Consider the following 72089-nt stretch of genomic DNA (forward strand, 5'->3'; position numbering starts at 1 on the left):
TGGACCATCTTACTCTCTTGAAAAGAAAGTTTTCAGAGAACGGTCTGAACACCAGGGCACAGGACCACCACCAGGAGGAACAGCTCAGATGATGTGCTTGTGTAGCTGCGACGAAGTCTGATGAGACAGCAAGGATGGAAGACAGCTCTGGGCGTAGTCATTTAGCTGGCTGAAACTGAATTAAAGAGCAAGTATAGAAGGTTTTCTTCCTGCTTTGATTTTAACAAAGATAAGTTTCAACCCTTCTAAATACTTGGAAGGCTTTTCTTTCATTTATGGTAGCTCTTACTGTTTATGATAGAAGGAGATGGAAAATCCACAGTAGAAGTGGAAACGTCAGTCGTGCCCTAGGACAGAAAACAAGTTCACCTGACAGCATTGCACTTTGTCTTTGTTTCACAGGTAAAGGGGGATTGCATTTATTCCCCGCCTACTGATTTTGTTTCACTCTCCAAGCACTGCAGGAAGAGAGAAAATAAACAAAAAATTTAGATTTGGGTGTTGGCTCCACAGTTCACTGACTGTGTGTCCTCAGGTGCATCACAGAGAGTTTCCTCATTTGTTCCAGGAGGCGGGCAGGGTGGCTCCGCTCTGGTGGGCACGGGCAGCCTTGAAGGCTTGTGCTGGTATTCCTCGGCTCTGATTCTGAGGGAGACACAGGCAGGGTGGTCCCGTTAAGAACCCGCCTTCTGAGACACAGAATTCCAGTGCTTTGTAAGTCGGATGGCCCGGTGGCAAGAACTTTAGCTTTAAAGTCAGACAGACCTGAGTTTGAATCCATGGGCTAGAACTTACTAGAACTTACTAGGTTGGTTGTTCTTAAGGAAGTGATATGCCTAGACTCTACAAGTGAACTTAAAAAACAAAAATACTATTTGTACCGCATGAAGTTGTCACGAGAATTAAAAGGAAAAAAACCCAAATTAACAAATGTCCTAGTTTTCAACAAATGGTTGTCCTGCCTCACCCTCTCACAAACACGCCTGTTGGCCAGCATAGTACACAGGCAGTGAAGATGGGCATGGGGCAGGGCCACAGGCAGCTTCATGCAGAAGGCACAGGTCTCCTGTGCCCTAGATCACGAGAAGGCATGGGCCACCAGGAAAATCGATTCTCATGGACTTCAGCGAATCAAAGGTAGGCTTCCCTCAAGTAAGATTAGATGAAAAAAAATTCTCAGACGTGAGGACTTTGGTTGCAAATAGCCATTTCTAGGCATCCATGATGCCAGCTTCAGCTGGCAAGACTGACTTTTCCAAGAGGGAAATTCCCTCCACACTGGCTCAGGGAAAAAGTCCAGACTTCACCCTGTCTCTTTCCAGAAAACAAAAATCTCTCAGTTTGTGTTTACGAGAAGATTGCAGGTTTCACTCCAGCAGAAGGTGAAAAGAATGTCCCCTCCTCTCAGCCGAGCAGAGCCCACAGGATTTGCTGAAGGGGCGGAGGGGTTGTTTCTCCCTGGCGCGCCTGTGTGCTTGTGTGTGGGGGGCGCCAGGCAGGAGGCATCTTGGACTAGGGGCCTCAGAGCTGGGAGTCGCCTGGCGCACTTGTACACTGCATATGTTGTGCCTCGGGGGCTGGAAGTTGAGCCAGAAATAATTCCCTCTTGAGACAGAGCAGGGCAGTTCCTACTGGCTTGGACAGGGGGTGGTTCCCCTCCTTCGGTCCTGGAGGAGCTGCTGTTGACAGGTTGCTGGGGTTCTTTCAGTTTGGATCTCCGTGTGGAGCATGGGTAAGGGGCACTGGGGAGTTGGGGAGAGGAGGCCGGCTTGAATGTGAAGAGGGGTGCACATCTTGGTGGGCGGGACACCTGCTGCTGCTTGGAGCCCAGGACGATCATGGGGTATGAGGGGTCCACAGGTGTACCCTCAGGCTCTGACCAGATCAGACCATGATAGCAGATGCCAAATGTGTGTGTACTGACCAATGCCTTGTGCTTTACACCAATGGCAACGTCCTTGAGCAGCACAATTATCCACATTGGTGCTGAGGAGACATAATCAAGCCTGTTGTTATATAATTGTTGGTAACTTCCATTCCTAAGTCTTGGGAAAATGGACCAAGGAAGACATCGTGGGAAGAGCAATCCAAAATGGAGCATTATGAGCTCTCCTGGAAAAACTATTTTGATGCCCTGGACTCGGTTCTAACGGGGGACTCTGGGGTAGATAACGTGGAGCTGTGTCCTACATTCCACTCCCTTTACTGTCATCCCAAAGCTGTGTGGCCGGAGGGCTGACCCCAACCTCCCTCTTTGAACGCCCAACCCATTGGAGCTCTGCTTGAGATGAAACCTGAAAAGCAAAAGAATTTCCTTGTTGCCACTTTTAGTAATCATCTATTTTACCAACCTTGAAAGTAGTGAGGATAAAATTTCAGGGAAGGGGTGATGAAAATTAATTTTACAAATAGCAATAGTAATAATAATCACGATAACACCCCTCGGACGAGCCGGGCTCTCACTCAGGGCTACGTTACCGTGGCTCTGGTTTGGCAAGCTCCATCCCCTTCATCTCCCCCTTCTCCTGTTGGCTGAGCTCCATCCTCCTCTTGGCTCCCGCATCCCGATTCCTGGCTGGCTATGCTAATCCCACATAATATTTTACGCAAATTTATATGAACCCTATTACAAAGCCTAGCAAAGAGGCACTGTTTCTTTTCCCTGATAAAATTAATCATTTATAACTTGGCTCTAAGTGACCAGCCCCACTTGTGGGTGCTCAGTTTTTGCTCGTAAGAAACATTCCCAGCCCCGTTCTGAAAGGAAAAGATTTCCCATTCCTCTGTCTGACTCCGGCCCCCCAAAGTGCCATCTACTTTGGAAATTCCCACCAGTCTCATTTAGAACCGCACTCGCGAGTTGCCTGGGAACTTCTCCCAGAAAGCTCCTATCTACCCCATTTCTTGGGCCTTGATTCCCCGCAGACCCCTGGGCGGTTTAGATTGTTGTCTGTATCAACAACATGATGGACTCACCATGTTTATCAAGCTTCTCCGAAGAGCTGTGGGAATCATTTGTGAATTACTTCTTTGATTTTCCTTCAATGAAATTCTGTTTTTACTCGTGTTAAATGACGGTTCCCAGAGAACAGTTTCTTTAGTGGCATTGTTACATGAAGGAAGCAGATCTAATCCCTGGTTCTAACAGAAATCAGCGAAGGCACCAGATTCTACACTCGCAATTAGGACCAAGAAAGTTCAGCCAAAAAGTGCCTCAGTCAGCCCCCGATGCCTCATTAATAAAGAAAGTAACTAATTTTTCACCCCTGGAGGGAAAAGTCTAAAGACTACACTCTACGTGTCGGCACATGCCTACAGCCTCTATACATAGACTGTTCTAGGAAAACAGAATAGAATTTCTCTGCTCTTGTTTTCTTTAAGCAAAGACAAATAGCAGATTGTAGCATCTAGCACCTCAAACTTTTCAACAAGTCAGGGGGAATGGAAAGAGCATCTATTGATCCAGTCACTTTTCTCCAGCAGTGTGGGTGGCGGGAGGCTTGTGTGTGTTTTTGTACCTGGTGCTAGTGAAGGGTTAGTCTGCTGTGCTTATAGTACCAGCCTTGGGAATATGATTCCTGCTTTCCATTTAAACACTTAACTCTCCTTTTTTTTTTGTAGCAAAGAGTCATGCCACACTTACACTCAGGGAAGCTGGCTTAGGGGGCAGTGAAGTAGATTGGATGCCCATGAACACCCCTTCCCGGGTGAACAACCAGAGTTCCCAATGGGTCATTTAAAAATAAAACATCTGAAGCTCAGGGATGTGGTTGGGTTTGTTCAGCTCATGCAGGGACTTAGGGACAGAGGTAGGACTAAGGTCTAATTCCTCCAATTCCTCATCCGTTGTTTTGTTCTTAACTTCATTTACTATTGTTCTTTGTCCCAAATAGTTCAGGCAGCATTCTGGATGCTCAAGGTATATGTTATAATTTTTTCCAGAAGAATTGTATATTGAATTGCTCATGATATATCAGTATTATCTACTAAAGAGGGAGGAGTAAATATACATCTAAATCAGCACCTGCCACACAGTCTTGTTTAGTCAATGTAAATGAAAGCAACTACAACTACCAGGGCGACCACATGCACGCACACACACACACACACACAAATCCAGGAATCAAACAAAACTCAGGACTCGGTATCTTAAAAAAGACCAGGGTCCATCTGGCCAAGTTCTACCAATAAGAGACAGAACAAAGAAGCATTCTCCTGAAAATTGGCTTGGGAAGATCATATATTTGATACTTTTAAATTAACTTTCTATTTTAAAATAGGTTTAGATTTACAGAAAGTTAGCAAATATACTACAGAGTTCTGGTCCACCTGGCATCCAGCGCACCCTATTGTTAAGACCTCACATAAACATGGTAACTAATACATGTGAGTCCATAGTGATACAGTATTAACTAAGTTACTTTTTAACTGAAGTTTATACCTTATTCAGATTCCTTTTGTGTCAGCTATTTTTATTTTCTGCCTTTGACTCCCATCCAAGATACCATGTCACATTTATTGGTCATATCTCCTTAAGATCCCATACACTGTGACAATTTCTCAGACTTTTATTTTTGATGACTTTGAGATAGACTGGTCAGGTGTTTGGTAAAGTGCCATTCACTTTGGGGTGTCTGATATTTTCCTCATGCCTAGACTGTGGTTCTGGGTATTGGGGAGGAAGATGACAGGGCTCAAGTGCCATTCTCATCACATCTGTCAAGGGTGCATACTGTCAACATGACAATGCCATTGAGGTTAACCTTGACCGTCTGGCTGAGGTAGTGTCTGATTTCTCTCCCTGTAAGAGGACTCTGTTCACCTGCTTTTCTAGTATAGCTTTTGGAAAGATGTCACTATGTGCCATCCACAGGATATGATGCTCTACCTGCTGAAGGGAGCAGTATTCATATAAATTATTTGAATTTGTCTTTGCTTTTCAAATCGCACTATATATGTAATCACAAGAAACAGTAACCATAACATTAAAAGAACATAAAAAAGGTAAGATGTGAACATGTCTGAAAAATACTTCATTCTATCTTCCTGATTTAATGAGGACTGCATCAGCTAATTCGCATAGTGCACACTCACATGTGGCTGTGTTAAATTGTCAATATTTATTAATCACTTGACATTTGCTTTTTGGTGCATATGCTTTGTTAAACTGTGGGTCCGATCACTTGACTTCAAAACCACACTGTGTAGCAGGTAAGAAAAGTGCCACCACTGTCTCAGGTTTAGGATGAGAAATTCATGGCTGACAGTTTTCTTGGTTATTATTGATCTAGTTGTAAAGAATACACAGCTTTCTGGACAACAAGCGCAATGCTTGACCACTCAGCAGTGTGGTCTTTCTAACACCACTAAGCAGAACAGAACAGGCTGTTTTTATTAAATAGTTCCAAGGGGAATCCTTATTTGCTGAGCCATACCTGTCGCTGAGAAATCAAGGATTCAGCTTAAAGTTTTATTTGGCTCATCCTAGGATTCCATCTCCTCTAGCCACAACCTCCTCCCTATCCTTGCCCCCGCCTCTGTAAACTATTACGCTGGCTATGTCTATATTTCTGCTACTGAAAACAAGTAGTATGTGGACTACTTGGTCTTGAGTGTCTACTGTTTAAATATATTATAAATGTGTTTACCTGAAATCTGTTGCTGTAGAACTTTGGTGTTCTTTTTATTATTGTATTTTTTTTCATTGCCCCTCTTATATACTCCTTCCCTCAGCAATCGCCACACTGTTGTCCATGTCCATGAGTCCTTTTTCCTTTTTGTTAAGTGCCTCCATCCCTAACCCCTGCCCCCGGACTTGTCAGCTTGCTCTCTATTTATGAGTGTGTCTCTATTCTGCTTGTTAGTTCACATTGTTCATTAGATTCCACATATGAGTGAAGTCATATGGTATGTGTCTTTCTCTGACTAACTGGCTTATTTCACTCAGCATAATGTTTTCCAGGTCTATCAGTGCTGTCACAAAGTGTAAAATTTTCTTCTTTTTGATGGCCCAGTAGTATGGCATTGTGTAAATGTCCTATAGTTGTTTTATCCAATCACTTGCTGATGGACACTTGGACAATTTCCATATCTTGGTGATTGTAAATAATGCTGCAATGAGCATAGGGGTGTGTATGTTCTTTTGAATTCATGTTTCAGGTTTCTTTGGATGAATTCCCAGAAGTGGAATCACTGGGTCATAAGGCAGTTCAATTTTTAATTTTTTGAGGTATCTCTGTACTGCTTCCACAGTGGCTGTACCAGTCTGCCTTCCCTCCAACAGTGCAAAAGGGCCCGCCTTGCTCCATTACTCTGCAGACCTTGTTGTTTGTTGATTTATTGATGACAGCCATTCTGACAGGTGTGAGGTGATATCTCATTATGGTTTTAATTTGAATTTCTCTGATGATTACTGACATTGAGCATCTTTTCATATGTCTATTGGCCATCTGTATGTCTTCTTTGGAGAACATGTCTATTCAGATCCTTTGCCCATTTTCAACTGGATTGTTTTTGGGGGAGTGTTGAGTTTTATAAGTTCTTTATAAATTTTTGTGTTCTTATAAAAGCTAAATTTATCCTGGCACTTTGCAAATCAGTCCAGTAGTAGGAATTAGTGACTAGCTACTATGCACACAACATTGTACTAGACATCATAGAAAATGCACTAAAAATAAAAAAAAAGAGAGATCACCATAGGATAATTGGAAGGTTTATGATCTAAAAATTGTCACAAAGTAGGGAAATTCTGTGACTTGGAAATGTAATTCTCATAATAATATAGAGAAAAATAGAGCTGCAAAAGGAATGAGGATTGAAGAAAACAGTGAAGTGAATTTAAGAGGGTGAGGTGGAATGTGCTTAATAAAAGCCAGGGTTAAACTGAGAGAGAGGGGGGATCCTTGAAGATTATAGATAACACCTCTAAAGAAAAAACATGATATTCATTGTCACACTCAGATTCCCCCCTTTTCTTCTTTAAGGCCTTTTCATGAGTTATCCTTTATAATAAACCACTCTAGGGACTTCCGCCAAGATGGAGGCATAGGTGGAAACACTGTGCCTTCTCCCACAACCAAGTTTGAATACAACAAAGGTTTGGAGAAACAAAGACACACCCAAAGGACAGAAAATTAACCGTTCAACAGGACGGTAAGAGGGGCAGAGCCAGCAGCGAGCCGGTCGGGCAGGACAGGGCCCCCGACCCAGGCGCGCAGGCAGACGAGAACCAGCTGGGGTGCAGGGCAGACCTCGGGCGCATATTCGCGCACAGTGAGACAGACCACGCAGGCCCCAGGGGGCGAGGGCTGACGGCGGTGGCACACTCGCGAGCAGTGGGACGAAACGCGTGGGCCCAGTGACGGCAGCAACTGCGGCACGGCACCGGTGAGGGCCGTGGCGCCAGGCAGCGGACAGGACGCCATAGTCCCTCTTTGACCCCGCCCCCACATACAGCGTCACAACCCAGCGACTTAGTTGCCCTGCAATACCAGTGAGAGCCACTGTCCCTCTTTGACCCTGCCCCCACATACAACGTCACAACTCAGCGACTTAGTTGCCCTGTTCTAGTGAACACTTTAGGGCTCTGATCCTGCTATGGAACAGGCACGAACAACCCGAAAGATGGCGCGAGAAGAACTCAAAGTCCCAGAGCCAATAACTCTAAGTGACCAAGAAATTGCCAGCCTCTCAGAAGCACAATTCAGGACACTATTTATCAGGATGCTCACAGAACTGGTAGATTATAGTCACAAATTAGAGGAACAAAGTCACAAATTAGAGGAACATATGAAGGCTAAACTAATTGAAATGAAGGGAGATGCACAGGAAACCAATAGTGATGGAAAGGTAACTGGGACTCAAATCAATGGAATGGACCAGAAGGAAGAACAAAACATCCCACCAGAAAGGAATGAAGAAATGAGAATTCAAAAAAATGAGGAGAGGCTTAGGAACCTCCAGGACATCTTTAAACGTTCCAACATCCGGATTATAGGGGTACCAGAAGGGGGAAAGAAACAGCCACGAGTGGAAAACTTATTTGAACAAATAATAAAGGAGAACTTCCCCAGTCTGGCAAAGGAAATAGACTTCCAGGAAATCCAGGAAGCTCAGAGAGTGCCAAAGAAGTTGGACCCAAGAAGGAACACACCAAGGCACATCATAATTACATTAGCCAAGACCAAAATGAAGGAGAGAATCCTAGAAGCAGCAAGGGATAAGGGGACAGTCACCTACAAAGGAGTACCCATCAGACTGTCAGCGGATTTCTCAAAAGAGACCTTACAGGCAAGAAGGGGCTGGAAAGAAGTATTCCAAGTCATGAAATCCAAAGACCTACAGCCAAGATTGCTTTATCCAGCAAAACTTTCATTTAGAATGGAAGGACAGATAAAGTGCTTCTCAGATAAGGTCAAGTTCAAGGAGTTCATCATCACCAAGCCCTTATTATATGAAATGCTAAAGGGACTTATATAAGAAAAAGAAGATGAAAAATATGAACAGTGAAAGGACAGCAAACACACAGTTATTAACAACCACACCTAAAACAAAAGCAAACCAAGAGGACAGCTAGATCAGGAGTGGAACCATAGAAATGAAGAACACATGGAGGGTTAGAAATAGGGGGGTGGGAGGGGGAGAAGGGGGGAGAAGGCACAGAAAATAGCATAGATGGTAGGTAGAAAATAGATAGGGAGGAGGGCGAGAATAGTGGGGGAAATATAGAATCTAAAGAACTTGAGACACGTGGTTATAAACTAAGGGGGAGAATGGTGGGGGAGGGAGGGTGCGGGTGGAGGGGAATGAAGGGGGGGAATAGAACAACTGTAATGGTATAATCAATAAAATATATTTTTAAAAAAATAAACCACTCTAAAGTATTTGGCACCAGGAAGAATGAGTGATGTTCGCATGATCCTCTGGGGAATGGTTTAAGTATAAGGCAAACTCAAAATATATATTCCTCTTTCTTCAGAGTGTTAGGAGGAGAAACTATCCAAATTCATGTTCATCATACATTTATTTCTAATACAACATGTTCAGATTTTATAGTGCAAGCTGAAGCATCTTTTTCGTTTCTTTAGCTCTCCCTGTACTCATAGTATTGTGGATGCTTTAGCCAGACAAGATCTCCTGAGCTAGTTCACATAGTATGTAATTCTCCACTGTGAAAACAGTTCCATTATTCTAAAACCATTCTCTTTTCCCTCTGGGTATTGCATTTATTGATATCAAAGTAGACTAAATTCAGAAGATTTAAGGCAGAGAGAAAAAATTCTATCAAGCGTTGGGGTCTTTGTCCCACATGCTATATAGCAGGCAAAAGGGAGCAATATAACCAAGCTTCAGAGTGGATACACTGGACTGAACCTACCCGCTCCTGCATACTATGGGGGCAGCATGAAGCGGATCCATTAACGGTTTTGGCAGTCGAGGGAACGTCTTAATGCCACCGTGACTCAGTTCTAGAAACAGAGAAAAGAGGTTCAGTGGAACAAACGAGTTTTGTTCCATTGTCCTTTCACAAAGGAAAAGGACAATGGAACAAACAGTGTCATCTCTCTTTTCATCCACAACTCAGTTTTTCCCTATTGTTGCCATACTTGTTACTAACGTGTGGCTAATGCATGTTGATATTAGACTCATATTCTGGCAAAGTGAGTAACTGGACTTTTGTTTTGTTTTCAGAGTAAATATGTGTGAGAAAAGCTAAGGGATTGCTGTGGGGTGGGGAGTATAAGGTGGCTAAATGGTAATGGAAAAAATAATAAAGATAAACATAAACAATGACAACAACAACAAAAAGAAGTTTCAAAAGAAATACCAACCTTTTCTTATGACTACTGACAAAGAGAAGAAGAGTAAGTCACAGCCACAGCCTTCTGGTCTACCTGCCAAAAATTTTAGGGAAATGTAGCATGATTGTCAAGTAAGTTCCAACCTCAACCCCTCTATCAAGATTAAGAGAAATTTTTGTCCAAGTCAACTCTTTTTATCATCTGTACTCTATAGTGATTCTAAATAATTGTCTGTACAAAGAGAACTTTGCAAACTAAATGGATGAAAATCTAAATTTCAAATGTAGAAAATATGCACACAATAAACACCTAGCTATGATTTGTTCTCCAAATGAAGATCATCATGATGTAAGTTACTAAATATTGTAATATTTTAACACAAGATAGATTTATGTAATTTCCATCTTCTCTGCTCTTCTGTGCATAGGAGGGATAAAGACAGGAGTCAGAACCAATAAACTCTAAATACTAAAAGACTGAGTTTTTAAAATATTATTTCAAAAGGTGTCATTATTTATTGTAATATTTAGAAAGGTTGATTGAAACGTAATACTTTGCTAGGTTTACACCTGGGAAATGCATTGGAAGTTCAAAAAGGAGGAAAAGAAAGTAGAAGTCATAAATGCAAAATGCTTCTGTGTAATTATCAAGAGGTGAAGGAACAAAAAGTTATGTCTATCATCTATCTATCCTTTAGAGTACTGTTCTACCCAAGGATGTATAATAGTTTACTCTTGGCAATAACATAAAATCTCCTTAATATATTTCCTGTTCTTCTTAATGTGGCTTCACTCTACCAAACCCATCTCAGTCTGTCTTCTTGTTGGCGCATATGTTCATTCTCATAGATCCAGTGTTTGCATGAATCGCCCCATTCCTTTACCCAAACTGGGCTTCAGCAATGTTATTCACACCCTACCTACACCTTTTCTTCAGCCTTCTGACTACCTGGATGTTATAGATATTTTGACCTGTCAGCCTAAATTCCCTCTTGAAAATACCTTTGTTTTTTAGACTGCTTGGATTACTTTTTCTAAATATTGATCCTTGAAAAATCCAGACTCCACAATTTATCCTGCAACTGTTTTCTAATGGTTTCAAATGTGTTTATTAGTTTGATTTCTAGGCCATACCATACAATTCTCTAAAGAAGAAAACATATCTTAAATTCCTACTGTCCTTAACATGAATTTAAGTAGTTCTGGGCTTAACTATAATGTTGCATAAATACTAGAAGATGATTGATTTTTGCCTAGTTCACAAAAATTCACACAAAAACCTCTCAATTATTTCAAACATCTGCATGAAAGGTTTTTGTTTCATCCCAACAGAAGGAATCCAGGCGCGTGGCCGGAATGGGGTGGGGATGAGTGAATGTGCAGAGTATGGGGCAGAGAGCACACAGTGTGCCGCATTTTCTTTAGTTTTCCCTCTAAACCAGATGTTATGACCACAAACTCAAAGGTGAAAAACCCGATGCTCAGAGAGGTTACATCATTTGCTTATGTTCGTAAGGCAAATATGTGGAATTAAATGCATGCATAATGTTGTACAACCAATACCAACATGCTTCTCCATTATCTTTTCATCTTGTAAAACTGAAATTTGATACCCAGGAAACAGTAACTTGCCATTGCTATTCCCCCAAGCTCCTAGGAAACACCCTTCTACCTTCCGTCTCCACTATTTTAAGTAAGTGCCTTATGTAAGTGGAATAATACAGTATCTGTCTTTTGTGACTGGCTAATTTCATTTAACATAATGTTCTCCATGGTGTAGCATGCATCAGATGAAATTGGAGATTCAAGAATTACTCACTTTTAGACTTGTCTGAGTCTTTACATTTCCTCATCTCTCAGGTGAAAATAGTACTTTTTGGCTTCTGTACTGAACCGAATGTTTGTGAGGATTAAATGTGAAGATAATTAAGGGAAACTATTGTCAACATTACAATGGTTTTTATCAATATGGAAAACCACTTTTTCTTTTTGTACGATGTAGAAAACTACTCTAAAGGGCAGGGGCGTGAATGAGAGGAAAGTTTCCCTGACCCGCCCCTGTGCCCCCCACACAGCCACCCTCACGGAATGATGAAAACCCCTTCAGTGTCTCAGTTTAACGGCACCGCCGGGTTTCATGCTGCTTTACAAAATACAGTGATGGTCTGAGAATCTTTGGACATCAGAAGGTACATGACTGCCACCATTTTAATTGAGGGTTAAAAAGTGGGCATGAGATCCAAGGAACCTCACGTCACTGTGTACAGGACAGTCAAGCTGTGGTGAGCAGAGCATCCAGGCTGCAGATATTTGCACAATTTTACTAGGACAAACACGCAAGCTGCCCGTGCTTTCATGGAAATTCTGGCTGTGTAGCTGTATTAACATTGGCCACGGCTTGAAGCTATTTTCAGAATCCTTCACAAACTTACAGGAAGTAACTTCCCTTTTTATTTACATTCGGTATTGTTATTTTTAAGTATTGCACTTGCAGGAAGTTTTTTTCGCCCTTGCCACGACTAATACTCATGTTTTTTAAATCATATGTATATGAAGAATGGTGACAATACATACCAATTTGGTTGAGTCAATCTTAAAGCAACAACAACACTCCAACTCTCCCCTGATTGAAATGCCAGACCTGATGGCTCTTTCCAGCAAAGCCTGAGTGCTCGCAGACTTGGTGGAGTAGACTGGCCCTCCCCGGGCTCCAGCGTGAGCTGCGGCAAAATCAATAAACAAATAAATAAAGTAGAGACCAGAGGCTCCGTGGAGAGTTGGGGCTCCCTGTCTCTTTTATGAGTAATGAATGTGGTAACCACAGAGACTTGGAAAGGACTGGGATTCTCAAATCTGCAAACTGACTTTCAAGTAGGTCTGCGCACTATGGCAGGGGCTTCCTGGGGGTCAGAGGATCAAGGAACGAATAAGAAGGAATTCAGGCAGAAAAGCATTGGGTTTTATGATAGGGTGATAGGCTAGGGGTTGCTGTAAATCGGCCCTCCCTTCCAACATTTGTGTTCAAGTTCAAATCTCTAGGAACTCTTGTGCAATGTGACTGAATTTCCCAGCCAGTCTCTTGAGAAGTAAGACGATTTGTGCCCCAAAAGACCCACCTGACGAAGCCATCTGTCTCAAGACTGTTTCACTGTCCTGGGTGGTCCCAGACTTTTGAAAGGGAACATCTTTCTCTCAAGAAACACACATGAAATAAATAGAACAGAAGCTGGCTCTTACACTTTGGCTGCCCCGCTCCGTTCCAAATCCTTCATGTTTTCTTAAATGTGGGGGGTGCTTTCATGTGTCCGTCCCTTATGTGCCTATTCTCGAATACCAGCAAAGAAAGAGGGCAAGAGGGAAAAGGAGAGACTGCAGGAGCCCAGAGAGCACATGCAGGTCCAGACGGAGTAACACCACTGTGGTCATCTTAGCAACTGTGACTCCTCCCCTCACCACCCAGTCATCCATCAGCAAGGTCGTGGGAGGTCAGAAAGGAGCCAATGTGGTGCCTTGTTCCACACAAAAGAGTCGCTATTCTACAATACCATGTTTTTTCTGTGTTCACACTGAAAAACATCTTTGGAACACTAATATGGGCATTTTCACTAATATATTCACAGCAATCAAGAAGAACAAAAAGAAGATTTATTTATTTTTCTCAGATTGGTTACAAGAGGTCCTTACTCACTTCTGCAAAGAATATATGATTGCCTATTTAATGGGTCAGTCACCTCATTTTTTGTGTATCTTTGAAGAATTTTATGACTCAAAGAAGCTGTCAATAATTCTCCAAGGAGAGAGCAATGTAGCTAAGAAGCTGCTTCTTTAAGAGAAAGTCAGAAGCAGGAAATTGGTATAAGAGAGAACCAAGTTGCCCAGCCAGTGTGATTTTAGGTCAGGGCACATGCCTGGGTTGCAGGTTCAATCCCTGGTAAGGGCATATGAGAGGTAGCAAATCTCACCTTGGTATTTCTCTCCCTATATCTCTCCTTCCCTTCTCCTTTCCCTAAAATTAATAAACATGTCCTTGGATGAGGATAAAATAAAAATAAGAGGGAACCAAGTTGAAGCTATAATATATTTCTCTTTACCTCTTCTGGAGTATCCAGGGCCGACTAAGCTTTTGCTCTCCTCTGAATGCCTGTGTAAGAGGCTCTGAAAAGCTTCCAAGCTATAAGGTTAGAGAGGACAGATAAATGTTGGAAATTGAAGAGGAAGAAATGAAATGAAAATCAATGACAATACAGTGGCTCATCGGGGAATGGTTTTTATTTTTTTCTTTTAAAAATTAATCAGATACAAGGGAATTTCAACCGTTATCCCATTAAAAATGTAATTCTTTGCTTTAGCTACCAGCTCCATTCCTAAGACACTGACTTTTTTCTTCATATGTAAAAAAAATCCACTCAAAAGTGAAGATATTTTTATACTATATTCAGAATAGTGTTCTCCACTCTTCAAGCAGTAGCTAAGAAGAGATCCCATCCCAAAGGACCTCCCAACTTCAGGGCCCGCAGTGAAATAAATTTTGTTCAAGGGAAGTTAAAAAATCCTATAGCAAACACATATTTAATTTTGAAATATCGAAAGCTTAGCCTTGAGACTGGGAATGAAAAATGGATACTGTCTAGCATCACTCCTATTTAACATCACTCTAAATGCAGTAGTAGACAGTTCAGTAAGCAAGGGCAACATTTTAAATGTGTAAGAGTAGGAAAGAAGAGACGTAGAATTATTCAGAGATGTCATAATTGTGTAGTTGCAAAATATAAAATCATCTATAGAGAAACTACAGAAGAGTCAGTTTGGCGAAGTTGCTGGATGCAAGGTCATATTGCAAAAATCTGTTGGACTTTGATATATCAGTAATGAATAAGTTACTGACAGAAAAAATATTAAGGGAAATTAGAGAAGGCCAAGATAAATAGAGGGATATATCAAGTTATGAACATTCAATGTTTTAAGAGATAATATTTCTCATATTGATTCATAGTTTATCACAATTTGAAACTGAACAATGGCACATTTTGTTACAAAAATTGATTAAATGGTTTTAAAATGAGTATAGAAATGCAAAGATCCAAGAAAAGCTATGATAATCTTAAATAAGGAAAAAACCAAATGTTAAGGGATTGCACCACCATACAGCTAGATCTATTGCAGAGCTAGAACACCTTAAACAGCACGGGCTTAACTCAGACACACACACTGACAAATGGAAGGGTATCCAGAGCCGAAACGCCCACCAAGTTAGTGGCGACAGTGACAGTGCAGTATATGGGGAAAATGACTTCTTTTTCCAATAAATGATACTAGGCAGATGGATACACACATATATGTGTATATGCATTATTTTAAACTTTATCTAATGTGAAAACATATATCGCTTCTAGATGGATACCAAATCCAAAGGTAAAAAGTACAGCCAAAAAGATTTTAAAGAAAAATATAGAAAGGACTCCAAAAGTGTTAACTGTAAAGAAAAAAAAAGGTAAGTATGTTATTATATCAAAATTAAAACCTTTTATTCACCAAAATAGAACCTTAAGATAGTAAAAAAGACAACCTATACAGTAGGCAAGGATAATTACAATACCTCTATCTGACAGAGGACTCATGTACATATACATGTTTTCTGGATGTATATGAACATGTTAAAACTCTTATAAATCAATAAGACAGAAAACTCAACAAAAAGTGGGCAAAATACTTGAAAGGACACTTCACAACAAAGAACGTTTGACTGGCCAAATTTATTAGTCATGATAGAAGCTTAAATTAGCAGCATCATGGCTAAAATGAGATGAAAAATATCAAGTGTTGACAAGGATGTGGAACAATTCAAATTCTATGCACTGTTGGTAGAAATGTTGATTGGCATACCATTGAAAAACTTTGTACTGTAGCTGCTAAAGCAGAACATATGCATAATCTGTGACTCAGTAGTTTTACTCACAGGCAGGTGCTGAAGACAAATGTGTGTACACCAAAAGCTAAAGAGCACTGGGATGCTTATAGCTGCTTTATTAATAATAGCCCAAACATGAAATCTGCCTAAATGTCCATCAATAAAAAATGAATAATGGAACTGTGGCATATTTACAAAATGGAACACTAAACAACAAAAACAAAAATCCAGAACTTCACAGATTTGAATTTATATCACAAAAACTGATGAGCAAAAAATTTCCAGACCAAAGAAAAGAGTACTATATTATCTCATCTATATTTACTCCATTTATGTAAAGTTCAGAAACAGGTAAAAATTAATCAATTTGCTTAGAAGTCGGGAAAGTGGTTAGCCCTAGGGATGGAATAGAGAGTACTTGGGGAGGAAGCAAAGCAGGGCCTTCTGGGTTGCTCTAATGTTTACTTTCTGGGTTTGGACAAGTTCCTTTGTGAATATTCACTGACCTGTATAGTCACAATTTTGCACATTTTTGTATGTGTATTATATATCATTAAATTTGTGAGTGATTTATAGTTCATTCTGAACTCCAGCAATGTTCTTTCTTTAGTGTTTTTGGCTAAGTTAATTAAAATAAAAGTTGATGGATTTATGCATTAATTTACAAAACCTTTTTGCCACACCTTTAACTATGAAATCTATTTTTTTTCCTACCAAAGCAGAATTTTCCATTACTGCCTGTGCTCTTGCATTAAAGAGTTGCCATTTCAAACACCACTGGAAGGTTCCATTTCTTCTTACAGCCTATTTAAATTACACTTTTAGAAGCTTTTAATTACAAAAACACCCTGTGCTCTTTATAGGCATTTGTCACTTCTCACCATCTTTAAATGGAAGAAAAGATAAATCTTAAAGTTTACTTCGTTGTAAGGTGGATGTGAGATGTCGGGGTGTGAAGCTTTTGCACTCTTTCACATGTCTGGTGTTCCTTAGAAGAATTGTTTTACAAAATCTCACATTGTAAATGAAATTAGGAGAGCTGGCAGAACAGGCAGGAAGAAAAGGAGATCAGTTCTCTGAGCTGCTTCTTCACGTGTAACCAAAGCTATGTAATAAACAATGTGTACTTTCTAGAGGTTGAATTTTGTGAAACAAGTGGAGTGTTGGGAACCGCCCTGCCTGGTTTCAGAAGCTGTAACTGCCCCCATGGCTAAGGCTGAGTGAGTGACCTTCAGACCATAAGCCACTAAGGAGACAAAGCTTATCTCCCTATCAGGAACCCTGCTTCTGCTTCTTTTACTTCATCCATAACTGGCCCCCAATGCTTGGTCGGTTAGCTAATGACGGGTAAGATTTCCCAAGGGAGAAATAGACCTAAGACAGGCAGGATCACAGGGAGGCTCCACGGAAGGGCTTGGGGGCTACAGCAAAAAGGGGTGATGGACCCTCACCCCTTGGCTTTGACATAGCCTGAGTCCTCATTCTGTCTGTGAGAAGTCTCCTAATCTCTTGGCTGCCTTACTTCCCCTGCCTGACCTGAGCCTGAAACAATGACAGAGGGTGGTGCAGCCCTGTGCTAGAAAGGGCGGGTTCCCTGGGTGATCAGGCCTAAGAAAGAATATATAAAATTCTGTGAAACCTGCCTTGCTAAGAATGCTCTCAATTTTCTGATAAGGGTCTGAGCAGGAAATGAGTTTGTTTCTCAAAGTTTTTAGCCCGTTAGCTAACAGATCCTGACTCAGAATAAGCCCTCATAGTTCTCTGTATGCTGTGTATTGTTTGATCTTTACTGCATGACAATGATTAATGAACTTTACCTGTAGTCCTGTGCAAAATCTCACATTGTGAATGAAATCAGGAGAGCTGGGAGAACAGGCAGGAAGAAAAGGAGATCAGTTCTCTGAGCCACTTCTTCACATGTAACCAGAGCTACGTAATAAATAATGTGTACTTTCTAGAGGTTGAATTTTGTGGAACAAGTGGAGTGTTGGGAACTGCCCTGCCTGGTTTCAGAAGCTGTAAATTGAACCCAATAAAGGCCTGTCCAGGCAAGGGTCAGCACACTCTCTCCTTGAGAGAGTGGCCAGGCCGCTCCGAGGTACTCCCCCCTTGAGGGAGTAGCTGTGCCGTCCCTTCTCCTCCACAGGACTCAGTAGTCATGTGGATTTGTCTCATATCTCATCCATGATGCTTCGGACACTGCAGGCTGGTGTCTGCATCAGTGGAGTTTATGAAACACACTGGGAAGCTCTTCCTTCTGACCTTCCAAAAGCCACTACACCAAGGTCATTCCCATATAAGAGCAATCTTGGCAGAAGAAGGTCAAGTGCAGCTGAAAGCCACTATCTTGATGAAGCATTTCCTGATTTTTCTACTCACCCTTAATTTCTTCCTCTGCTATAATTCTGTATATACTTTGTTCATATTCACTTTTATTTTCTATTCTACTGTAATTGGCCTCTCTTAACCAAAATGCATCATTTTCTCCATTCATAAAAACTGGGGTGCTTCAAGGACTGTAATACATCATAGGATTATACTTTGTCTACTGTTGCACAAATTTTCCTTAGCCTGCATGCCATTTCACCTTCCTCCTTACAGCAGTGATAAAGAATTTATATGCTGGAACACACAACTGTCATTCATGTTCCTAGCAGCAGAATTCACAATTATCTAAAAGGGTGAAGGAACCAATTGTCTGCTGAAAGATGAATAGATAAACAGAATGTGGTATGTACAAATAATGGAATATCATTCAGTCTTAAAAAGAAAATTCTGGTATACGCTGCAATGTAAATGAACCTCGAAGGCATGATGCTAGGTGAAATATGCCAGTCACAAAAGAACAACTATTCAATGACCCCACTCACATGAGGTTTCTATAGTAACCAAATTCGCAGCCATAGAAAGCAGAGTGATGGTTGCTGGAGGTGAGGTGGGGGAGGAAAGAAAGGGGAAGTAACTGTTTAAAGGGCACAGAGTTGCAACTGAAGAGAAGAGAAAATTCTTCAGGTGGATGGTGGTGTTCATGACACAACAATGTGAATTCACGTAATGCTATGGAGCCGTGTACTTGAAAACAATTAAAATGGTAAACTGCATGTTATGTATATCTTACCACCATAGAAACAATTTTAGAAATAAAAAAAATTCTCAGCTTTTGTCCATCAGTAACTCCTGGTGTGTGTATGTGTGTGTGTGTGTGTGTGTGTGTGTGATTTTTGTTCCTATTATTCCATTCTGCCTGTCCACAATTTTCCTGTCTTAGGTAATAACACATGACTTGTATTTAACTTTGGACATTATGGTATATTCCCAACGCAAAGTCCTAAACACATTACCAAAAGAATCTAGAAAGGCATTCAATGGCAATGCCTTTTATTCAGCTGAATGTCTTTTTTTCAGTGACAATGCCTCAGAACAGAGATGTTTTGTTATGTTTTAGCCCCATAAGGAAGCTGTTTTGCCCTGATGAGTTTTCAACAACGGAGCAACATACATGGAAACAAAGAAATAGTGACCGCTGATGACTAACATCAGCGATGGGGTCATAGGAGGTCACTGAGTTCCCTGCTTAGAGTCCAGGGCAAACATGTTTTTAGAAATTAAGGAAGTCTCATTTTCTGAATATATATGAACGGGTAAAAATGATACCGCCTCATGGAAAATCTCCTTAAATTAAAAAATTAAATTCAGGTTTAAAGGAATAAATAATCTCTACTATATTTTCTACTTTCTCTTCTGGTTTCTATTAAAAAGTAAGCACCATGCAACTGCTTATTGAATTTCTCCTTCCTCTCTTTCTGTCACTTTCTCCTTTTCGCATATACAGTTCCTTAGGACTCAGAGAAAAAATCAAACTTTTTGTCATGGAACATAAGGTTCATCACAACCTTCCCTTATTTCTTACTGGGGCCCAGCACACCCTAGATGCACTCAGTTCACGTCACAGCAGCCACCATGGTATGTACATCATCTTGTCCTTTCTTTGCAGACGCTGCATGTTCAGATCAGAATACTTTCCCAGCGTTCTCCACGTGACGACTTCCTAGTCATCTCTGGAACAATGCACTTTTTACCCTCTCTGTGAAGCGTTCTGTGTTTTTCCCTCCCCTGCCAGTCAGGTACCTATCCCTCTTCAATGATCCCCCGTGATTCAGGGGCTTTCTGCCTAGTTCTCCTACCCTGCTCAGGGCACAGGCTCCATACCCAGATGCCAGCTTTTAAACTATGGGAGTATCCAGAGTTGTGCCTCAGTGGTCTCACAGCACCGGGCACAGCACCTGAGAGGAAGCTCCCAGGTGCTTGTTTGGTTATATGAGTGAATAACGAATAAAGGAATGAGCAAAAGTCCAGACACACACCTTCACTGTTAGGGATTTCACAGACAGAACTCAAAGGCTTCTGTGTTTGCGGGACAGGAACGAACGTAAAGTTTATTTAATGCAGAGAGAGCAGATTTTTGTCGTGACTGGTTGGATGTCAACCCCTCTTACAAGTCCAAATCACTTACTCCACTTTGTCTCTGCAGAACATAATATACACACAGGAGTGCTGGGAAAATCAAGTCATGTCAGCTAACGAACGGCTTCAAAGTTGAAGGGTAATCCATTGTCATCGTTATAGAAAATAAAAACAATGCTGTCTTCTAACAACCTTTCTAAGTAGAAAAGAATCCCTTTCAGTGCACACGTGTGGTAAGAAAGTCAGTAGAATTGTTTCCACTTACAATGCTTTCAAGTTCTACCCCTGGAGCCACTTGGCCTGAGATACAAAGGTGGAAAGAAACCTAGTTTCATGCACATGCATACTCACACACAGGGCGCTCTCTTATGTAAACCGGGCAGTGACAAGTTCCTTGGATGGCTCAGTCAAAACTGGTCCACCGAACAAAATTCTGCACTGTGCTGGAGAGTGCTCAGGCTGCTGGGGTTGAAGGTTTGCCTTGGCTGGAATCCCCTGTAACACCACCCACCTCTCTCCAGTGGCAATGTTCTAACCAGGTCACCTCGACGCTGTGAAACAGATGTTCATTGAAGGGAAAAGGAAATAGGTGGTGTCCATTGAAAAGTGATAGCTATGGCAGAGGGAAAAGCATATTTTTACCTACAACACACGCTGAATAATTAGGGCACCGTAATGGTAAGGCAGAAATCTCTAGCTCTCCAGGAATGGGCAGCAATGAGTGAGCACTTTGGTGTCCTGAGAGGCTGGGAGCAGGGTGCCGAGGGACTCAGGCTCTGGGGTCAGACTGCTTGGCTTTAACTCTGTACTCCCAAGTCATATGTCCTTGGGCAAATTATTTCATGTGTATCTCTAGTGTCTTATCTATAAAACTGGAATGGTAATAATACTGATTTCATATGGTTCTTGTGACAATGACATCTTGATCCTTGTAAAAGATTTCAAATAATGCATAGTGCTGCTAACTATTACCATAATGATTGTCTCTCTGCAGAGGGACACTATTGCCCGTTTGGGTTGGTGACCAATTTAACCTAAAGTTCAAACAAGGGATAAACAGTGATGCGGCCTCCATCAAGGGGCTGGAGAGCCCAGGCAGTGCTCAGCGTTAAGAAGATTTTTCACTCACAAAAGCCAGAAGGGAGATGGCAAAACAACCAACTACAGAGCTCAACGCCATCCCTGGACCTTTCAGAACCTTACTTTACAAAAGTGCCACAAGCTGTGGCCTGGCTGCAGCCCCTGCTGGGAACTGACTAGGCACCTTCTTAGCAGTTTGGCGGAGCTCTTGCTTGGCGATGGCTGGCCTCCGGCTGGGGGCCCCAGATTCCTTCCTTGAATCTTTCTTCCCTGCATTTTCATGACCTTTTCGAACATTACTCATCATCTCTTTCCTTCTGAAAGAATTTTTGTTCTTACCTAATCAAGTTTGTTCATGTATTTTGTGATTCAAGGTTTTTGTATGTTACACATATACTTTTTTGTGGTTTTGTTATAGTTTTTGTTTTCTTAACTTTATTTTTATTGTTGACATGCTTACAGCGGTCTTTCTTGTTCCTCCCTTTGCCCACCTTTACCCAGCCCCTGATGTCCCCTTTCCCTCCTGCCATCACCACGCTATTGTCTGTGTCCATGGGTCATACGTATATGTTATCTGGCTAATCCCTTCGCCTTCTTTTATGCAGTTCCCCCCGCCCCTCCCCTCTGACAGCTGTCAGTCTATTCCATGTATTCATGCTTCTGTTTCCATTTTGTTTGTCAGTTTATTTTGTTCATTATATTCTCTACATAAGTGAGATCACATGGTATTTTTCTTTCTCTGACAGGCTTAACTCACTGAAAGTAATAATCTCCAGGTCTATGCATGCTGTCACAAAAAGTAAGATTTCCTTCTTTTTTATAGCTGCATAGTATTTGAAAGAATATATGCACCCCTATGTTTACAGCAGCATTATTCACAATAGTCAAGATCTGGAAACAGCCTAAGTGCCCATCAGAAGATGAACAGATAAAAAAGCTGTGGTACATTTACGCATGTACCTTCTGACAGTATATTGCAATATCTACCAAGTCATTGATTGGCAGAAGTTGGAATTAGCAATCTGGATCCATAGCTTCTCTATATAGAAACTTATTTTTTATGAATGCTAACAAAGCTACATGCTAGAGCATATAGAATATGTATATAGTATATACATACAATAGAGTATTAACCTTAAAAAAATAAAAAGGAAATCTTAACATTTGTAGTAACATAGATGAACCTGGAAGTCTTTACGCTAAGTAAAATAAGCTAGTCTCAGGAGGACAGATACAATATAATTCTACTTACATAAGGTATTTAAAATAGTCAGACTCATAGAAGTAAAGAAGACTTCAAATCATGAAGTTGGAAAACATAATTCTTAACATCCTTCTTGGCTGAAGAGATTCATCCAGAAATGAGGCTACAGGTAGAGAGATGTGCATATGTCATAGACTCATATTGCATAAACACAGCCAAATTCAAAACTAACAATTCTGTCCCAATGACATTGCCACCAGCACTCTCTGGTGGTGGGTGCTTTCTGAAGCAAGCCTCACTTGAAATTCATCATTGTTTTAAACTCCATTTGCCCTGGTGTAAGTTCCTGACAGCAACAACCACAGAGAAGTAGAGAACAGAATGGTGGTTGCCAGGGGCTGGGTGACGGGGAACTAAGACATTGTTCAATGGGTAAAAAGTTGCAGTTACACAATAAAAATGGGTTCCAGAAGTATACTGTACAACATTAGGATTGTAGTTAACAATAGCGTGTTGTGCACTTAAAATTTTATTGAGAGGGTAGATCTTATGTGAAGTTCTTTTACCACACACACACACACACACACACCAGAAACTTTTGGAGGTGGTCGATGTGTTTGCTGCCTTGATTATGGTGATAGTACCTTGGGCATACACATAAAGTCCAACCTCATCAAATTACACACACTAGAAATGTGCAGGGTGTTTTTTGCATAACAACTACATCTAAGTAATACTGTTAAAAATGGAGTGTGGGGGATAAGGATCAATGAGAACACTCGTACACTGCCATTGGCAGGATACATTTTCTACGACCACGCTAAAAACAATTTGACATTATTTTATGCATTTGAAGGTGTACACACCCCTTTATTCAACAATTGTGCTCCACACAGTACATAACCTAAAGAAATCTTGTCCTAAAATTTATAAAGAAGAGCAAAAACAACAAAAAACATAAGGAAAACCTGCTGTATTAGATGTCAAGGCCTGCAATAAAGTAACGATATATATTAACTAAAATATTGTGATATTTGTGCAGAAATAAGAAGTCAAATTACAGAATAGAGCAGTTAGAAACAGATTCGTGTGTATGTGGGCAACTGAATATGACAGGGTAGCAGTTAGTAGTCAGCACAGAAATAATAATTATGTTGTATACAATGAACACACATACATGTGTGTGAAATACATAAATCTTGTGTGCCAGGCATAGTTATAAGCATTTTTATATATTAAGACAATAATCCTCATAACAAGCCTCAGAAAACAGACTACTCAAAATGTAGTGATATCAGGTATTTTTTGACAGATTCAAAATAATTTACTAGATTATTTAGGTAAAATGTTAAATATTTGTGACTTATCTGAAAATCTGAGCAAAAATTATATTTATAATTCCCTCAAAAAGGAAAAGAGGACTTTAGAAGTCTTTAAAACATCTTTTTCCCAATAAAAAGGATTATATCACACACACACACTAGTATTTAGTATTTAGTAGACTTTTGTTAAGAATTTTAATGTAATATATATGATTGTGTTGAAAATAGGTGAGCAAATGGAAGGGAAAGAGGGTGTTCTTACAAGTAGATAAAATCCTAAAAATATAATAGCCTTTTATAAAAATCATTTTCTATATGCTGTGTATTCTTGTAGGGTATCTCAATTTCTGTGTTACTCAAATGTTTGGTGGGTAAGCTCTTTGTCATTAGGAATCATAACCTAATGATGAAAAGAATATAGACAAAACATAGACACAATGAAAATAAGTTAACCATATATTTTTCACTATTAAACATATAAACTGAAGAGATGTTTGGATTCTAAGGATAAAATAGTTTAAGTGGGTCCAAAATAATTAAGGAGCATGCACTCAAGGAGGTGAATTTTGATGAATTCTTAAGTGCTTTTAGTAAGAATGATCATCAGACCGTTCTAAGCCTATATTTTTGTTTTAGTTAAAGGACTGGCTATGAATAATTGTCTTCTTGGCTAGGTTGGATATGCAGGCAAATTTGCCTAGGAGGTAACTAGAGTTAACCTGTGTAGAATACAGTAGTAGAATTCCTTAAGAATAAGGAACCAAAATCAAGATTTCATATGCCAGCCACTGTCAGCCACTGGTCCTGGAAAAGAGCCATTCTGAACTCCTGATTGTCGTCTGGCCTCTTCCTCCCTCTGAGTCCTCTCATGGTCTTCCTGAGGCTTCTTAACCCTCTCCATTCTTTCTTTGATCTCTCGGTCTCCTCATTTGCACTCATACTTTCTCTGACATTCTGAAATTTCCTGAGCCCTTGGTTGAACTTCTTTCAGCATTGCACTAGCATCTTCATCATAACCAATTCACATGCAAGACAAGATCATGAGCGATGTCTTCTTCCCAATGTCCCAGAAATCTGTGTGTTTTCCCTCACCATTTACAAGGCTGAGATGAATCAGGATCTATTTCAATAGCTCTGTCACAGTCTCAGATGGCAGCATTTATCTTTTGTTATTTAATGAAGACACTGGCTCTCTTGGCACATAGAGTGGCCCAGTGAGAATTCAGCTTGGTAGCATCTGTGAACAAGTCAATGGCTTTCTGTAGTTCACCATCATGCATGGAGGTCCAACCTTTTGGTGTCTCTGGGCCGCACTGGAAGAAGAGTTGTTTTGGTTGAATAGTTGTACATTAAATACACAATACTAATGAAAACTGATGAGCAAAAAACAGGTTTCAGGTAAATTTGTGATTTTGTGTCAGGCCACATTTATAGCCATCCTGGACTGCATGTGACCCACAGGCCATGGGTATGACACCCCTGGTAGGACATCAGTGGCAGACACTTTTCTATCATTTGCCTGATCCATCATCTCCTTGGTTATCTCTACATTTTTATCTCCCATTTCATGAGGGGCATCAGTGTGTGGTTTAGTCACACCTTCATTATCAATTTCTAGCTCACTTTCCTCACTTGATGGTTCCTGTCTTTATGTCTTCCTCTACCTTCTTACTGTTTTTTCTTCCTTATTTTCTTCTGATTTGGTTTTATGAGCAGCAGGTGGTTTTGTATTTTCCATGCTCTCTACCTACTCACTCAGGAAGCATATTTCCTCAGTATGCAGAATGCTCAGATCCCGTTTACACATTTTCTTGAAGGCCACCAGCTTGGTCGCTTTGCTGGGACCCACAGCGAAAGTGATGGTAAGTGGTGGGTGGGGCTGAGACCGCTAACTGTGTGGGACTGTGTGGGGGTGGAAAATCTATTTTAAAAAATTATAGCAATGCTAGGCACATAGCAAGCACCCCATAAATGTTGTTTTTAATGTTAATATTATTTGGGTTCTCCAGCCAGACCTACTGGGGTGATCATTTCTTAAGGTACATAAATGTCTATACCCAAAAACTAACATAACATTGTATGTCAACTTTAATTTAAAAATACATTTTAGAAAACTGAAAAACAAAAATATTGATACAGGAAAAGACACAGGGATTGCTTTAGGCTATGAATATAATCTAATCATAATTCAGGTGAATACTGACTCCGATGTGCATGCACGCACACATGCACACACACCTGGAAGCCAGGAGGAAGTGACCATTGTAACACTGGAGCTGAGAGACTCCAAAGAAGGTCCTTCCTGCTCATAGCAACTGAGCAGTGGGCACTAGTTTGAGAGGTATTATTGGCCAAGGAAAGTGTTGGGACTTGTCCATGAACCAGAATTTCTCTGAATTATGAGAATTTGGAAGAGAATTTTATGAGTATGGTTTAAATGTGTAACAATTCCTGAGTTAACAGCTCCAGTGAGTCATGCTGCGCTGACTGCACCGGGGAGTGGAGGGTGCGACGCCCATTCGCATTCCTGCACATACCCGGCCTCCTCACTCACAGGGGACGGGGCGTTTATAGACATAGCCTCATTCAGGCCTGTGCTCCTGCCTGCAGAGTTACAAACATTGCGCAAATGGCCTTCAACTTGCTTCAGATTATGTGCATTTCACACACTTTTCTAACCTATGTGTGGCTTCAAACTCTTACTTCATCATTATCTCATATTGATCTTGTAGCCAATGAAGATGCTAAGTAGTTTTCATACGGTCACATCTTCTTTCTCCTGGATTTATAAATTAGAGGCTTTAGAAAAGGATTTTGTATTCCTTTGATTATACTCGAGTTTGCTAATTTTTGTCCATCAGTCCTGTCTGTTGAGATCAGACTCTGTCATCTAACAAATTTACTCTCCATTCTGGTTTTGGCTCCTTAGCGCATCTGGTAAACCTGCATTCTATGACTTCACCTAAGACACTGACACAAATATTGAAAAGAATGAGATCAAGTCACTATAGAGATCCCTCCAATGTAATATTAATTTAACTATTAGTTGATTTATGTATATATTCCAATTAGCTGCAGATAGCAGATTATACTATTCATCAATGCAAGATGAATGACTGGGGGACTATGTACAGTCAGGGAGTTCAGGGGACATCTCTTAAACTGAAATCTGATGAGGTGGCTCTGATACTTCACATGCACTATAACTGTTCAAATTCAACAAGGCTATAGTTTTAGGGCTCTACTTCTTCTGAACCATAAACCCACATTTTTAAAGAGCACACGGGAGTGCCTATCAATTATTTATGTGGGTTTCTCATAGCTCTAGCCCTGGGAGATTTTATATTACAATCACAACAAGCATTTCATAGTCAAATATATTCTGGAGATGCTACCCATTGTGAAACTCTTAACATTTTGCATTGCATGTTAACATCATAAAGACTTAGAAAATTCCTCAGTGAAGAGATACTTACTTATCTATGAGATACTTGTTCATGAGACACCACCTAATATTTCAGGGAATTGAAGCTCTGCAGTTGTGGAGTTCTAAGATCCTGTGAAACAATGTCTAACACCCAACATTACGCGAGATAGAACACCATCATGTACAGGAGCCTAAATCGTGTGGGAGGAGCAAGAGAGGTCTGGGAGTGAGTTCCATTTTACCTGCTTTGAGTCTACAGCGGCTCAGTGTTCTACCTCCCTGGCTATGTCAGTCCCTGAAGAAGAGTTTGGGAGACAAGGGACAGTGACCATGGCTCCGAAGGAGAGTAGAGGAACGACATTCAGTCCTGGCCCGGACTGGCATCTTCCTGAGTGGAGGTGTCTAGATAATTCTCCATGATGAAGGACAACAATTAGCTGTGCATTCTAATGTGCATCTCTAAAGTGTGTGACTCATGTAACACGATTCTCATTCTCATGGCTAACTGTCCACTACCCTATAAGGTGTAGCCACGGTGGCATAGTCTGTTCTCTGGAAAGAAATGGAAGAAGATATTATTTCTATTTTGTATTTGTTCCACTCTTTGGAAGTCCTTCGTCTACCAGAGTGTCAGAGGTAAGAAGAAAGAGAAGACTAGGCTGCAGCTTGTTTGTTAGCTGAGTGGGAGGAGAAACCTCTGGGGAGAAGCACGGAGGCAGAGAGAGGCCGCTGCTCTACCTGGGCCCAGACTGACGACTGCACCGTCGTTCCCCTCTCCTTGCGTGCGTTGGGGCTGTGCAATTATAAGAGTGTCAAGACATGTTTTCTGTTGTCTAATTATCCAGGGGTCATGTCAGCCAGCCAAATGACACACTTCTGCCGCCGCCACCCCTGCCCGATAGTTGACCCTGCCTTGGTGAGACCACCTTCCAACTAGCATCAAATCAAATTCCCCTATTTGCTCATCCGTGACTTCTCCCACACACTGGGGAGAAGGAGGCCAAAGGCACTAACTACCAGAGATTATTTTGTAATCCAGTGGGCTACCGCCCTGTAGAGATTCCCGCTGAGATCACAGCGTTCACTTCCTTGTCAGAAATCCGTTGTGATTTTAATCCATGTGTCTCAGAAGTGAGGACTTCAAGGCTTTCCCTGTAGCTCACATATCAGACTGCATGTCACCCACGGGACGCTTTGGCAGCAGCAGGAATCGTGCTTCCCGGCCCCTAAACACACTTTTTAAAAGCCTTCCAATCTCTAAACACACGCATACTCCTACCCATTCTACCTCCTTTGCCTCCTGTTTTTCTTGGCAGGTGTTAGTGTTGGATAAATACTCCTTTCATGGAGGTGCTTGTCTGTCAGGTCCCAGGGAGAGGAAAGAAAATGGTAAGTTAATGAATTCAGGGCTGTGTCTGGCAGAAGGCTTATTCCAGTCCTGGGTGGCACATCTGGCAGCAGGTTATAACACAACGGAGCAGAACAATGAGGTAGAAACGCGGCACTCAGAAACTCGGGGTTAAAACAGAGGCAAATAAATGTCCCACGTGCGAATGTCCCTAAAACCAAGAGCACGTGATGAAAGCAGGAGAAAAAGGACCAGAAAGGCACAACTTCAAAGCAGTCACAACAGCACACTTCAAAAATTACTTACAAAACAGCAATAAAAGCTTTCAAAATGAAATGGGTCCAAAAAGGCACAGCATTTTTAGCATCGGGCCCTACAGTGCTATCTGAGGAAGGCAGCAGGAACAGACTACCAGCAGCAGGGCGCCGGCCCCTCCCTGCCGGAACAGCCCCAGCCAGTCCCTCAGGGTCTCGTTTGCTGTAGGGCCAGAGCCTGGGCTCTAAAGAAAATGCAAAATCATTGGTGGTTATAATTTCAAGTAGACTTGCAGAATTCATTTTTCCAAGAATTCCATGTGTTTGAAAATTATGTCTGTTTTGTTGCTCACAATATCTATTCATTTCACGAGGTGGGGGAGAGGAATAGGGACACACATCTTGTCTGTGCAGAGGCAGAATGTAGTGTACACCACAGAGAGGCACAACCTTATGAAGAAGAATGTGAAGGCTCTTTGGATGTGATATGTTATATTTTAAACAAGAAAAGTTAAAGAGTGAAATTTTGAAATGATGTAAAAACTAAAGGAAGAACTGAAAAGGCTATTAATAGTAGGATATGATCCTCAAAGACTTTTATAAAATGGTAACTACTATCAAGATGACACCAGCAGAAGATGATAAAACTTCAAACGCCAAGACAGTGCTAAGTCAGGGACCTACACAGAACACTTTTCAAAAGAAAACTTTTCCTTTGAAAAGGCAAGCATTCCTTCTGAAGGTGCGAGTGTGTTAAGAGTGAGGCCCCATGAGCTCATGGAAAGCAAACGAATCACTTTGGTGGGAAAGCTTTGGGCCATCAGGTCAGACGATCGTGTCTAAAGATATTGCTGGTTGAAAATGAAAACTTTATTCTCTGTATTTCTACAACGTGGTAGGTTTTGTTTGCCTAAGCCACTAACAAGTTTTTCTTTGCCAAAGACCAAACAATGACAATAACAAAAACTGCAGTTGAACAAACTCAAATCTTCAGTGGGGCAATTAACCTCCAGAAATCCGTGTGCTCATCAGGCACCTTATCATCCCTGAGTTCTGGAGAGGCTGACACTTGTACCTCATTCCTCACCAGGTGTCAGCTACACAGTCACTGCCATAAATATTTGCTTAGCAAACAAATAGTAACAGGATGGAAAACAGATACCAAATAAAAACACTCATCTCCTTTGAAGACGTGAAGGTAAGGCAATTAAAAGCAAAAATTTCCATCAGAAGAAAATTTGGCATTTTGGTCTTGACAGTTAAGTATCTGAGAGGTCTTACGGTGTTACCTGTTGGAAGGACAGAGGATCCCTCTGTACAGGGGACAGAGAATCCCCAGAGGCCAAAGTGGATTGTGTCATGAGTTACCAATCTAGAGACCAAGACTCCCCTAAGGCCAAATTAGACAGGGTTTAGGCTGAACAGGATTGTGGAGGGATGATGGAGTATTCACACAGCCCTGTGCATCGGAGAGACAGAAGGATGGGCACGTGAGAGCTCTTTGTGCAAGGATGTCAGGAATAGGAGAGACCTGACCACCAGGACAAGAGCAGTCTCATTGGGAAACCTGAGTCCAGAGACAGTAAACTCCTGGTGAGGTTAAAAGGAGAATTTTGATAACAGTGGAAAATCCATCACCTTATTTTTCCACAGCTTGGTAAACTCTAATGCAAGGACTGAGCCCAGATACCTGGGGAAGGGACTTATATCAGTAGGATGGCTTGGAGGAGATTGCTATCAAACATTGAGTTCAAGGTAATGCTCTTTATGTACTAATGTAAAAAGATGAGTATAAAGGACTTTTGCTCCTTCTTCAGTAAAGGTGATAGGAGCAGAGTGGAAAAGAGAAGGGTGGGTGACTGCCACAAGATGTGACAAGGACTTGAAGCCACAGTCACCTACATCAAGATCACATTATTCCTTTCTTCAAAAATCCTCTAGTGGATTCCCACTATACTCCAAATAATGCGGAAACTCCTTGCCAAGGTGAACAAAATTCTGTGCCTTGACCCCCTCTTTTCTCATGGACTGTATCTTCTCCACTTTCTCTCCCTCTTTCTGCATCAGTCATCATGACTTTCTTGCTCTTTTTCAAGCAAGCCAAACCCACTACGGCCTCTGGGTCTCCGCGCTGGCTTTTGCTTCCCTCTGGCCTGCTCTCTCCTTAGATATTCACCTTGCTTCCTCTCCGAGTTCATGCCAATACCTGCTTAAATGTCACCTTCTGGGAAAGGCCTTTCCTGAGTTCTAAAGCAGTTGGGAAGAGTTAAAGTTGGATTGGGGTTCCCCTATTCCAAAGGTTGACACTGAATCGGAATCATGCTCACTGGTGAAAAATATCCTGCTAAGGTGCTTAGACTAGTGTGGTCCAGGAAACGGCGTCCTCACAGACATGCTGCTTCAGAGTCAGGCGGTACTACCATTTTTATACGGCCCTATTCAACCACATGATTTGAAGTTTCCCTGAACTACTGTGCTCCTGTGTAGAATTGAATGCTGGAAGGTTCTCTACCAAAACTCTTCACATTTAGAAGTAGTACATCAAACATGTTAACCAGATCATCCTGACAAATTAAATTTCTGAGAAATGAGGACCTCTACGAAGTCATGTAAGAACATCTAATAGTCTCAGGGGAAGAACCACCTTTACAAAAGCACTCTGAGACCTCAGAGTAGGGATGGACTTTCTTGATTCTGGTTATCAAATAGCCACCAGCACAGAAGACTGCTTGGGGAGTTGAAGAGCGAGTCTAAAAATACATCAAGTGACATCCAAAATTTGACAAACAGGCAACTATGCTCAAATCTCTTTTCCATGATACAAAGTAATAATAAAACTAACATAAAAGAGAGCTTTATTTTTAACTTTTTTATTCTCAAATACCATGAATGAGTATTTATTGTGAAAAGCCTGAATACAGATGAAAGAGCATCTTATTATCAAATTTAGTTTTAAAAACATGCTTTTAGCTTTGGAATGCTTATAAGCAGGGTTGTTTATCTAAAATCACACCCCAGTGAATTTCCTAAAGTTAGTGCAATGCTAACTCACTTAGTACCAGGCATGACTAACACCTATCAGCTTAATAAGCCTTGGCAGTAAACAAGTAGAAGAGATGGAAAGAGATATTATCACAGTTTATAAACAAAAAAGGGGAACAACTAACGTTACATTAATCTGTTCGCACTTGAGGGTGCCAAGATTTTTTTAAAGCTACAGTGCTGATTTTTGTGATAATTAAAGAATAGACACTAGCTTCCTTGGTTTTCTTTCATCAGTACAAATGAGGTGGGGTGGTTGCACCTACAAGTATGAATAGCAGGAGTGCACGCATGCCCAAGATATCAGATTCTGCACTATTTATGCAGGTGAGGTGTGTAAGAGGGGAAATATTCTGGATGCTCCCTTCAAAATCTGTAGAACACAGACCCAGGAAAAGGCCTCCATCACCAGATTATAACCATTCCAAGTACAGGCCATGTTGTGGGATGGGACCCAGAATTCAATTTGAAGTAAGCTTTAGTGGGTCAGCCAGAACTGTGGTTCAGAGTTTAGGAGGAACACATGTGCCTGGGTTTGTCTTGGGTCTTTCTGCTGGAACAGCCACCTAGGCCGTGCTGATTAACTAGAATGATATTGTCCTGAAATATTCTTCTTTAGCATACGTATGACTTGGAGAAACGGTGGATTATAGAATGGGATAGAGAAAATCCAAGGTGAGTCTGGAGCAACTTATAATGCAAATAAATAACACAATGCTCAAATATATAAATAAATAAATAGGGAGTCTTTATTGGGCAATCTACATTTTTAATAAGTACTCCAGGCGATGCTAAGGTAGTAGATTCTGAACCATATGTTGAAAGCACTGTTCTGAAATCCCTACTCCAGCATTTTGCCTGTTAGTAAATCAATGAGAAGCGTAATATGGTGTTGTTTTCCAAATTAAAGGTAAATTGACTACACCATCAGCAGCTTCTAAGGTAAATGTCCTCCTAAGTTAAACTGAGATATATTATTTATGGATCATTTACATGTAAATGATTCAGCTCCTCGTCACTTATTAGAGTACTATTACTCTAGGTACAGAATGTGTTACCAAAATAAATGATGGAGACCACTGTTTGGCAATGTTTATGTCCCAGGGACATATGGCTACAGTCATGTCCCAGGGACTATAGGAATACGCCCCCATCACTCCAATCACCATCACCTCACTCTATAAAGCGAAAGGAGTGAGTCAGTTCACCGAGGCGCTTCTCTCCATTGTTAAATTCCCCCTTTGGCTGGTTCTGCTGTTTTCCTTTAGCATGATTTGTTTCCTCATTTTAATAAAACATGTCCAGTAGAAGTATCTTAAAAAACAAGAAATGGAAGATAAGTAATGTTCAGACTAGCCCCTCTAAAAACAATTATTTCGTATCCATATATTTAATTAATAGTTGAAGTATTAATTATTTTACATTAAAAGCAATGATAAGGTTAGAATACACAATTTTTAATGCTTTGCCTCTCTGACTTCCGTCTAACAGTTTTGCTAGACTGAATGTTATGCCTATTCTCTCTCTTTTCTTCAAAATATAATTATTTGTGTGGAAGCTTGTAGGTTCTTCTCTTCATCTCATGTATTCTGTAATCACGTTACTGTTGTGCCTGGTATTGGTCTTTTTCAATTATTTAGGTGAGCTCTCATGTCCTTATGTTCTGGTAAATTTTCTTCTATTGTTTCATTAATAATTTACTCTCTTCTATTTTTTCTGTTTTCTTTAGGGATTCATTGTCATTAGATGTTGAGTCACTAGAATTGATCTTCTAATTTTCTTACGTTTTAACTTTACTTTTCCATTTCTTTACCTTTTTGCCCTACTTTCTTGATGATTTCTTCATTTTTCCAAGTCATTTATTAACTTTTTATGTCTGCTATCATGTTCTTAATTTTAAAAGCTCCTTTTATAACACCTATTATTTTATATGCATGCAATGTTGCCTTTTGTTTATAGAAATATATGTATCAATGTTGTATTTTTAGTTATCTTATGTTCCTTGCCTTGCTCTATTTCTTATGCTTTTTATTCTTTTATTTGTATTGGTCTTTACATTTCAATTTTTACTTTTTATGATTAGCCCAAATTATCAACTAATGAAATATCAGTTTCTATAAGTCTTTTCTTTGCAGCACTTCCATTTCTCCAAATAAAAAAGTCACTAATTTTCTGCAAAAGATGTGGTCAAGAATGATATATTTCTGGCTGCCAGAATCCTCAAAAGGCAAAGATGTGACACCATTTACCTTCACTTAGCCCTTTTTCGGTTTGTACCTAAGTTTTTTTCTACTGTTTCTACCCATTTTCCTGGTTTATACATTAAAAATATCTCTACATTCGTGAGTTGACCTTGTGGTTCATCTACCATATTTAACCGGTCTAGCTTCCCCTTGTCCCATTTGCCTAGAAAACAACAGATTCTCAGTAAATGTCAGCTGAATGGGTCAAAAGCATTTAAACATGAAGCAATGGGAGAGAACATTCCACTCTGAAAATTTTCTTTGCTGAGAAACATTGATTTTTCCCCCTCAAATATCAAATATCACTTCTATTATAAGAAGTGAATTTTGCTCCTGCCACTTTCTCCAGACAGACCCTCAGATTTAGAATTGTACGGCCCCTGATCCCAGTCACGGTTCGACTGAGAGCTCCACAGGGAGCAGGGACAGGGACAGGGACAGGCTTGTGTCCGACTTTATTTCCATCCTACACATTGCTCCTGAAAGTGTTAAATTAAATTTTCCTTTGGCTAAAAGTGAACCTGGTCTAAACTGATCTCAGTCAAGGTCTAGTTCAGTAGCTTGGCAACAAAATAGGTGGATCAGCACCGGAGTAAGATTGCTAAATGCCCCAGGCCAACCAATGGTTTACTGTTCTGGGCAGGTCTTTTCAAACTGGCATTTTCAAGTTTCAGTTCACTTCCGTTTGACAGAGGGGCAAGAATGCACACCAAAGGGTGGGATAAGAAGAGCGGAGGTGGTAGTGCCTCTCTGGGCCTAAACTTGCATCTTTCTCTTCATAAAAAGGGACGCTTTGCATAACCAAGCTTTTCAGTTAAGGAGAACATTTTGCAAATTATTTCAGACACCCTCTGTTGCATAACTACAGCTCTTGTAAGTGAAGTAGTGCCGGTGGTAGTGGTGTGGTGGTGATTCTTATAGTGTACCCCGTGGCTCACATGGTTCTCTGCCTAAAAGGAGTTGACGTGTGTTTAGTTTTCTCTCTATTTTCAGTGTCTCTTAGAAATTCATGTCCTGGATAATTGCTCAATCAATATTACCCTTAATTTAACTCTAATCAATGAATATGTACAATTAATTGTTTTTTCTTCATTAAGCTGGAAAACTGATGCTAGAAAGAATGACAGAGCAAGGGGATTTGCCTTTGTAATCTTGGTGATGGTTATTTCCATAGCAATTCTATTATTGTTACTGTAATAAAGTTATTTTAATAATATATTTCTCATATTTATGCATAAATTTCTAATAACAATATGAAATGTATTGTGGTACAGCAATTAACTGAAAATATAGCAAACTAATAAAAAACTAGCAAACATGTCTATAATTTGTATTTTAGAGCATATGTTCCTCTGAGAAAAGCATTTACATAAAACAGTTTAAATTACCATGCTAAACTAAGATGAACTGCTTTATTTATAATGCAGTTGACACAAAAACACACTGTAAAATAAAGACTCCTTCTAATAATTTTTAGAAAATGAAATGACTAAGACATACTGATTATTAAATAATGAATACTCTTGTTTTTCATTGCAAATGTTTAAATTAAGCAATTCTATTATTATAACCTGTGTAAATATAGTCTCACTCTCAAGTCAATTTCTGCTGACTGGACAGAAACTAACTCAGTGTTATGGTCTTGCTCAGAATGGTCCTAGTGGCGTTAACCCAAGATTTTTTGTCTTTGATTTGATAACTCTTTGCTTATCAAATGAGGTTTCTTTGGACTAGAATGGTGGTCAAAAATATACCAGTGAAGTTACCTAAGAAGCAGATTTAAATGTGTTGCATTCAAAGCAGATAGCCGGATTTGCTCTCTGGATCTCGGACAATTTTGAAAGCAGGGATTTGAAATGTGGAATTTGAAATATGTATAAGTGGCCATGTTATCTTCCCAGTGTATTGCTAAACATGGTTTTATCTCACTTTGTTGCCATTTTCACTTCTGCTGAAGACTTCACATTCCTCATACGTTATGTTCAACCTAGACCAGGGTTTGCCTTCAAGCACTAATCTATCTCAGTGTCTTCTTAGGCAACTTTTGGATGTTTGACCACTTGAGATGGGCTTGGCTATATCTGTTTACACAGAGAAAGGTGTTATCACCAATTACCTATTATTCTTTCTTCTTTTAATCTGCCATTCTTGATTGCTACTATGCCTAAAACCACCTCTGGATGTCTTATTTATTTATTTTTTAAAAGATTTTATTTAGTTATCTTTTAGAGGGGAAAGGAAGGAGAGAGGGAGAGAAATATTGATGTATGGTTGCCTCTCATGCGTCCCCTGCTGGGAACTGGCCTGCAACCCAGGCATGTGCCCTGACTGGGAATCAGACTGTGATCCTCTGGTTCTTAGGCCCGTGCTCAATCCACAGAGCTACACCAGCCAGGGCTACCTCTGGGTCCTATTTATTTGTTCCCTCTTCTTTGAAGACTGACTGGTTTGGGTCTTCCTGGGCCAAAGTTGCAACAGACTCTCTAGAAGGCAGAAGTTGTATGTTTACTATTGCTATAATGCCAACCAGGGATATATGCTGTATCACTCATTTTTAAATTTGATTTCATTATTTTTATTATTTTATTATTCTTTTTTCTTTATATGGTTTAGTGGAATGAGCATAGGATAACATAGAGCTAGCATGGAGAATCAGACAGACAGACTTAGATTCAACTCACAAATATGCCATTTGTCCAGGCTTTGTGACCTTGATTAAGCTCATTGATCTTCCTAAACTTAAATCTAAAATATGACCAAATATAGTGATTGCATAAAACTGTTATCAGGTTTATATAATAAGGAGAATCTTGTCTTAATAAATTGTAATTAGGTTTTGAGTAGTATGTTTTATCAATAAAGTTAAATAAGTGTTTCTCAGGCTTCATTGTACACCAAAATCACCTGGGGCACTTAAAAATTTTTCAAATACTTGAGCCTCAGAAATTCTGATCCAACTAATCTGAGGCAGGGTACGGGCAGTTGTATTTTGCAAACTTCCAAGGTGATTTTAAAGTGCAGCAAGTGTTGAAAACTATGGGATGAAAACTCAATGAATGTTAGTGATCATTATTCTAGGGTGATAATGAATAACTTCTTCTCAGGAAACATAAAATGTTGATAATTCTGCAGCCACCACAGAGAAGCAAGAGCCTGTGGACCCAACAATAATCAGTTCACCCTCACCTGACCAGTGCTGGGGGAAGAGAAAGCCACATGCAGCCCTCCTCCTGTGCTCTGCACGGAGATGAGCTCTTGGATGGGGTGTTGCAGGTTCTGTGGAGAAAGTGGAGACCAGTGTTCACAGCAGCAGTGAGATGAAAAGAAAAACAACAGCATGTCATTTAGTAGTTATTATTCAGAGATGATCTACTATGGTGGTATATAAAATCTCACGCAAAACCGAGAGGGAAAATCCCTTCACATGAGTCAAAGTAATTACTGCGCATAAATTTATAGACACATCATCCAAAAATTTTAAAACTTCAGATATTTCTTTCTTTAAAAAACTTCAAACAGGAAATAAGTTAGAGGAGCTTGAACATGTGTACTAAAGAAAATTTTAAACTCTTTTGAGAGAAATATAAATCAAGATAAATAAAGTTTTCTATCATCTTATGTAGAAGAATCTGCACAATGATGCTTTTTGCTTGTAGTCTAAAAAAAAGCAAGCCATAAATCTCATAGCAGTTTGTTACTAGTATTGGGGGATCCATAATTAAGTTATTCCATACTTAAAAGGTAACTCTAGAAAGTAAGTCAGAACAAACATTTTCACATGCTAACAAAACCAGCATAGAGGTAAGGCCACCAGGGATGAATAAAGGTCTGATTCCTTTTGTAGCTTATCCAGATGTCTGACTACAAGGAGAATTAATATATAGTACCAAGTCAAAATAAATACATTATTATTTTTATTATTTCTACTAATAGTAAATTTATTCATTGCACTAAAGAGACTATATGAACAACCAAAAATAACCACTTTAAAGGAAATACTTCAATGTTTGGAAATGTAAAGTAGAGAATTTGCAATGAGATATTTGTTCCAGAACACATATAAGAATTCACATCAAAGGCATATAGTACACCTTTGTGGGCTTTCCCATAAAATGCACCTAATATACAGCACTGAAATATTTGATCCTGTTATCAAGCACCTCACAGTTGCCAGGCACGGTGCCTTGTACATCATCTCATTCAATCCTCACAACAATCTAACCACTGTTGTCCCCGTTTTATAGATGAACCCCTTCAATTACATCTGGGGATCCACACAGGTGCCTTATCCCCACAGGTTCAGTCCTGTCAGCTGACACTGGGTGCCCTCGGTTTTTTATTTTTTCTCCCTCAATTTTCCTATAACACAACCTGTTCACTATGTCCACAGATACTGCTCTTTGGCCAAGTCACAAGTGTGACTTTCCTTGAAAATGTCTCTGTTAACCAGGCAGGTTCCAACACAGTGTCCCTGGAAGTCCACTGAGTGACTTCAAAGTGACTGAGCAACTACAGCAATGTATCTGCATTAAATTTTCATTTAAAAAACACATTTTGTATTAAGCTTGAACATTCTTTGTGGAAACTATTCAGATGATTCAGAAGGTTGCAGCTATGGGCTACTGGTGATTGGCAGCTTCATCACAACAATGCACCCATTCATGAATCATGTCTCGTGCAGAGTTTTTTGGGAACACATCAAATCATCCAGGTGACTCAGCTTCCCTACAGCCCAGACTTGGCACCCTGCAACTTTTGGCTTTCCCCAAAACTCAAATCACCTTTGAAAGGGATGAGATTTCAGACTGTCGTCAATGAGATTCAGGAAAATATGATGGGGCAGCTAATGGCGATTGGGAGAATTGTGTGAGGTCTCAAGGTGCTTACTTTGAAGAGGACAAAGGTATTATTCTCCTTTGTGCAGTGTTTCTTATATCTTTTATCTTATTTAGTAAATGTCTCTAGTTTTCATATTACATTGTTGGATATCTTCTGGACTGATGTTTTACAACCAAAGACTAAACTAACTGCGGTAGAATTAATTGTTTCACTTAACTTATTCTTTACAGTCCATTTATGAGATAAAACATTTTTATATGAGGAAACTGAGGCTGAGCTAGGCACATTAATAAGTAAGGTAGCTAAGAAGTAACACAACTAATAAGTGATATAGGCTGGATTAAAACCTGCATCTGCCTGCCTCCACATTTGGTCATTCTTCTGACAAGTGTGGACATTGGTCCAAGGAAGTAATGGGCTCTGTCACCTGAAGGGGCACCTTTGTGATCTGAATCCAAGACAGCATCAGTGACTCTGAGCTTAAATGAGAGAAAGGGTGTAAGTCATGTTATTTGGGTTTGCACTTCATTACGCTTATAGAGGCTGTTAAGTTCATTTACTGACTGGTGTCCAGTAACTCCTACTAAGATGTTTGGCGGGTCCCCGCTGTGGGCAGCAACATGAGGGGGTGCTTAATGGTCTTTACCTACCTGTCAACAAGAAATTCAGAAAAATAGTGTGGGGTTGTGAATGGTGCTGACAGAAGAATGCACTGCCACCGCCAACAGGAGGCCACGCCAGGAAGAGCCACAGTCATTGTGACTGGGTGATGAGACATGCCCCAGAATCTATGGCCAACAACAGCTGCTTCAACTGAGTGCCAGATCCTCTCTGGAAGCCGTGGGGAAGCCACACGCTGACACCGCCCGTGGGAGCCGGTCCAAGGCCACCTTCGGGAGCCCAGATAGCATGTCGCCTGGGGAGGCCTGGCTCCCCTCACTCTTCCCAGCGTGAGTCACATTTGTGAGGATAGAGTTTGTTGATCTTTCAGGAAACTTCTCATCGAGAACGAATAACAAATTCCCGAAGGAGAAACTGGCAGGATTAGAGGCACCGACTCTTGAGGTTTGGGGAGCCTTTTGCAGAGAGTTTCTGTTCTGACAGGATTCCTTGCTTGGCTGGGGAGGGCCTGGAAAAGGAGGGCTCTGTGTATCATCAGCCATTTGCTTTGGGACATTTGGCCAGCCTGTGTTTACAGAAAGTCATCGGAAACTTTGGGGGCATCAACACTACCCAATGATTTCTTTCCCTTCAAGCCGATTCTATTCTTCTGGCACTCCTGTCCTCTGATATCTATATTCGGGGTGTAACCTAATTGCCTCCTAAAATTTCTGGATGTCTCTCTAAGGCTTTCATCTGACCCTTTATTTTCAAACACTTTTCTGGACATTCTATTAACACAACGTTGTGAGGGTCCATGGACTGCTCTCCATGAACTGCGTGGGCCTGCCCGCGTGGGCCATTCTTCCATCTCATTCCTGTTTGGGTCCTGTCTCACAGCTCTCTCATGTCCCCATCACCCAAACATGTCATTCTTCACTCTTGCTCACACAAAAATGCCCTCAGTAATGTTTACATATAATAAGCTACCTTTTTCCAAGGCTTGAGAAATTCTCTAGGAAAAACTTTAGTCATTCAGGGAGGTTTCTTTAAACTCTATAGTTCTGCTGAGTTTCCAGGTAATGACTGCTCGCTGCAATGCTTGTGGCCTAAAGCGGCAGCCTGGGTTACCTTGTCCAAGCAGGCCAAGAACATTCCCGTGGCACCAGGCAGAGTTTCCGAGGCTGGGAGGTGATGCCAATCCTTCCCTCAGTGCAACGTTCCGCAAAGTACTGGTGGTACCACCGACTTGGCGTGGAGAATGAGTGACATAATAAATCAGTGTGTTATGTATGTTAATGAGTACTGCACCATGTCTGGCCTCTCTTCCATCTGCATCATGTGTCTTTGATGCTCAATATGTCTTAATTCCTTTCAAGTCATCATTTGCATCCTCACATACCTTGAATTTCCTGTGAGCAGGTGAATGTAATAACAATTTGCAAAGACTCTGTCTTTTGTATGTGCGTTATTTTCTTAAAATATTGCATTTTTAAAATTTGCTAGTATCCCCAATGGAAACTTTTTGAGGTGTTTTTAACCCTGATTTGTTTTTCCTTTTCTAACACAAAGAGATTGCTGGAAACATTCTCATATGCATTGAATCTTATTAAGGGGAACACCCTGTTGCCTTATATTCTGAGATAAATATGTTCTAAGAAATTTAGTTACATTTTTTTCAGTAAAATAATTACAGTGATTTTTTTAAACTAAAACTTTTCTCATTACCTTAGTGAAATGTTGTAAGCATCATTTCTTCAGACTCACATTTTTGGTTAAGAGTAAAAAAGACTCTATGCTCATGCTTAATACTGAAACATTCTATTGCATATATACCACACCAAACACTTTTAATGGTGAAACGCTGAACTTTTCCCTCTAAGATTGGGAATAAAGAATGGATGCCTACTCTCACTACTTTTTCTTTTAAACACTATACTGGAGGTTCTGTCCAAGGGAGGTAAGGCAAAGAAAAGAAATTATAGGTGGTCTGGGATGGGAGTAAAAGACAGAAAACTGTACTTGAACAATAATTAAAATTAAAAAAAGAAATTATAGGTATACATATCAGAAGAAAAAAATAAAACTGTTTTTACTCAGAGACTATATGGTTATATAGAAAATCTTGTGGAATCTATAAAAAATTCATCTAATAAGTGAGTTAGCAAGGTCTTGGAGTACAAAATTAATGATCAATATACAACAGTCCATTGTATTTTTATACATTAACAATAAACAGTCCAACAATGAAATTAACAAAACGATTCCATTTGCAAAGAGTATTTTTGTTAAAAAAAAAAAAGAAGGGGGAAGGAAGACGAGAAGGAGAGCGGGGGAGAGAAACTTTCTCTAGGAACTGGAGGAAGGCCGAGAGAGTGGTTTAAGATAAAATTATACAGGGGGCCAAGGAAGGGTGGGTCATAAAGTTACTCACAGGCTCTATTCAGAAGTTTGCACTTTAGTCTGAGAACAAGTAGAAAATATCTGAGGGTTTCATGTTTTTAAAGAAGGAAAGATCTTCTCATTTCTGCTTTGGGAAGATTGTTCGGGTTGCATTGCGGATGGGAGACGGACAAAACAGATTTAGGGAGATAGAATGCTGTCAAAGTACTCAAAGAGAGGGTAAAGTTAGTGACACTTGGAAGAAATGGGCAGATTTGAGGGCTACTTTGAAGGGTAAGTAACCTAAACATGGTTAGGTATATAAAGCAAAAGTTTGACTCCGTCTCAAGTAGTGTCAGTGCTTCTGAATAGAGTTTCCTAAGAAAGCTCCCTAGATGTGCTATAAAAATTGGTTCCTCATGGAAGGTCCTTCAATCTATCTTTCCCAGTTGCTTTATGGGTACTGTGCTTCACTGTGGCCATTGTGTTAGATGCACTTAGGGGCTGTTTAGACTTTAGGATCCTAATGACAATGAAACCAGCTACTGGACAAAATGCTCAGAGGACAGAGGATGTCAAGAAAAGGGAATGTCTGAAAATGAGCAATGAGTCTAAAACTCTTCTATCAAGGGGTAAGCACTTCAAGACTGAGAGGAAATTATGAAACTGGCCATGTTTTTAAAAATTACTCTAGATTTACTCATTCATTCAACAAATACTTATTGTGTATTTAGTATGTGTCAGGAATTAATTTAGGGATCTAGGGCACAAGGATAAACAGAAAAATAAGTTTCCCTTACCTTAATAAAGCAGATTCTAGTGGAGAGAGAAGCACAATAAACAGATAAATTAGTAAGACCATGTCAAAGCTTCTGAAGTACGTCGAAAGATCCAAGCTTGGAGATGTAGTAATGAGAGTGACGGGGAGGAAGCTCCGAAACAGGATGATGTAAATGGCATGTAAACTGAGACAAAAGAGCCCCCAAGGTATCGTTATATATTATAGTTGTAACAAATAAATGATTGAAAATAGTGAAGATGTGCTCATATTCTACTTAGGTCTAAAATTATATCATGGTTAGAACCAGTGAGTTGTTTGATAAGATGAAATAAAGTAGCTGGGATTTTTTGTTATCTTGAATTTTTTCCCCTAAAAGCTTAACACTGAGAATAACAGGAACGAGTATGACCCAATTCTAAAGAGAGATGCTGAACACACCAATTTATGATCAGTCTCTGTCACTGACTTTTATACGAAAAGGTCAGATATTTGAAGGGACGACTTGTGAATGCCATTAGCATAATGGATTACAGGTCCAGGGGAGAGTGCTCCCTCCTTCCTCGTGGGGTCAGTCAGTTCATAGCTCTTGGCAGCAAAGAGTAATGTAGATGTTCTTGCAGGTTATTCTTCAGAAGCAACTTTCCCATCTTTGTGTCTCTGTATTCTGGAACCAACAAGGTGGGGGTACATGAGGAGTTAGTTCCTGGTAAATGCTCAGAACTAAAAAGTGGGAAAGCAAAACAAGGGGCCCGTGCACCTGTTCGTTGTTCCCCAATCCTGGAGTTTATCCGTGAACAGAGATTGTCCAAGAAGCAGGAGGACTCTTTTGCTCACAACCGTCTCCTCCCCCACCTTCTTGGGTTTCACGTTATCCCCCTGGATTCTGTTGGCCTTCCCCAGTTCTGGGGCACTGCGCTGTTTTCTACCTCTCCGGCAACTTGTCTCCAGCATCTCTTTCATTCCCCTCATTAGCCTGAGACCTAGGATGACTGTTTTCCAAAATAGATCAGCTATTCACATGCGCACCAGCAGTGTACAAGGGTTCTGATTTCTTGACATTCACACCAACACTCGTTACCGTCTGTCTTTTTAATTATAGTCAGGCTGGTGGTTGTGAGGTGTTATGCCATAGTGGTTTTGATTTACATTTCTTTAATGACTAATGATATTATATATCTTTTCTGTACTTTTTTCCCACTTGTATTTTTTTGAGCAATGTCTACCCAGATCTTTTACTCATTAAAAAAAAATTAATTATTTGTTTTAAGCCCTGATTGGTGTGGCTCAGTGGACTGAATGCTGGCCTGCGAACCAAAGGATCACTGGTTCAATTCCTGGTCAAGACACATGCCTGGATTGTGGGCCAGGTCACCAGTTGGGGGTGTGGGAGAGACAACCGATCAAGTATTTGTTTTATTTATTTTTCGGCTATAATTGTTTTATGTGTACTAGCAAGAAATGTATGAGGTTTGTCCAAAAGGTATCCAGCCATGTAATATGAAAAAATAGAGACATTTACTGAAGAAAGTACAAGATACAAGAAACATTGTACATAGGACAATGACATCTCAGCCTCCTTTCATGTGGACATGTTGGGACCTCAAACAGTTCTCCCAACTGCAGTGTGATATTCCTTTGGCTCCAGTAGCCGAAGCAGAGAAATGAATGTTGCCATGACATGTTTCATGCCAAGATCCTGAGTCAAATCTTAGACACAGCAGTTTTGGAATCCCCAGATTAGCTTCTAGTTCTCACACTGTCAGGCACCAGTTTTTGTTGATTGCAGCCCATACACGTTCAACATTCTCAGGTGTTCTGCTTGTTGCAGGCCTTCCAGAATGTGGATCACTCTCAACAGGTTCTCCACCGTCTTTGAAGTGTTTGTGCCACTTATTTGTGCTGCACTCACTTCATCATCTCTGAAATCCTTCTGAATCATCTGAATAGTTTTCATGGAGAAATGTTCAAGCTTAATGCAAAATTTGTTGCCGATTCATTGCTCTACTCGCTTAGTCATTTTGAATGTGACAGCCACACAGTACACATGCTCACTCAAGGGCATCCACCCGCTGACTAGTACAATGAAGTCGTCATTGTTCACCCACATGCATTCCAGTGCACTCTTCTTGGCAGCCGGGTTACATCAAAGTTGAGCAAACTATTCTTGTTAAATTAACAATGGCTGGACTTTTTCCAGACAGACAGCATATATACTACTATCATTTGGTGGGTGTTCTATTGATAAATTTTAGGTCTAGATTTTTAATAGTGATATTCATGTTTTCTATTTTCTTTTTAATTATTTTTATTCTATCCATCATTTAAATGTGATAAAAAGGTCTTAAACTATTATTTTTGAATTGTCTATTCAATTTGGTAAATTCTTGATTATGTAACTTGAGGATCTCTTGTTTACAATCATTATATCTTCTTATAATTGTTATATTTTGAAGTGTTGGCCTTTTAATCATTATAAAACACCCTTCTTTGTCTCTAGTAACAATTTGTCTTAAACTCTATTTCTTGTTATTTTTAGAGTAACCTGCTTCACAGTATATTTTTTCTATTATTTTCTCTCAACCTATTTTTATTTTAAATATAAAATATGTCTCTTGTGGACAACATTTAGTTAAAGCATGGCACTAAGACTGAGACAATCAGCATAGGGCCAGTTAAAAAGCTACGAATATCACTATTCTTGATGAGACTCAGACTTTTTCAAAAGATTCTCCCTTAATTTCTGTAAGTCTTTGGTTACTTTCAAGAGTTCTGAAAAGATCGACAATTTTTATTAGTGTTCTCTATGAATGAAAAGTTTTTGGAAGTTTTACCCCACCATTGTCACTGACATAACTGTAATCTGATATCCTAAAATGGCGTGTCCACCAAAGATACTGAAATATTCATAAATAACTCTAAAGTATGAAAGAGAAACATTAGCATAACATCAAAAAGGCATACATAATAATTAACAATTCTGCATGCATGCCTTGCGATGACTGCATTATATCATGGTTTTTGGTTAGCCATTCACAACAGAATTATTTATAGAACAAGGGCAACAAATGTCTGCTTGATTTATGGGAATATGTGGAGTTGCTTTTCTACCTTTAGTCTTCAGTCCAGACATAAGCTCCTTTGTGTTCCTCTGAATGGACAATTTTACCCTCTCGTGTCTAAGCCTATGAGAATACAATTCCCTTTGCTTCCACTAGTATCATATTCTAATGTGCTCGACTGTCTCTTTACTTTTCTGAATCAAGTTAGACATTTATTTCTCTGGGATATTGTACCTGACAACCGCGTCCAATCAGGGCAAGCAATCCTATATGCTTACATGGCATCTGGAATGTATGTAGTTACATCATCTATCACACTAAATTGTAATTGCCTCTTACCTATCTAGATTCTCCAATAATATTTGAATTTTAGTGAAAGTAGAGATAATGTTTGCTATATTTCTAGCACCTACAGCACAACTCAATATATGCTTTAAAATAAAATGATGAGCCCTGGCTGGTGTAGCTCAGTGGATTGAGCGCGGGCCTGCGACTCAGACGATCGCGGTTCGATTCCCAGTCAGGGCACATGCCTGGGTTGCAGGCCAGTTCCCTGCAGGCCAACTCCCAGCAGGGGACCCTCGAAAGGCAACCATACATTGATGTTTCTCTCCCTCTCTCCTTCCCTTCCCCTCTAAAGATAAATAAATAAAATCTTTAAATAAAATAAAATAAAATAAAATGATGAAAGTTGAATCATATTAGAGCAAACAAGTTTCACATTTTTGAAAATTTCTACTTTTCTACCATATTTTATATTTTTTCTTCTTATTTGTTTAACTAGGTTAATAGTTCCTGAGGACTTCCTTGAACTGTATAAACAACAAGTGATTTTTTGTTAGAAAAATGATGTTGTATTACTTTATTCTGATATCTAGCTAATTCATATCACTAGAAGAATTTGAAAAAGAAAGACTAGTGCCTTTGTGGGATATTTTAGAAGTGCTCCCCACAGGAAATTATTTGAGAAATTACTGCTGAAGAGATTCGTATTATAATATACTTACAGTGTATTACAGAAAAGGCCACATTCTTTTCTTGCACTTAAGTTCTCTAAAAATCACTTTAATAAGAAAATTTTATTTGTTGAAGATTATTGGAAAATTATTTCTAACATCATAATCCCTATGAAGAATGAGGGACTTAAATTTTCCCCCAAACTCCCTTATGGGCAAACTTAAACCATAGACTCTAATCTTTTCAATTATGTTTATTCATTCAATAAGTTTATTTATTGATTCAGCAGACTCTTATTAAATAACAGTTTAAATACTCTGCTAGACGTTTGGAATGATAAAGATGAATGAAATTGGTTTCTTTGAGAAGTTTACATTCTAGGGGGAAAGGCAGATAGGAAAATATGTAACTACTGTATAAGGTGATAATTGCTCTGATGAAGTCATATAAAAGAGACTGTGGAAGTGAAATGAAAAAGAACATATAATTTCGGATGGGCCAAAGGGTAAAAGGAGAACTCATCGGAAATATAATTAAACCATGCTGAAATAAAAGTATTAGTTATTCAGATGAATAAAAGAAACAAATACCTGGCAAGTGAAGGTTAATAGAAATTAACATGATAAATAGGATATTTTTTATTCTGGAGTTTTGGACGATGCTTCTTCCAAGCTGAGATAATAGGTGTCAAAACCCTGCACGTTGTAAGATAGGTCTGAGACTACCCATTCGTGCTCACAAAGGGCCACCGATGCGGCCACTGTCAGTATTTGTGGCAGAGATTATTAGTCGTCTTTTCCTTCCTGGACAGTGAAAAGACACGCATCTCATATCCTGCATTCAGGTGGGATAGTATGAGTAGTTCCTGTCAAGGAACTATGATTAATAGTAACATATCTCATGTCTTAGTCCATTTAAGCTTCTAAAATAGTGGGCTATAGTCTGAGTGGCTTGTAAACAATATAAATTTATTTTTCACACTTCTAGAGGCTGGGAAGTCCAAGATCAAGCACCAGCATGATTGTGAGAGTCCTTGTGAGAGCGCACCTCTGGGGTCATGGAAGAATTTCTTCTTGCCATGTCCTTACACAGAAGAAGACTGAAGGATCTCATTGGTGCCTTTTCTGTTACAGCACTGATCTCATACATGGTGGCTCAACTCTTATGACCTACTTACTTCCAAAAGGTGCAATCTTCAGACACCACCACTTTGGACATTAGGACTTAACATACAAATTTTGGGAGGACCCAAATATTTAGTTCATAGAATACCACTTTCTGATTAAGGCAGGAGAGAGCTCTATTTTTTTTTTTTTCCTGCTGAAGAGAATCTGGAGACACATTTTAAAAGGATGGATCTTGAATTTAACCAAGTGCCTGAATTTTTATCTGCTGCTAGATGCAGCAACTTGTTAGATATGGGTTTTCAAGCTTGAAATGGAGGACAGAAAAGTTATAGTTTGGATTAAAAATTAAAATCTCCACGCAAACTGGATTACAGTTTTTAGGATCTGAAGTAAGAATATTTGTTTATGTAGGAATGGTTTCGATACACTAAGGTGTCAGCTCAATATTTTATCTAAGAACATTTAAGAACAACTCAATGGATTAAATTGACAAAGAATAACTCTACTTTCTGTTTGTATCTTACTGATTCAATTAACTAATTTCAGCAATACAGGAGAGCTTGGTTTGTATAGGAGCTGGAAATAACTTGTAAGATTGAAAGAAGCTGTAGGACAGATCATTAAAAGCCCCATATGTGTTGCTAAGGAGTATATAAGTAGTTGTAAGGCATGACACACATCCCTGGAAATGGGGGAGGGGTTCAAACTGCACCTGCATGATTGGAGACTTTGCCCCTCTGCTAAACACAAAGGTCAGAAGAGGGGCAAAGGCAAACATGGCTGATGCTGGCCCTCATTGGTTGGAAAGCTGGACACTCCTACTGGTCTTTGGCACACATGTGATTCTCAGGGAAGACTTTCCAAATGGAGCTTGCTGGGAAGCGAAAAGTCCATTGGTTCTTTCTGCTCCCCCAGTGGAGGGCGTGTCGACAGTGGCCAGTGTGGACCTGTGAGCAGGGGCCTGGGAGCACAGAGGGTAAAAGATGACTGGAGTTAGTGACTGGTGACCAGCTAAGCCCCTATGTTTGTGATACTTTTGGGTGGGAAAAGAGGTTCCTGGCTCAATCTTGAACTGAGCTGGCAGTTCAAAGGTGAGTTTTTCTTTGGGTGTCTTAGAAGGAACAGGCATTGAGGAAGAAACTTGCCATTATTTCCAAAGACCTTGCTGATAATAGCCAGTGCTGTGAACAGATTTTCCTTCTTGTATTATTTCAGTTCTTGAACCCATGTAGTACTTGTAATGACAAATATTAATTAGCTATTTTTGATGTCACACTCTTTTTTCTTTCTCCTTACTTTCGTTACCCAGATATTTTAGGCAGAAACTTGCCATTAAATAAAAGACCCCTTTATCTCTCACTGAGCTCCATCTGTAGCGATATTCCTGGTAGAAGGTGGTGAGAAATAGAACACCCCTCCCCACCGCCACTGGATGTGTTCAGTGAGAGTAGCCAATCAGATCTGCCTTTTAGAAGATCATTTGTTGAGCAGTATGGAATTGAATTGAAATGAGGTAAATATTGAAACACCATTCAGAAGGCTACTGCAGTCTTCAAGTTAAGAGCTATGAATGCCAAAACTAAAGCAAGAAAAAAAGTGAAAGAGAAAGAGCAAGAGTTGTTTGGAAGGCAGACTGAAACCTGATTATCAATTAGATATAATGTATGGAAAGAAGCTTTAAGCATCATACCGAGAACTCTGCTTTAGAATGCCTACTAGAATGGAGAATGTCCATGGAAGAGCAATGTGAGTAGAAGGAGGATTCAGTTTTGGATAGAATGTGTGGTGCATTAGTTGCCTCGGGGACATCTGGGTGGAGCTAGATATATAGATCGGGAGTCCAAGATAGAATGTAAGAGAGAAGTCAGAGTTGAAATATAATTTCATTTGCTTTTATATATTACAAAGTTAAGGATGTCATGTGACACAATTTGAATGAGATGCAGTTGGAAATTTGCTGGCTGAGTCTTTCCAAGAAAGTGTTTAGATCCTTGATGGCAAAAGATATGGACTTGGCTGCCATGCCCCTTGTCCTTCTGCCCTTTGTCACACCCCTTTCCTCTTCCAACCTGGAATGAGATCAAGAGGCTTGGGGTACAGCAACCAATTTCTGTTCATTGGCACCAGCAGAAGGACATTGCCTGCAAGCAGGGGACAAGGGGACCAGAAAGCTGGAGGGAACCAAGATCCCTGTTGGCATCACTAAAATATCTTGAACTGACTACCCCTGTATTTCTTCTTATATGAGATAAACCCATAAATATTTAATCCAGTATTAACAGGATTTTATATTGAGCTCTTTTATAAGAGCTCTTTTATAAGATTTTATAAGAGCTAAATACTTTCAAAACCAACATATGAGATCTTAGATAGTAGTTGAAAAAGATCATGATAAGTGCCCAAGGTACTCATCTAAGTGTTTGAGCAATATTAGCTTGCTTGTGACGAAGTGCCTGTGTTGAGCTGTCATGCAAGCCCCAAACGTGAAGAGTTAGGTCACAAAGAAGCAAATGAACTTGAGAGGTCAAGTTAAGATTGCTCTAGTACTTGAGTCATTTGCTAAATCTGTTCTATAGACGTGTGTCAGGCACTCACAGCTCAGTGAGCGGCTCTTCTGGGGCAGCTGCAACAGTTAGAGGTTGTCCTCTATGGGTTTGTTAAGTCATTGCCATTACCATCTTGGTGATCTTGCTGAAATCTACTCTTACTTTCTATTTTTGTTTTTATTTTAGACTCTTAACATCCTTACTTTGGGGATCCCTTGTCTTGAACTGAATCTCCATTTGCCATATGTGCTTCAAGATCACACAAAGCACATGAACTCTCTGTGTGTGTGTGTATAATACAATGAGACTGTTGTGCATTGAATTGTGCCCCCCCCCCCTCAAAGTTCATATGTTGAAATCTCAGGGTCATTGCAAATATACAATAATTAGTTACTTAAGATGAGATCATACTAGAGTAGTGTGGACCCCCTAATCCAATGCCACTGCTGTCCTTATAAAAAGAGGACATTTGGACACAGAAGGAGAATGCCATGCGAACATAAAGGCAGAGATCAGGATGATGTTCTAAGGAATGTCATAGATTGGCAGAAAACTCCCAGAAGCTAGGGAGAGGCATGGAACAGGTTCTCCCTCACGGCCCTCAGAAGGAACCAACCTGCTGACATTTTGGTCTTAGAATAAAAATTCTAGCCTCCAGGACTGTGAGACAAAAACTTTCTGTTGTTTAAGCCACTCAGCAAGTGGTATTTTTTCATGCAGCCCTCTCAAATGTATGCAGGGACTTTTGTTTCTTTTTTTTCTTTTTTGATATTCCAGTGGAAAGAATTCTCTTTTTTATTTAACTTTTCCTTTTCTCTTCAGATCCCTTTTGGGATCTCTCGGGACCTCTCTTTCTAATCAATCCTTGAAGGGATATTCTCTGTGATACATTCTTGAGATGGTTCTTGTTTTATTTATACTCTAAAACCAAAATGTTATTAATGGCCTTCCTCTGAATGATTGCATTGGAAAGGTTGAATGGATCACAATTCAACGTGTGATTCAACATTCATTTATCTCCTTATTTATTCTACTGGATTGGCAAAGAGTGTGTGAAAATGAACTGCGATGGAGATTTTATGGCTTTGGTGAAACATTTATATTCAGAAGTAAAATATAACATTTAGTTTCAACGCCATCCCTTTCCTATTTAAAGCAGGTAATGGGGTTTAGTTACTTGCCACTTAAACTGAACAAAGAGTATGTTCTCAGAGAACATAGAGAACTGTGAAGAAAGAAGTTTGTGATGAGTACTGTTTTAGATCAGAAGGCGCTAGATACAATTTGGAAGGAATGAGAAATAAAAGTTAAAAAGTGGACTATTACTGCACTTTAGTCCAAGAAAGGATATCTGTCCTTTTTAGAGAGCAGCATGATTGAAAGCGGGGTTCAGCCAGTGGCCATGCTCATTAGAGCAATACCAGAAACCACCTGGACTTCCGTAGCAGCGCGGTGCCCTGCCAGGCCACAGACCATTTTCGTCTGTTTTCATATGGATGCTTCGACCATGCACAGAGAGTTGCATTAGAGAAGATGAAGTGTTAATGCACCCATCTTTGTTATAATTCAATCTGATTCAAGCCACATTTATCAAACGTTGCTATGTGGCATGGTCTGTGCTCATTGTGCAAAGAGGAATACGGTTTGGACTCTGCCTTATTCACAGCCGGCTGAGGGAGGTCAACAAGTCTTCATGTATATATCAGACTTACAGCAAAAACAAAGATCAGGTCACATTCTTTTTTGTATACCCACAGTGCTTCGCGTGTGGTAGATCTTTGGTAAAAATTAGATAATATAGATACTAGCAAGGTGCCCCCAAATAAAGACCCCCAAAATAATGATCCATGGAGAGGCAGATCGGAGAAGCTATTATTAGACTGGGATTTAAAAGCTATCTAAAACTTCACTTGGTTTAAAGAAAAAGTGGGGCGGGGAGCACTCCTGGTTAAGAGACTAAAATTAGGCAAGCAAGCATGACTTGATTAAAACAAAAGTAATAATAGTAATGACTAAAGTCATAATTCATCCCGAGTGTTATACACAATTCATTTTATTCTGACAAAATACTGCAGGGAGAGTGTTATTGTGGTTAGTACATATATGAAGACATGATGGTCACATAGCTGCCAGGCATCAGGGCCAGAATTCAAACCACTACTCTTCACTGGACCATGTTCCTTGGGGGGGAAAGGTGGGGCAGGGAAGATCCTAATGGTTTTTAATTAGAGGAATAGCATGTTTGGGTTTGTTTTCAGCCAAGAGCAACAAAGATTTGAAGGTGGCAGCTTTCTGCCAAGATTACCTAAACCCAAGTCAACAATCAAGTTAGAAAACATATGTCTCTGAGGATCTGAATCAATTGAACTGACTTGAAGGTAGGTACTACATTTGTAAGTTCTGGACTTATAAGCTTTTTATTTATTTGTTTATTTATTTATTTATTTATTTATCTTTAGAGGGGAAGGAGAGGGAGAGAAACATCAATGTATGGTTGCCTTTCGTGCATCCCCTGCTGGGAGTTGGCCTGCAGGGAACCAGCCTGCAATCCAGACATGTGCCCGGGTTGGGAATTGAACCGCGATCCTCTGGTTCGCAGGCCTGCACTGGACTTACAAGCTTTCAGTACCGTTGAATGTAGAGATAATCTGTAATAAATTTATATATTGAATATTTGTATTTGAAATTAGTGTAGGCCCCAGGCACATATATTTGGAAGTAGGATTTTTAACATACCTTACCTGTTTAATACCTTTTTCTTTCAGGCAGCCAAATACATAAGAATTCTGCATTAGAGCTCACTTTGGTGTAATAAATGGCTTTGTGCTATTTTAAGAAATAGTGTTTTGCATGCAGCCAATTGAACAACAATAAAATAATTTAAAAAAATTAAGTGTTACACCTTTGGTATTATTTAGAAAAATTACTTTGGCTATTAGCATACAACTTGTTTTCCTGATCTCGTCAGAATCTTTAGGGCACGAGTGGCAAACACAAGGCCACAGGCCGAATCCGAGACTCCACCTTGTTTCTACCTGGCTGCAGTGCCAAGCTCTCGCTTAACTGTTAAGGAGCAGTTACATTTATACAGTCCTAAAATTACATTCAGCCCTTTGAAGGCAACCCCGAGGCTGATGTGGCCCCTGGTGAAAATGAGTTTGACACCCCTGCTGTAGGGACTAACACCTCATTTACATTTAGAGGGTGGAAGATAAGGCAACTGTCCCATGCTGTATTTAGCTAACTCCACCAAAACTTTGTTGTATCTGCGAACATCATTTATGAATATTTAAAAGATCGCTATTGTCTTTTGCTAGCAATGAACCCTGAAGAAAGACAAGAAAGAACTAAAACAGGAGGTTTAGGAAAAATTATTTTAAAAGGTGGACTGGTTTAGTAAAGGTCCATGTGTACTCCACCAGTATGGGAGGTTTTTAGTTTCATGTACTTTTCTTGGGCTCTCACAAGGGACCTTGCGCTATGGTTTTAGATGGGAGATTTATGTTGGGTGGTGTGCTGAAATAGAAAGTATAAGACAAATGGCAACTGTTCAAAATCCGTGAGCAACAAGGCTGACCTTCTCTGAGAAGTCCACCAGTAAATTGCAGGCCCAACCACAACAAGGACAGAAACCGATACGGCAAAACAAATGGGAAGGCTCTTGTTATTCGATGACCATGTTTCTTAGAACTTCATTAAAAACACTTCTTACTCTTTCAGTTTGCAAGAAGATGGTATGAATATTATCAAAATTATTATGATTTCAGAAGTTGATCCAGTCCCAAGTAGTAACTGAATTTCCCAATAAAATAATCCCAGAGTAAACATCTCTTGTTGCCCAACGCATTCCACAAAGCATCTTTAGAGATTTTTAACATTGTATTCCAAGGTCCTTGATGAAATAGCCATGGATAATGTTGAAATCAGTTCATTCGGGTGATGGCCTGAAAAATAATCACAGTGTAGGATGCAGAATTCCTGGGCATGAGTGTTTCCACGATAATAGTCATCTTCATTCTTCCAGGGTTTACAGCTTTAGTCTATTTGTTATAAAACTGCTCTAGCTTGGCTCTCTACCCAACTCCCAAATTCCCAGAAGTACTCACTCAAAGAAATTCAAAATTGTTCATTTCTTAAATTCACATTATAGCATAGGGTCTACAGGTATTCTGCTTATGTTATCCTGATTAAGTTTGAAGGAAGCAATCTCTACAAAATGATAAACCATACAAGAAGAGATCCTTCTCATGAATCATCCCAAGAAGTTTTCTTATCCTGCTTTTATATTCTGGTCAATAGAATCCTGTAAAAAGTGTTATCTGATTCATGCAAGTTCAGATAATACTTTTTACAGGACTCTATTGATTAAAAAGCAACTATTGATTAAAAAGTAGTGTGGGTAGGCTTTCAAAATTTTTAAAAGGCTAAAATAATATTGTGAAATATTCTACTTTTAACCTAAACTTACATATATAACATATATGATAGCTATAGGTAATATATAAAGGCATCACTGGTATGTGAGTCTATCAATCACTGTCAATCCCACCTCAAAAGAGAAGATAAAATACTTAGCTAAGAAGTAGAAAAGGTCTTTCCAGATTTGGGTCAGAGTCTTCTCCATCATCTCCCATGATGTTATGCAAAAACATTATTCTATATAAATGTCATTGCTATCTGCAAATATTCAATACCGACTCTAATCCCTCTAAAAACAAATTTAATAAAGACATGTCTTTGAGAGACTGTCGTCCCAGAATAACATCAAACCAAACTGAAAATTTGTCTCTAGGCTTGGAATGGAATTACAATTTCACCTATTGAACCTGCTGTGCACCTTATATTTGTGCCTTCTAGGGATGTCTCATTAATGTTACCTATGAGGCATATTTTACATTAAATGGGGCAATAGAAACACCAACACGCAGGCCCTAAAATGCTGCCAGTATATTTGTTTTAAAACAATGATTCTAAAATCCCAGAGGTGCCATATTTGCATAATAGTGGTCTTGGGACAAGGCTTATCCATTCTGGAGTTTTCATTAACTACTGAAAGCAAGACATTTCCATTAATCATGCAAACCAGTAGTAAGCTTGTGCATGCATGCTCACAATTTAAAGTTTTATATAAATTTATGTGCAAATTAAGTGCAGCCCTCAGGCTTCTGGCAAGTTGCCATTGTACCCCTTGGAAGTATAGAACTTGAGTGGCTCAAAATTATAGCATTTTCCACTGAGGTCTGCTTCATTGACTTTTGCTTTTTTGTGGTCTGCTGGGGACTTGATGCCTGACTCTAAAATGGACATTTATGTTCTTATCTCTTCACTTGGGAGACCCAATGAATGAATTATTTAAGTTTAGAGGAAATATTTCATGCTCATTTTTTCATTTTTAAGACTTTCTGTTAAGCTCATTGAAAACCTTCATTTGCAAATGATTATGTGAGCAGAGTAGTAAGGAGGTAGACAAGTCCTCATGCTTTTAGCTGCTTCCTGTTTAAACTTACCTTTTAAAATGGTTGACCTTGTGAACATAAAATTGGTCTTCACTTATTCAAAGATCATTTACCCAGCAAACTCTGCTAGCTGATTTCCAAATACCTGGAAGAATGCCTACAAAAACAGTCAAAATTGATTTTGCAGTCTCTGTACTAGAGATCATGCACTACACCCATAAAAGAAAGTTTCTGACAATCAATAAAAGCCCACTGTATGCACACTTTATCTTTAATTCCAATATATTTAATGAGTTTGTTTCCTGGTCCACATCAATTCAGATACGACAACTCAGAACCAACTCCTTTGTATCTGGGCTGGGTCCCCTGACTCTAAGAAGCAGTAACACTTGACAATCTGATAATACATGGGAGAGGAAAAAGCAAAAGCAAAACAAAACAAAAAAAAACTGGTTTAAGAATGTCAGGCTGAGGATATTTTCTATGTTGTCAAAACTCCATTCACTTCTACAGCCCATGAGATTATCATGGCTTTACTACACAACAAGAATATGGCTAAATTCATTCAACACACAGGTATTAAGAACTTAATACATGCCTGGGGTTGGGGAAGCAAAGACAAGTAAAAAGTAGTTCACATCCTTGGAAATATTGCAGTTCAGCTGGGAAAGAAGAAACATGGGCAATTATGATAGAGATAGAAAATGCTGCATGTAGAGAAAAAAATGAGAGCACCGGGAAAGAAAAAATTGGTTTCTCTCGAAGGTTTAATGGATAAGTACTAGTTAAAATTGTACTGAAAAGCTAATTAGAAGGTTTCCAAATTGATAATGGAGAAATGGATATAATAACAAGAAAGAACAGTATATGCAAAATCATAGAGTAATAAAAGAGCATGTTGGGTATAGCAGGCAGAATTCTCAGATGGCCCCCAAATTCCTACCCTTGCTGCGCATGCCTGATGTAACCCCTTTCCTTGAGTGTGAACAGAACATACCTGTAAATATGGTGGGGTATCACTGACATGTATATGTTGTACTATATGTCAAAAGAGACTTTACAGATGTGATTAAGGTCCCTAGTGAGTTGACTTATAATTCATCAAAATGGACATTATGTTGGGGAGTCTGACCTAATCAGGTGAGCCCCTAAAAGAGATTACGAGATTCAAAGAGAGGGAGAGATCCTCCTGCTGGCCTTGAAGTAGCAAACTGCAACCTTGTGGATACTGTTAGGGATGTGACAGCCACTTCTAGTAGCTGAGAGTGGCCTCTAGTTATAATAGTTCCTATGACAGCTTGGGAAAAAAACAGCTACCTCAGTCATATGGCTGCAAGAACACAGATTCTACAAATAATATGAAGGAATAAGAACCTGAATACCTCCAAGTTAACCTTTCATATAAAGGTGCAGGTGCCTGATACCTTGGTTTCACTTTAATGACACCCGGGCTGGAGGACCCAACTAAAATGTGGCAGGGTCCTGATTCACAGAAACTGTGAGATGATAAAAAATAACAAATTGCCGTGTTAAATAGCTAAATTTCTCATAATTGGTTACACTTCATTAAAAATGAATACAGAATGCTTGGGAATCAGAAGTTTAAAATTTATGGTCTTGAGGTAGGTGGACAGATAGTAGGAGAAATACAAACGAGGGGGAAACTAACTAAGGATCTTATACATAATGAAAAGAAGCCTAGTTTTATCCTGTGGATCACAAGAAATCATTAAAAATTAGTTTATTGTAAACGGTGTAAAGGGTGCCTATAAGAGGTTTATATTTTAGAGAGTTAATGTTGGCCCAAGGGACAAAGATGGATTGAGCAGGAGAGATGATGAAGGGAATCAGACTCTTCCAGAAATTGTCCTAGTAAGTGGTTATAAAAATTTATTGAACGGCAATGACAATAGTGAGGAGGTAAAAGGAGAAGATTAGCAAAATATGTTGAGGGCAAGATCAATGTCATGACCAATATGAGAAAAATATGAAAGAAAAAGATCAGCGGAGAATGATTTAAACTTCTTTGCCCCAGTGATGTGAGAGGAAGGGAAGGTAAATGATTAGGGAGAAGAGTTTCATTGGATTTTGAAAATGGCATGCTCTACCTGCAGTGTTGCTCAGTGATTTAGAGGGAGCTACCCAGAGTAGGTTACAAATACAGTGCTGAACTCTAGAACAAAGTGGAGGCTGGAGGTTTCTTTGGGGAATTATCAGTAGACCTGAAGGCGTGGGAATAAATGAGCTTATTGAAGAAGAATGTGTACTCTGAAAAGATGAAGGCAGATTACACTTTAGGGAATTTCAATATTTAAGTATAATTAGAAGAAGAGCAGAGAATGGAAATAAGGAATTGTTATGATTATAGGAGAAATGCTATCATGGAATAGGAGGAGGAGAAATTCTCAGAGGACTAAAGGTTGCGTGTTGTCAAATGGCAAGTGCAGGGAGTATTCAGGAAAAGCCTTTCAATTTGGTAATACATTCCCCCTCCCTAAGAAGAGCAGTTTGGCCTCAGTAAGAGGGTTTCAAGGGAATGATGAGTGTTGAAACCACATTGTGGTGGATTTGGGGAATGAATGGAAGTGAGACATAATGTACCACAAGGAACTTCTTTCAAGTAACTAGGCAACAAGAAAAGACAATGAAGAAAAAAGAACATTATTAGAAAAGTGCAAAGGCAACCCATAGAGTGGGAGAACATATTTGCAAATCACATACCTGTCAAGAGAGTAGATAGATAGACAGATACGCATAAGAACCCTTAGTGATATGGAATATAAAGTACCCTTATATTTGGGAATATAAGGTACTTTATCAGGAATATAAAGTACCCTTATATTCCTGATATGGAATATAAAGTACCCTTCTTATAAGTACCCTTATAAGAACCTAATAGTGATATGGAATATAAAGTACCCTTACAACTTAATAGTAAAAATAACCCAAGTAAAAGTGGGCAAAGGATCTGCATAGAATGTCTCAAGAGAAGATATAGAAATGGCCAATAAACACATGAGAAGATTCTCAACATCATTAGCCAGTATGAAAACGCAAATAAAAAACACAAGAAGATACCCTCTCACACCAGGAGAATGGCTAGTATCAAAGACTCCGATAGCAAGTGTTAGCAAGGATGTAAGAAATGGAGACCTTGGCGTACCGCTGGAAGGGATGCACAAATGACATGCAGCCACTTTTGAAAACAGTTTGGCAGTTACTTGAACAATGAAATACAGAATTGCCATAACACCCAGCCTTTCGCTCCTGCATGTGTACTCAAGAGACATAAAAACATATGTCCACATAGGCATTTGGACACATCTGTTTGTAGCAGCATTATTCAAAAGAGTCAAAGGTAGAAACAATCCAAATGAACTTAGGGACTTAAAAAACCTGGTGCATCTACACAATGGAGTATTTTTATCATGAAAAAATAAATGATTGATATAAGCAACAACATGGATGAACATTGAAAACACTTTGCTAAGGGAAAGAACCCAGTTACCGAAAGCCTTGTACCATATGATTCCACTGGTAGGAAAATTCAGAAGAGAGGCCTCTGGAGACAGAAACGGATCAGTGCTGCTTTGGGCTGCAGGGCATGGGGCTGACACAAAAGGGTGGGGAGGGTGACAGCCCGAGATTTCTGAAGCCGACTGTGGTGATAGTTGTGCACGCCTGGGAACATAATAAAATCATTATATTGTACACATTAAGCAGGTGAATGGCATGGAGTATGACTATATCTCAATAAAGCTGTCTTCAAAAAGCAAGTAAAGGGAGTACTCCAAGGTAGAGAGAGTCAAAAGGAACATTTCTTTTAGCCTGTGAGAAGTTCCAGTACATCTGCACTTTTGAAAAAAGGAGTTGAGGGCTATTCATAGTGATTGATGCTCCGGATGATAACTCTGAATCATCAGAAAAGGTCAAATCCTGTTCAATATGTAATATCTTTTAGAAAAAGGTCCAGCAAAAATATTTAAGTGAAATATACTCCTTTGAACTGGAAACACATTTTCTTTTATTGGAAAATTAATCTGTGAAGAATAACATTCCCTCTTTGATGAATGACAAATGAGGTGTTGCTCTACGTAGAGGAACAATGGTTACCAAAAAAGTGTCTTTTAAAAAATTATTTATTATTTCTAAAGTTTTGAGGCAATTTTGGGGCTATGGAAAAAGAAAAGGAAAAATCTACAAATCTCATGATTCCCATGGAATTGTTCATGAGATCTGTGTTACCCTTCAGCTGTCTGGCTGCTCTGTAGTAAAGGTTGTATCATCAGGCCACACACCTGTCACTCTGTGCTGGAGCAAGAACGAAAGGGCCCTCGTGCCCAGCTACGGAGCTGACGATGTTTACCCGGCAAGACTTCTGGTACTCTTTGTATTTCAGCCAAAATGTCTGCTGTCACCATTTTGTTTCTCTTTTGAATGTGTGCTTAGTGTTATTGTTGCTTTCATGTATTTGTTCATTTGCTTTTACAAAGTACTTTGTTACTCTTCAGTGCCTGCCCTGATAGCGTATCACCTGGCTATTAAAAACAGATTGTTTGAGTCTGGCTGGCGAAACCCCAGGGGATCTATATGAATTTATTTGTTTTAAGATTTATTAAAATACTCTGGATACAGATTAATTTTTTTTTGCTCAGTATATTTTGTTGTTGTTGTTTCACCTGCTACTAAGTAGACACTGAAATGGGGAAGGTTTTTGTTTTGTTTTGTTTTGTTTACTACTAAGTTCCGTCAGAATTGTTTGAAAGTGCCTAAATGTTTTTCATTGGAATGACCCGCCGCAAACAACCTACCACCCTCGGGGAGGGGCGGGGTGGTCACTCACACAAGGTAGCCAGATGTGCTGGGCGAAGAGCAAATATTCAGCATCCTTAAGGAAGGGCGAGACTACTTTGGAACTTGGCGAGAGCTCAGCCCATTAAGAAAAGAGACCGACTTCCCATCTCTCTGCTGATGACCGGGGAAAACGGTCTGCTGGATTCCGAATGTGAGAAAAGGCAGCTGAGCCTCCTGTTGATGGAATAAGCCAGGCAAAACAACTCGTCTAGTGCTATGAGGACGCGCCAGATCAGAGTGTCCTGTGAAAGGAAGGCCGACAGGGGCAGGGATTCATTTCTGGGAAGAACATAATGAGAGCAAACTGCATAATAAATAAGAGCTGGTTTTTTTTCTTGATTTGGACTTGACCTTCAATGTGGATAGCAAGTGGTTTTTTAAACAGAAATTAAGTGTCTCTGGTTTAGTATAAGTGATGTTTCCATTGTGTACCTATTTAATGAAGAAAGTGACAGAGAGAAAAAATACCTGAAGTCTGTCAGCAATTTCCTCAAGTGTGAAAATCAGACTGTTTGGCTTTTCCTCCGAAACTTACCACGTATTTTCTCCTACCTTTCTATCCTGAGACCAAAATCTCCAAATAAGTAAGTGCCTTCTACTGCCTTCAGAGGTCAGAACAGTGGCTAAGAACTAACAGAGGCCCGAATTCTTTAAAAAAAGCTGCTGCCCAAAGGCAGATTCATGGTTTGCATCTACATGCCCTCAGTATATTCATGAGAATGGAAAAATGGAGACTTTTGTCGCCAAAAACCTTGGTTTGAACCCCATTTTTTCACTTAGTAGCTGACTAACCATTAGCCTCCTTAAGTCTCCATAACCTTATCTTTACCTGTTTCCTCATCTGTAAATTGGAGATACTAACACTATCTAATATTGTTTGACAATCAGCTAAAATGCATGTGAAAGCTCTTTGTAGAGTGCAGAACGTGATACTTAGGTTTAGAAAATGTCTTTGAACATTTTTCATCTAACTTCACAAAGCCAGGATTTGACATATAGGTATATGACTCCAAGGTTTGTTTTTTCTAAAATTGCCTTGTTAACCAATTGCAGATAAATAAATATTTATAAAATACTTAATAATAATGTATATAAAGTATTTCCAATTTGCAAGTCATTTTTCTTTGAGAGATGTCAAACATAGATACTGTGTTCAAGGAGCCTATAGTTTATTACAGAAGGTAAGGTATAATACAAATATTTTCCCTCATGAGTTACAAAATGATGACTCTTAAGAGACATTCATTCAACGATTTGTTTGATAGTTGCCTACTGAGCATCTACAATGTGACAGGCACTACACTATATCCTGCAGACAGAACGATAAGCAAAAATAGTCTTGGTTTTTGCTCTTTTGAATCTTATTGTCTGCAAGGAGAAGAAAGCTTTTGATAAAGTAAATGAAACAGCACAATATTGATAAGGGCTACAAAGTAGAGATATTTCTAAAGTAAAAAATCATTCAGAGAGAAAGACTACTTCTAATGGAAGGCATAAAGGGTTGCTTTAAAGATTTCTGTTGAGGGCTGCTTGAGTTCTAAAGACAGATAATATTTGGACCTGCTGGGCAGGATGGGCCGTTGTCTCAGAGAACACAGACAGCACACACACCAAGGAACAGGGTTAGTGAGATGAGTATTCAGAAGTGTTTGGAGGAATTGAACGTAAACCCATTGGCCTAATATAAGGGAAGAGGGTTAGCAAAATAGTAGTTGACAGGTATATTGAAGCCATATTGTGAGAGTTCTGAAAGTCAGGTTAGAGAGTTTGGATATTATTCTGTGACCCATAAAGAATTTCTGGAGGTTTGTGAATAGCAGGGATGTGTCCCAGTCTGTGTTCAGTATAATAATCTGCCAAGACTGCGGCAGACACGTTGGGTAGTGAGGCGATTAGAAGAGACACCATTTAAGAAACCACTTCAACAATGAGCTTCTTGAAGACCGAGACAAAGAGGGTCCCACCCAGGCAGTTAAAAATGACAACACCATGGACAAAAAGATGCAAAGGGTACAGCTGTCAAAATAATGACCAATTTTGGTTGTAGATGACAAGGACAGTAAAGATTCATTAAATGAATATGTGGAAATTTAAAAGACCTTGTAAATGGGCATCACTCTGTTTATTGCAGACGGAATCCTTATACTAGGCATTGCATGTATGTTAACATACAACTTTTGGACTTCAATTCATTTGTTTATTAAATAAGATGAGTGTAATCACATAAATAAGATAATGAATGTATTCAACAAAGCAGATAGGTACATTGGGTTCCTTTGTGGAAAATGGCTGTCCTAAATTCACCTATTCAACAGAGAGTGTCGAGGCTAGATAGAAGCTTAGTGACCTAAGTGAGCAGTGGGTTTTGCAAGTGAGGAAGCTGAAGTCCAGAGAGATTAAATGACTCAAGTGAGGCCAAGCAAGAAAGAAGAGCAGAGTCCAGATGTCCTCTTTCCCAGGCCAGGACTCTTTTGCCACTTCATGGAGTCTCTTACTTTGAGAACTGATGTTTATTTGGGAAGATGATACCCTCACTGCAGCTGGGCTTGCCCAACCCAAACGGCCTTGCACTGTTCAACAGCGTCAGTGATTCCTTCTCTGCAAGAAAACAGCTGGAGGCAGGCTATTCCAGCTAGGGCTCTAGACAGATTCTCTGTTTTGCCCATCCGAGGTTCTGTCCTATGTCTGAGAAAATTAAATGACGAATGGGAAAAGCCACTGAGAAGCTACTCAGGAAAGACCTCATTCCAAGGGGAAAAAAAGAAGCCAAAATGTATTCACTTGGATTAAGTTTCATAAACCAGGTCTGGGAAAGAACATGATATTGCCCATGGTGGCCTTATCACTATTGTTTCCCATTTGAGTCGCTGGGTGAGGAGACTATACCAAAGAGCAAATAAAATGTAAAAACTACTGTTTCTAGACCTTCTTTGTGAATGTGAAAGTGCGAGGTGAAAATGACGAAGATGCCAGCAGAACTGGCGTTGGTGGCCTACAGGGCAGAGGGCTGCCTGCAGGGGCAGCATTAGTGGGTGCCGTGACGGTCACGCGCCAGCCCCTAGTTGCAAACACCTGCTTTCGTGGTTTGGGGCGCTGACATTATCAATACAGGAATCAGCCGCATCAAGACCAGAAAATACACCTCCACTTGGTATTTGGTAGCTTAGCTGTTACTTTTACTTTGGCAGCCTGGTGGGGAACAAGTGGATACAAATAATGAAATACCAAGCGCACTTGTGGAACCGTCTAGGGGATTCCCAGAATTCCTAGTGTGGAAATTGAGAGGGAAGAATGTCCTACAGAAAGGTGGGGGTGAGCAGATAAATTCTTTTATTACCTAACACTTCTTCTACAGTAAAATACAAAAAATAACCAATTATTGCAGTAAAATACAAAAAATTACTTAACCAATTATTTTATGGTCATGTTTGTTCTTTAAAATAGTCTCAGCCTCAGTCCCCACAAAACATTGTTGGCGGCTTGGTCAGCTGTTGGATTTCCATTTCTGAATGATCACAGTTTCTGTAGAAACAGACCACTGATCAATTGGCTCTTTTGTCATACATATTTTGAGCTTCTTAGAATCTGGATGACTCATTGTCATCCATCAATGTCTTCTCAACTTTTAATGGAGATAAAATACATATCTACGTGAGGTATTGAGTAGATATCCTAATTGTCTCCAAGAAAAACACAGGTAATGGCAGTGAGCTGCTGAGAGTGTCCATTTGTACAACATGGCACTAGCTTCTCAGACATAGTTGACTGGTTCAGAATATGGGCCCATGACTCAAGTTGAGCCAATAGAATAGTCACTCTAAAAATTTTCAATTAGAATGGTATGATTCTGAGCTTAGTTTTGGCTTATCTCTTAATTGCTATTGCTTAGGCCTAGTGAGCTGATCTGTTCACCACCAATTGGACTGGAATGCAGAGAAAAATTGTGGAGCACGATAAGGGTGAAGCCTACAGGTACCAGAAGAAGACCCAAGAGGCAGAAAGAGATTCCAGCTTTCCACCCCCTGGTTTTTTCTCCTCCTGGGAGCCAGTGCATTTTTGGTCTTGGGTGTCGCAAAACATCTCTATATTCTATCATTTTACCTCTCAAAAAAACTTGCATGTGTTCTATTTTTCCAAAGAAATGGGTGAGTAACTTTGTTCAGTACAAAATGGTACAAAGGGATCACTGTTGTTCCCGATACTGGCAGTCTGGTTGGTGAAACAGAGGGGGCAACTCTAGACAAAGTGTAACAGAGTGGGAAATGCACGGCTGGGGGTGAGAGCCACGCCTGAAGTTGAATCCCGGGTCTTCCAAGTGCAAGAGACTATCAAGAGTGGGTAATATTACTCTCTCTGGGCCTCAACTTCCTCGTCTGTAAAATGGGTATAATAAAATTACCTACTGCAAATAGTTTGGATGAGGATTTAAAAAGGTGATGCATAACATGTTAAAGAAAGTACATAGCACACAACGAGAATTCAATAAATATTATAAGATTATTATTTATGTGCTCATGGAAATAATACTCATCAGCTTGTCCTCAGCAAAATCATCAAAGATCATGTGTTTTGTGATGGAGCTGTTTTTGTTTGTTTGTTTTCATGTGTTCTGAGTTTGGTGACACCAAAGAGGTGTGGGCAAGCTGCCTAGGTGGGCTCTGCAAGGGACTGTGGACAGCCCAAAGAGAACTAAAAGATACAGATGGCTGGGCATATGAGAAAAGAGGCCATACAGGTAGGAAGGAAATGCATACATACAGAAAATACATGTACATACATACATGCATACATGCATACATACATACAGAAGGGAAACCATCAAGGCCAGTCCTGAGAAAGACGTCCTGCTGTGCAGAATGCCCCTGAAAATCACTATTGCCCCTTCGTAGAGCACTTTCTATACATTTATAGGAAGGAATTGAATCATGCATCTCACTTCATTCTCCACCATGAGGGAGCTCTGTCTTCAGGATTATTTGCACGACCATCCCATCCTTCTTCCCAAGGACAAGATGCCTATCCACTTCGCTAGAGTAAAGTTGGCCCATTGGAAACAAACTGCCAAACTGGGGGGGGGGGCGGTAAGGGGTGAGGACATCTTATATGTCTTTCTAATATTTCCTGGACACCTTGAGTTCTGGACCCATTCCAAATCCCTCCTTTTGGGGGGCCCCCCTCTTGGCTATATCCTGTTACTCCCATGCCTTACTTCACAAGGTATCTGGGAAGCAAAGAAAACATTGCTGGTGTAACTGTCCAGAGGACATTTTCTCCCCTTTTTTCTAACAGGTAAAGGGACTGTGGTCAACATATGTTTGTGTTATGTTTTTGTTTTTTGTTGATCATTTTCAATGAGTTTGCCTTTCCATCCATTTTCATTCTGCCCCTTTGCTGTCTGTAGGATTAGATCCTCTGTTGGCAAAGGTAACAGGAGTTTATTTTTATGTCTGCAGGGGAGGAAAAAGGACTTAAGTGAACTTGTTTCAGGGTAGTATTTAAACTAAAGAAAATTCTCTGGATTACAACAACAGGAGAGGGAGGAAAGATAAAGTAGTTGGGAGCTCAAAACTGGATATAGCACAGAGGGGCTCGCTGGGCTCAGGGTGCGAGGGCAATGAGAACTCTGGCCTGACCGAGGGCCCCTCTGCGCTCACTGATGGCAGCCATGCACCCTGCAGCTGGGCACATTCTTTCATTGAATTCTGCTGTTTCTCTGGGTTGGCGCAAAAAAAAAAAAATCTGGCTACCATGGCATAACTGTTATTTTGTATGGGACACAGAGAGACTTCTTTTAGAGATGCCACAGGTTGCATGCCTTGTGATAGTATTTTCTATCTAAATAAAATGTTTCCCATATCTCGGTTCAAAGCAGAAATGACTTTCTGATAATTTTATTTTGATGCAATCCTTCACCCTCTGTGGCTCCTCCTGCAAACTTACACATCAGTTTCAGCAGGTTTCCTTGCTCTAACTCACACATGTTACTGTTGCTTTTCATAGGGTAATTAGGTCTGTTGGGATCTTTTTTTAATTTTTGAGATTCTCTAAAGATGCTAATGAAGGCTGGTCAATAATTCAGCTCTCAGTCTTTTAAATGATTTTTCCAATTGAAATTTAGAGCCAAATGGAATTCATTAGCACCTGTTCGCTATGTAGCTGCTTTATCAGTGACACGGGATTTAGTTCATAAGGTTTCAGAGAAAAACAGTAAAATAATGGAGTAAAGGCAATTCTCTCTCCAACTTATCTTTGTATTGAATGGTAACCCCGTGCTTCCCAATAGTTGAGAAAAAACCCCCACCATATGTAAAAGGGGGTTTTGAAATACTAATATAATGATTGATTAATGAGTGATCTGATTAAGTTAATAAACTTGGGAATGAGTTCAAAACAGCAAGGAAAAGAAATGTGTTTTAAAGGAACTGGGTTCGTGAACAGGAAGGAAGGTGGGTAGCAGAGTTCTGAGCCGGCTGAGCAGCTACCGTGGGAAACATCCCACACAGAGACTGAGGAAGCCGGATTTCACCTTCTTGTGGAACTTTCTCAAGCCTGTGTCTCTTATCACTTCGACAATATCATTCCCCTTTCTACTCTACTGGAAATGTAGAGACAGAGCTCTTATCCACTATCTAAATACAGCCAAATAGAGAGACTAAATAAAAGTACCACAAGGCAGTCATTTTCATAATTAAGGGAAGAAAAAGCCACTGGATAAGACAATTCCAACAGCAGAAGAATGAAGATCTATGAACAGGAACCCTAGAAAAGTCTCGGGTTGCTTTTTTTTATAAGCCTAACCAAAGATTATAGTGTTGCACTTTTATAGAATGGTTTCATTCATTCATTCCATAGAGTCACTAACTCCCAAAATGCACGCATTATGGTGCATGCTGAAAGTACAAAATAAGTCAGATATGTTCCCTCACTTCAAGGATTTAATGACCTTAGGTGGGAGATTTCCATGTAAGCAATTTAATACAATAATCATATGTCAAGGATTGGTAATATAGTACAGAAAATTACAATGTTATTTCAAAGGGAGTCACTACCACTTCAGCTCAGAGGTATCCGTATCATTTCACAGAGGTGCCAAAAATTGAGTTCTAATTTGAGAGAGAAGCAGGAGCTCACCAGGTAGAAGAGGGAGGGTATCTTTTCTGGTGAGGAGAAGAGGCCAACACACGAATGAGTGTAATGTGATATGGCAAAGGTATGGCTGAGGTGTGGCGTGTATGGGCATATAAATGGAGGATGGTAAATGGAATTGAAGCATAGATTAGCACTGGATCCTAAAAGGATTTTTCTGCTGTCTTCCATATATTAAGAATTTTGGACTTTATATCTTAGGCATTAGATTTCACCATCTGGTTTTATTTGTATGCTTCTCTGTAGCAAAGAAATTTGAAAAATGTGTCTTAAAATGTTAACTCTTATACAACACATAGACTGGATTAGATAGAAGATAGGAGGTAATAGAAAAAGACCACTTCACTGTAGTAATCTTAGAGGAGAAATAACTAGAGCTTGAACTAAGGTTGTGGCAGAATAGGTAAAGAAAAGAAGGATGGAACTGGAGAATAATAAGTGAAAAAAGCCAGGTGGTGAAAGACATACCATATGATCTCACCTATAACCTAATCAATAAAACAATCAAACAATCAAAACAGAGCCAGAGACATGGAAGTAAAGAACAAACTCACAGTGACAGAAGGGGGTGGGGGAAAAGGGTAATGGGGGGGAAAGGGGGAAGGGTCAAGGCAGGAACATGTATAAAGGACCCATGGACAAAGACAAGGGGTGGGGGAGGATTGAATGTGGAAGGTGGAGGGTGGGTAAGGCCAGGGAGAGTAACGGGGGAAAATAAGGACAACTGTAATTGAACAATGATAAAAAAGAACATAAAAAATATGAATGGATTTAAAAAAAGAGAATACAACAAAATTGGTCTATAAATTTTAAAAAACGGAAGAAGGATTCAAGATATACTGATGAGGTACAGTGAATAAAGAATTGGTGAGTGCTTGGATCTGAATGTTGAGGGGTGAAAAAATTCATAAGTAACCCAAAGATTTCTCCCCTCACCAACTGGGTGATGCATTCATTCCTCTGGATGAATATAGGAAGGGAGCAAGTTGTGAGAGAATGCAGTAAGAGCAGTTTTGAACACCTTGAGTTAGAGGTTTGTGGAAGGTAGTCAAGATGACTTGACTTCCAGGCAACTAGAAATATAGGACTAGAGCCTAGGAAAGCTAGAGGACCAGAAATAGTTTGGTGGTCACAGGAATAGAGGGGGAAATGGAAGTCACAGGTGTGTATAAGGGAGAGGGGAAAATGTCCTCTGCAGGTGTGAGCAGAAACTGGGAAGGAGGTGGAAGAAAGGAGTCACAGTGACAGAAGAACCAGAAAAGAGCTGAAGCAAAAGTAGTTTCTAGGAGGAGCAATCAATGGCTTTGAATTACTCAAAGACACCCTATAAAACACCAAGTGTGTTTTTTGAACTTGGCGATCTCAGTAAATTCCGTTTCATGGTAGTGATGAGGCAAAAAAACCAGGTTACAGAGGGTGGAAGAGTGAATGGAGGGAGGAGGGAAGCGAGAGTTACTGATTTGCAGCTCACTGGAGAGAGAGCAGGATCCAGGAAGCAGTGCATTTGAAAGGAGAGAGAGGCATGTTTATCGACAAAGCCCAGAGGAGGGAGGATCATTGAAGATTCAGGAGAGAGTAGAGATGAGTCCCCTCTGTATACACACATGCTTATAAATTAAGTCTTTCAGCCTAACCTGCAGCTTTGCAAAGAACTGAACGGCAGCCAAATAAAAGTGATATCAACCTATAGCAAGATCTACCTGGGTGGGGACAGTGTTTTTTGTTTTTAAAACCAAAACAAAAATAATTGCGAACTCATGAACCATTTAAAGTTCTTTTTTATTCCTCCACAAACTATTCCAGTGAACAGGGGAAAAATAAAGTTTCTAAATAAAGTCTTCCCCTAGGATTGCATTTTTGACTTGCCAAGCCAAACGAACCAAATCTTTTGTTTCTCTAGCAATCTTGCTTCCCAAGAAAAATACACCTGCAAGTATCAGGGGCCAGGTTTTCGTACCCCTCGCCAATTTTTTTTTTGCCCCTAGAACAACGTTAGAGGGCACTTCTCCATTGTGTTATGCTACCCGTCAGCCAAGAAGGTTAAAAAATGTAAGTTAAAGCAATCAAATCACCGTCTCTATTTTGGAGGTGAAGTAATTGCCCCTCATTTGCTCCTGAGGATGCTCAGGCTATGAAGTGATCCCTTCAGTGTATTCCAAGGATATACAGTTTGAGGACTCTTGACAGTTCTGGCGCAGTAGCATACGAGTTACCATGTGTTAGTGCTTGTGATAATAGCCATTGTCTGTACCATCTAATTATCTTGTCTGGCATTCTACAATCAGTCATTCTTCCGTGGCTTGATGAGAAGGAAACTCTTCATATTTTATGTGCATCGTGGAGACAATAATTCCCTAAGTGCAAAACCCAGACACTTTATGTGCAGTTCTGGCATGTAGACAGGCTTTGTAAAATTCCAAACCATGGAAACTTTACCCAGTGTATTTTATTTTGGAACTTGGGTTTTTTTTTTTTAAAGAATTGAACTAAAAGATGGTAGTTCTTGAGATTATTCTGGTATCTAGAAGTTCTGATGCACCTAAGTGTGGGTAGTTGGTGATTAGTTTCTGTACTTAAAGAAGGGAAAAGGGGAGTTAATTTTTGAATGTTTACTATGTGGTAGGTACTGTGAAAATTGCATCATTTGCCTTATTTCTCACAATAATCCTGGGATATGTATCTATAGATAAATAAATAGATAAATAGCTCCACAGAGATAGGTAGATAGATATAAATTCTCTCCATTATGTGCATCTAGAAATTGAGGCTTAGGTTAAATAGTTGCTTTCAGATGTCACAACTAGTGAAGGGTAGGGCTCACAGGCAACTCCCTGACTGCCTGAAAAATTCCGGTACTCTCTGTCAGTGTCATTTTAAGGTATTTGATTCCCCAAGGAACCAAAATACTGATTCTGTACAGGAGTAGTAAATACTAAGAAAGAACCACCAATAGACCCTATTACTCATTTTGTGAAGTTCAAATGCCTCACGAAGCTCCCTAGATCCTCTTTGATACAATTTTCCATTCCTTTTTAGGCCACTTGAGCTTCCACATGCTGGGTCAGTTCACTGACTCTGACATAAGCCACGTCCAAAGATACGTTTGGGATGCTTTCTCTTCCTCTGCCCACATCCTCCCTTCTAAACTCAGTCCATCTCCCTCTTTTTCCAGGATGCCAGCTATGAGTGAACAAGCCTTCAATAAACTTTTCTTTCTCTGCTCTCTTGTCTTACTTACAGAGAGCTGCAGTTTGATTTATATAAACTGATACTGCTACATAGATATTTTACCCATCTTCTTATTTGCCTTGTCTTCTTACTAAACTTTTCTTGAGCATTGTCCAGTACTTAGCATGAGTCATGGCCAATAGCGAAAGAAAGTGCTCAATAATACTTTTGAATAAGAAGTCGATATGATTTTGTTGAAGTGTTTGAGATGGAGAAAAAGAAATAGAAAAGAAATTTAATTTTTGAATTGTGAAGCCAGAGGAAACCCTCATGAGTACACCATTTAATGTGGACGCAAACCTCCCTCTCGACAAGCTAAGACCCTCCCTCTCGACTGCAGGAAACAATTGAGCCTCAGGGGCACTGCCAGCTGGTGTGGAAGCCCAGCCCAGGCCAAGGGGTAACAGCCGTGGACCGTGTGGTAGTAGGGAACCACCCCGGAGGAAACTTCGCTGGGGATCATCCACTGGTTGATTCAGCACCCACTGACATCCTATTCGATACTGTCTCTCACATCCCAGGGACCAGCAGCCTTAGCGATGCAGCTCCACAGACTCCCTCACACACAGACTTTCGTTACCATTAAGTAGCAACAAACCTTTGAACGAGATGGGTGGGGGCGGTTTTGACAGCCGTAGTGGTTCCCCGAAGTCTCCTGACCTGTGGGTGGAGCGACACGCTTTGCCCCGGAGAGGCGGCAGACTCCATGAACACTCGCCCAATCTTTGCTCTTTCCTCTCTTCGGCAGTTTTCTAGCACATTCTCCTTAATTACATCCCTTTTCAGTTTGAAATTTCTGAAATGGTTTACATTTTCTTTCCTTTTTAAAAGTGTTTTTACTATTTAATTTTAGAACTGTTTATGTTGGTAAATAAACACATAGAGGAAGAAAAGAATTTTTTTTGCATTTCAAAAAATCAATTGATTGGAATGACAGTGATTAATAAAATTACAGTGCTTTCCAGTGTACAATTCTGTAATACATCATCTGTATATTGTTCTGCATGTTCACCACCCAAAGTC

At 39.8% G+C, this 72089-nt stretch overlaps 1 long non-coding RNA gene and 1 pseudogene across 1 annotated transcript; both read right to left on the minus strand.

Moving 5' to 3' along the window:
* Positions 1-8285: 8285 nt before the first annotated feature.
* LOC118978499 (uncharacterized) lies at positions 8286-17197 on the minus strand. The gene is made up of 4 exons (XR_005064720.1): positions 17114-17197; positions 14153-14155; positions 9950-9953; positions 8286-8300 (listed from the first exon to the last, which is right to left on the minus strand). It is a non-coding gene; the product is annotated as an uncharacterized LOC118978499 (long non-coding RNA).
* A 7346-nt stretch (positions 17198-24543) lies between these two features.
* On the minus strand, positions 24544-25620 carry LOC118978391 (hsc70-interacting protein-like; annotated as a pseudogene).
* Between the last annotated feature and the right edge of the window lie 46469 nt (positions 25621-72089).

This window comes from Sturnira hondurensis, unplaced genomic scaffold (assembly GCF_014824575.4).
Source record: "Sturnira hondurensis isolate 20B ecotype Veracruz unplaced genomic scaffold, ASM1482457v3 Scaffold0021795, whole genome shotgun sequence".
NCBI lineage: Eukaryota > Metazoa > Chordata > Mammalia > Chiroptera > Phyllostomidae > Sturnira > Sturnira hondurensis.